Consider the following 72,089-nt stretch of genomic DNA (forward strand, 5'->3'; position numbering starts at 1 on the left):
GCTTCACCCCACCCCACCCCCACCCCAGGAAAAACACCAAAGGCTTTGAAACAGGGAAGTAAAAATCCCGAAGACAACTTCCTATTTTGCAACTGAGATTTCACTATGATTCCTTTATTAGAGAACGGATCTTTTCAAGCACAGCACAATAAAATAAAGCTCAAATGGATGAATATGGCAGGTTGGGGAGCAATTAGCTGCTAATTTGGGAGAGCGTTTCTTGATTTTCCTGACCAGCCCATTCATGTCCCTTCCCTTCCTAAGATCTTCTTCCCTGTTCAAGGCTAAAAGCTGGCTATGATTCTGCTCATAAAAATATGTCACAGCAATTGGAATTTACCCTTTGACCTTCTACTTGCTCACTGCCACCTCTCCTCTGCGCGCGCGCACACACACACACACACACACACACACACACAGAGACAGAGAGAGAGAGACAGAGAGAGAGAGAGAGAGAGAGAGAGAGAGAGAGAGAGAGAGAGAGAGAGAGAGAGAGAGAGAGAGAGAGATTCAGTAGCCAGCTGTCTTCACTCCACAGATGGGAATGTTGCTGGTGAAAACCGCCTTTTGCAAAAGGTAACTCTTGTAAAATTCTTATTAGATAGATTATTTGCCTTCTTCCTTTTAAAAAGCGCTCTTCTATGTGAAATATGTGTTTTTGGATCTGCCCAGATGATCTTATTCCGTATTTAACACTGTAAGCATAGGTCCTCAGAGATTCTAGGCATTCAAATGAAAATCTACACCAGCAGTGGAGAGAGCTGAAGCCAAAACGTAGGAGCAGAGTTTTCTAGTTTTTCTGAGAACCCTTACCTTTCGAAATAATTTGTTCCTGCCTCTGTGAAGTGAAAGCACCATTATCAGTCTTGAAAAAAATAGTGCTAAGTGTTTTGTACAATTTCTTTTTGTGTGTTCAGTGAAGCTTGAAAAGCCAAGAAAATGGGCAAAATACTGAATCAGGCCACCAGGGCCAGTTCAAATGCACACAGAGACATTTTTGCTGCATTATTTGAACTATTACTAAATAAAATGCTTTCTTCCTTGGAATGTGACAAAGTACTAGTTTTCCCAAACATGAATACAACTTCTGGAGAAAAAAGTTAGAAATAACTTAATATTTGGCTACAGTGCTTTACCCTCTCCACTTAATAAGAATGCCTCGTCTTTACAGTGTATTCTGAAATGGTGGCAGACCCTCCACTCATGATTAGAAGCCCTTTCAAGATTTCCAAGGAGGTCTTAAATCCAGAGATTTGGGAATAAAATGAACAAGCATAAACATTGTTTTCTAGAAATGAAGACACAAAACGGTGTCTGGCAAATCATTACCAAACACCTAAGTCATGACTTAACCCATATTTCAAAAGTAAAATTCCTAGGCAAGAATTAGATAGGGTTTAAAAATATTATATTCACATGGTTTTGGGGACAATTGTTTGTCCTCTCCATGTTTGTACACCACTGCTCTGATGACTGGGGGAGTGGTACCTAGAAATCAGAATCTGTAAACAATTATATATTTTTATTAGAATTATCTTCCCTAAATTTAAAAGGATACTTCTTCAAATTTCATGTAGCAATTATACATTTTTCAGAATGACATTTCTGTTTAGCATAGCATAGGTAAGGGCAGTTTAACAACTTTTAAGTGGGGGCTATATAATGATGATTTCATGCTATTAATACAAGATGGCTGAGGATTTGGGGGAGAATGAGGGATGCAGGATTCCTCTTTCTATATAATGTCAGCTTTGTTTGAAATTCTTAAGAGTTAAAGACTTAAAGATAAATCTGCAAATATACCTAGATGCATTTTATCATTGTCATGGTTTTCATAGAGGTCGTCCATTTTTCTTGGAAATGGCACCAACTGCTGGTTGGAAATATTTATCCTGAAATTCTTAGTACTTTAAATAAACTACTACTTCAAGATCTGCCATGTGTCCCTCATTCATCTTTAGGGACAGTCTGTCCGTGTGCTTGTGTGTGTGTGTGTGTGTGTGTGTGTGTGTGTGTGTGTGTGTGTTTGAAATGTTTCTCTCATTTTGTACGACCTCTAGAACTCCTTTGACTGAATGTAGCTTTGATAGTGACTCAGTAAATTAAGGCAGAGATATATAATTGAAGGTTTATACTATGATTCATCATATGCAAAAAAAAGACTATAACTCATTTTAAAATGGAGCCCATGTTTAGTTTCTGTTCTTTTCACCCACTATTAAAAGGTCTATATGTGGATTTCACATGATGAGCATCACAGAGGGGAAAATGGTTTCATTTGGCATTTTTCATCACATCAGATTTTTCCATGGAGAGAGAGATAATATGATAACCTTCTGATTATATACATAAGCGGAACCTGATCAGCTTCTCTCGTGGTTCATTTTTTTAAGGGCAAGTTCCAGTTGGATTGTACTAATGCACATATTCATGAATCTCTCCAAACAGGATTCACTGCTCTCCAGAGAACCCTTGAAGTATGCATCATTGTTTCAATGAAGTATCTTCATTATAAAACATGGGGACTATAAAAGGTGAACACATTTGCTACAGCTTAGTATAATATCTGGTCTGACTTTCTCTTCTGCTATGATTTTTAACCTTCTTTCCTTCCTTCCTTCCTTCCTTCATTCCTTTCTTCTTGTAACAACTAGGAATAAAATGACAAAGAATTCTGAGATATCAGGCATCAAACTAGAAGAAACATCTTTTTATTTCAAATTTAATCTCCTTTGAAGTGCTATGCAAGCGAATTAGTAAACATAACTCTAAAATCCAAAATTTCTTACACTTGATTCAAATATTTTTATCTGATAAAAAGAACCATATGGAAATTTTTGGTGTCTGCATATGCATAAGTTTCTAACATTGAAAATGTGAGGTCAAAGGTGAAAGTACAGTAAGGCAAGAGTACAATAAGTAGGTAAACACTTTTAAGGTAGGCAAAGCAAGGCATTGCTTCAGAACAATACATTAAAACTGATCCACATTTCTGTCACTGTCATGGGGACTGAAACCCTCCTCGATTGATCACTCTGTTATTTTTATTTGTTCTAAATATGCATATGCTACTATTCTCTTTTCTTTAGAGTTCTTCTAGAGAACCTGAGATTTAGAATATTCTACTAATGTGCATGTTACAAAGAGGCCTTTATTAGAAAGGACATGAATGGAGCACTGAGCAAGACTACAAAAGTTCTACACTGCAAGTAGGAATAATAGGGTGCTTTATTTGGGTATGAGGGACAGTTTAGCATGACATCTATTGCAAGGGAACAAAGGAGTTATGTAGCTCACAAATTAGGCTATTCACATCCAGATATATTAGTGGTGGAGTGTAAAGAATTTGGAATTCAGTGTAAAATGATATTGTGATCTAGCATAGCACACAGTGGAATGTGACATTCCTTGAATGCAAGCTATATAGTGATCAAAATAGATTGTGCCAGTCACAAACAACTGATACTTTGCAACTCTTTAGTGATTAGCAACTAAAGGCAGTAATTCTTAGTGACACTAAAAATAAGAAGCCTGTGTGTTTGACAAAGCAGGAAATGACAAATGCAAAGCAACTTGACACATATGCCAGTTTTCTAAAGTTTGTGGAAACTTAGTTGAGGACAATATTTTGACAATGTATAAGGGGTACAGCACAAACCAAGTGGAGTCAGTGATTTACTGTTGCAATTTAAATTACCAGTTCATACAGGTGGTCAATCTCTAATTTATATTATTTGGTATGCCATGAGTAGGAAACAGGGATGAAAAATGAAGAGAAATATGAAGTAGCAACCTGTAGGGATTCCTTCTCTAATTGACAGAATGGTCAGAATACTGATACTATCCATCTTTTTCAATTTCTATGGAAGTTAGCAATCACATAGTAATTTTATAATGCTAAGTTGACCTGATTACTTTAAATCCTTGAATTCTGAGACTGTTCACCATGTTTGATGTTTGATATGCTTAACTATTCATTCTGATTCCTTTAGCTTCCCTATCCTATAACTTCATAATTCATCCCATACCTTCTAGAAACTTTTATAACTTACTTCTTAGCCTATATATAAAATGGAAATGTTCCTTTCTGTTATATAATCACTGTGCTTGTCTTTTTCCAAAACTTCTTCCAAACCTTCAATATTCTTACAGTTGCACATGTCTATTGATTAATGAGTCAGACTCACCATCCTCATTCCTAATTTCTGAGCCCACACATGTGTTACTCACTTGTTCCCAACGGTTACCTGAATTTCTCACAAGAATTCTGAATCTAGTTCGTCCACAACTGAATTTGTATTGTCTTCCTGTGTCTTCCAATTCAATATTTTTGTTTAGGCTATTTTCTCATTTTAGTTTGGCAACCTCACCCAAACTGTTGGTCAGAAATCTGTGAGTCATTCTTTCCTTTGGGGTGTCACTATCAGAAAGTCACTAACTCACATCCACAGTCTACAGAAGGATCTTCCCCTTCTTTGCACTGTCCTTATTGACACCATGGTCTGTCACTGTGAGTACTGTATATGACTTCAGATGGTCACTTTTTCCCAGTCATACTTCATATGTTTTCTTCCCACTATTCTTCCTAAAATACAAGTTTTGGCATAATAGAGGAACATCTTTGCAGAGTGAAGGAGAGGGCAAAAGAATGCATGGCATTTGGAGAAGGAAATTATGATGACTCATTGTCTTAGTCACTTGCAAGTATTAGATCTATCTCTAATATAGGTTTTAAATTATGTTCTCTGCCTGAAGTAGTTTAATAACCAATTATTACTGTTGTATTTCAGCTGTTATTATGCTACAGTATATTGTTCTTCACATAACAATACTGTTAATATTTAGCTACATCATGATGTGTATTTATGCAGAAGTATACAGATCCTTTCCTCATTTAAAGTGAACTTAAAGTCTTAATAGTCTTTAACGACTTGTGTCTTCTATTCCTGATGGAGAACTTTTACCCATCCCATTCTTCCTCTAAGTATCCATGGAGGCTCAACACTTTTCAACATGGAGCAAGTGAATTGAATAAAATGATGTCAAAGTGATGCTGCTATTTCTTGGTTTGCAGTTATCTGATTTATGGTTATTAATATTTTTTTGTAAATTGTTGTCTTGAGCATAAGTTTATTTTGTCCATTCTTTTATTCTAATGAGATCCCTATCTTTAAAGCAAAAGTGCAATTTTTATAGACAATTGATACAGGAATATTATTTGTTGGCTCATTTAGTCAGTCTACATACTTTTGATTGGTGGTTATTGTTATTTAAGGCTATTATTGAAATATGAGATTTAATTGTGGTCATCATATTGCTGATTTTTTTGAAGTTCTTATTTGGGTTCTCAGTAAGAATTTGTTTTGGTAATTATGACATCATACTTCTTCCCACAGTTTGTCTGCTATGCTTATATTCTGCTCTTCTGACTGAAATATTGCTACTTACATGTCCTTTGTGCTTGGTTTGTTGTATATAATTTTTTAGGCTGTTTATCTCATGGAAGACTATTCTTTCTCCTTTAATTACTGCAGATATTTTTGCTGACTTTAATAGTCTAGGCTGGCTGTCATCATCTTTTAAACTTTGTATGCATTGCCTCAGAGTCTTCTGGTGTTCACATTTTCCATTAAGAAATCTTTTATTCTGATGGGGTTTTCTTTATATGTGACTTGAGGTTTCACTTTTACAGCTTTCAATACACTTTTTTGTTGCGTATACTTCCAATTTTAATTATGATATGATATGGGAACTTTCTTTTCTGGTCCTGTGTATTTGGTGTTCTGTGTGCTTGTTCTACCTATAAGGGTATATCTTATATTTCCTTCAATGATCTTGTTGAAGATATGGTCTATGCCATTGACATGGGATATTCTCTACTTTATCTTCAACTCCTTATGTCTATTTTCCTATTTGTGGCTCGATTGGTTCTACTTGCAAGACTTTCCTTAAGCTTTCTAGCTGATTCACTGTGTTTTTCAGTTTCATCTTCATTTCAGTCAAAGTCCTTTTCAATGTTTCTATTTCCTTATGGATCTCTGTCTTAAATTCATGAAATCTTGTCACTTCCCTCAGCCTTATGTTTGTGTATTCTCAGTTATCAGGCCTTTTTTTTTCTCCTTAAGTTTTATTCCCCTTAATTTCATTGAATTGTTACTTTGTTTCTTCCTTAAGCTCCTTGAATTCTTCCATGGATTTCATAGTTGTTATTTTTTATTCTTTGTCCTGACGTTCATTTACATAATTCCCATTCACAAACATTTCTGAAGGACTTAAAGGTTTTGGAGAGCAGATCCTGGCTAGAACTTTTATAGTGTTTGTAATTTTCTGATGAGATCTGGGCATCTGGACTTTTTTGTTAGTTCTAACTTTGACTTGGACAAAGCAAATTTGAGCAGAGGAGAGGGTCTGAAGTTGGTTTTGGCCAAGAGGTTGGAAATGGCTTGGGTGGAATGAAGTCAAGTGTAGAAGAGGGGACTGGACTAGTGTACAGCATGTGCCTTTTAATCCAAGCTTGCAGTGTGGGGGTAGATCTGACTTTATAGAAAGGTTAGAGGTGGTGTGGTAGAGGCCTGTGGATTGGAGCATAGGTGGATGGGTCTTGATGGAAATCTAGGGTTTAGTTGTAGTATAAGTAGGGGTGGCCAGATAAAGCCTGGGGACTACATAAGTGATCTGGGCTAGATGGGGTAGGAATCAGGGTAGCTAAGGAGAAAGCATGGATAGGGTAGATCAGGAGGTTTACTGTCAAGATCCTTGAGAAGGGTGTGCAAATCTGGCTGGTTTAAATGCAGAGTAGAAGGGATGCATCTGCAGACAGGGCAGGTCTTGGCAGAATCCCAGGTACAGGACATGAATCAGACAGGAGTTACCAGACTATGGAAATTGAATGTGGGACCTGGGCTACATCTGCTGTATTGGGAGAAGACACAGATGGAGAACTAGGGAGACTTGTGGGACTAGAACTTGCAAAAGGTTGTGGGAGATTTGCTGGACAGAGAAATTGGCTGCAGCCCAGAAGGGATCTCTATAATTTTATTCTATCTCCCACTCAGATACTTTCTCTCTCTTTTTCCTCTGAATGGATGGGGAACAGGGCGAGGGGGGGGGTAGTGGGACCTGGGAAGAGTAGAGGGGGTAAAGAGGAAGGGAGTTGGTCATGGGGGAACAGGAAGTTGAGGGGGTGGGGGTAAAATAGGGGAAGAGGGAATCATAGGATCGAAGACAGATCAGGCACCAGAGTGACCTCGAGTGATCTAAAGGTATAACATCAATTGGCAAGCTAAGCAATAGTGGAAGGACCACCTCGAATGCCCATTCCTGATAATGAACTTGATGTCTATAACTATCCGGGAGCCTTCATCCTGGGACTGATGGAAGCAGAGGCAAACACACAACTAAGCACTGAACTGAACCCAAGGAACCCAGTGACAGAGAAAGAGGAGTGATGAGCAAATTGGCAAGGAATGGGCTGGCAAAACCAGCAGAGACAGCTGATCTGAACAGGGGAGTGCTCTTGGACCCCAGACCGACAGTGGGGAGGCCAGCATGGGACTGATCTGGACCCCCCAAATGTGAGTGTCAGTGAGAAGGCCTGGGCAACCTATGGGGCTCTGAGCTGTGGATCAGTGTCTATCCCTGGTATACAATCTGTCTTCATGTGCCTATGGCACAAAGAGAGATGCTCTCTCAGCCTGGACTCTTAGGGGAGTGCCTTGACCCTACCAAGAGTGAAATGATAGACTTTAGACATCCCCTATGTGGAGGGATTTGGCAATAGGGTGGGAGGGAGGGTGGAAGGGGAGTGCGGGAGGAGGGGAGGGAGAGGGAACTGGGATTGACATGTGAAACAAGCTATTTAAAATTAAAATAAAAAATGATTAAAAAAAAAAAAAAAAAAAAAAAAGTTAAATATATTTTATTTAAATTAGAAACAAGCTTGCTTCACATGCCCATCCCAGAACCCTCTCCCTCCCTTCCTCCTTTGCCTCTCCTCCAGCTGCTGCAGCCCCACCCCATCTACACACATCTCCCCAGGGAGAGTGAAGCCCTCCATGGGGAATATCCACAGTCTGCCATTTCATCTAGGGCAGGGCCTAGGCCCTCCCCCATGTATCCAGAGAGCATCCCTCCATGTGGAATGGGCTCCCAAAGTTCATTTGTATGCCATGGTAAATACTGATCTACTACCCAAGCCCCCAGAGATTGCCGAGGCTTCATCACTGACACATTCAGTGGGTCTGGATTAGTTCCATGCTGGCTTCTCAGCCATCAGTCTGGGATCCAAGAGCTCCCCCTTGTCAGGTCTGCTGTCTCTGTGGGTTTCACCAGCATGGCCTTTTCCCCTTTGCTCATCACTCCTCCATCTCTGTCACCAGGTTCCAGGAGTTCAGTTCAGTGTTTATCTGCTATGAACATAGTGGAACAGATGTCCGTGTATGAATGGGCAACTTTTGGGTATATGCCTAAGAGTGGAATTGCTGGGTCTTGTGGTAGACTGAGTCTCATTTTTCTGAGGAATCTCCATACTGATTTCCAAAGTGGCTGTACAAGTTGGCACTCTCACCAGCAGTTGATAGTGTTCTGCCTTTCTCCACATCCTCTCAAGCATAAACTGCCATTGGTGTTTTTGATGGGGATAGGACAGAATTTTTAAAAATTTCTGAAACTGCCATAAACATTTCTCTGCTAATACATTTTATAAATGGATTTAAAGTGGTATTCTCAACACTGGCAATAATGAAATTAAAGACCAATCAACTATGAAAGGCATTGAAGATGCCATACACTCTGCAAAGTCAATTCAGCCAGGATCTGATCTTCTCAAGAAATAAACAAACACATAATCTCCTTGTTATTAAAATTTGGCTGCCTTTACCAAGTGATAAAATTATGTATGTACCCCCAAAATTGTTTTAAATTGACTTCATTGTGATTTATTTTCAGTAAATATGGGAGCAGGGTACACACACACACACGCACATACACACACACAATGATCATCAAGTACAAATTTCTCTTTTAGAAAAAGATAGTGCATTGGGAAAGCTTAAGAGAGCCTCATATAGAATGTTAGTTATTAAAGTTACTGATTCTTAAGCATCTAGCAAAAGCTGAAGGCTCATGTTTAAATCTTCTTCTAGACTTTAACACTTCTGTGACTTTGCGGACATTGTTGAATGCACCTCAGTCTCAGCTTTCTGTCCACAAAACGGGGTTTACAAATACTACACGTCTAAAGAAAGAGTGTTGAAGATTAAATAAATATGCAGGTAATGTATCTATGCCATCAGTCTTTAATATACAACATTAAAATGCTTGTAAACAATGTTTGATATTCACAAAAGTTCTTATCATTTGCATTCACCATTAGCTTAAGGGAAAGGGAGAATGTTTCTTTGCCCCCTGAATTTTATAATTTTAATAGGAAAACAAAGTAAGGATATGTTGCCACCAAGGATGTTATGAAAACCAGGGATAGAATAAAAGCTTTCAAACATTGTTTATTTGATAAATATTGAAGAAAATGACAAGTAAATCAAACTATACAAACCAGTGCTGTGAGCAGCAATACTTCTCCCAGGAGACAACAAGAATAGAAAACAGAGAAATAAATATAAAATTAAGTATTGGATGATATAACTACAGAGAGCTTACAATAAGGATGTTATGCTTTCTCTGATGGATTTTTTTGCATGCTGTTCAGGAGTGAGTATGTACTTACCATCATGAGAAATTTTTACTTCGTGATGATAAATATTGTTAAAAGTATTTTCCTACCAAAAGGAGTCAGGTAATCAAAAGAGCAAGTGAGTAAATAAAGAAAAAAATTCCTCGATTTGGAAATTTGTAAACCTTTTTATCTGATCCTTGGAGCTAGGGATGCTGCCAGCCAACAATGCATCACACATCTCCCAAAGAGGACACATAATCGTTAATGTGGCAAAGAGCCAGGCTCTGTGTCAATATTATAGTCTGTATTTTGCTTGGATTTCACTATTTGCATTGCAATATTTTACTACCAGATTACACAGTTCCTTTGTGTGAACCCAGCAGCTAGTAAGCTTTTGATAGAGTTGGTAAATCTACATCACTGTGATAGAGTCTTACAAAAATAAAAGGATAATGTTCATGCTTCTTTCAGCAGAGGCTTCTGAGGCAGAGAGTGGTTGTCATATTAAGAAGGCAGTGTGGTAAGACATGGTTTTTAAAGATGTGGGCTCTAGTTTCAGCTCTAATATGCAGTGATAGCAGGCACCAAACAGAAAATAACTCACATGGGGAAAAAAGGAAAAAGATATACAAATATATAAAAGAAATGCCTTTTCAATGGATACCTATATGCATGCTGCTGACTAGTAGGACAGGATAAATGCCATGTGATGTCTGAGATATACCCACAGTGAAAAGGGGAATACTAATTTATTTTGCACATATTTATTAAGATCCTCTTATAGGTCAGGCAGTGTCACAGGTAGCAGGGATAGAATACAGAACAAATCAGATGCCCTCCAAAAGAACTACAAAAATAGCAACTCATTAGATTTGTATCACAGTAAAAACAGACAAAAAATCAAAGAAAGCAGAGTGTGTGAACTCAGGAATATGAGTCATAGCATAAGGTCTCTGCCCATTGCAGGTTAAGCCAGAGGATGGGGAGAAAAGTATGAGGACAGAGTAATGCAAGGGTTTTGGGACTCTTAGGCAAATTTCTGAACATGGCTGTTTAATATTGTTTATTTTTCTACAACAAAGATAAAAACAGCTAGGCACAGGCAAGGGTTTATTTGACTTACAATTCAGATTATAGTCCATTATTACAAGGATCTACTAGAGGCAGGAGACTGAGGCAGTTTGTCACATATTCATCATTAAGAACAGAAAGAAAAGAATGCATCCACCACGATGTCTGCTTGCTTTTAGATTTATCCTACTGCATATTGTTCAGGACCCCCAACCAAAGAAATGGTGCCAACCACAATGATCTATGTCTTACCACATGAAAGAACATTCAAGACACTCTGCTCTGTATGTCTCTTCTGTTCAAGTTGATACAGGAAATTACTCAATTTATGGTCTTTATCCTGATGATTTTAAATTGTGGCAAATTGATATTTTAAACCATCATGATCCACCCCTTGTCAAACTGTCACACTAGCAAATACATTACTTTTAAACCTTAACTTTCCATCCTTTGTCCACAAAGTCTCAAGTTAATCTCATAATACAAAACACTGCAAAATAAACTGAACCTCCAATTTTTTTTAAAAAGCCCAAAGTTTAGATGTACAGATCAAGATACAGAGGACTAGGTTAAATATAGGTTAATTTTATTTGGGGAGAAATCACTTACAGAGGAAACTGATGACCTGCAAGTTCCAGCTCCAAGGATCCACACCCAGGCTTCTTTCCCTGACCCAACCAGAACCAAGAGAGAGCAAGGCTGTCTGGACCCCAGACCAAATACCACACGCTCACATATGCACCTGTGACCATGCCCAAACATGCATGGGGAGCATCGCAGATGAGGCTGGTTGAATCACTCACTACACAAAAGTGACTTTTTTTCTTTCTGATTTCTAAGAATACTATATAATTCTCATAGACAGGAACACAACATAATCATCATGAGAGAGGCTTTACTCAGCACCAGAGGAGAAAAGAAGATAGACCCACAACCAATTGTGTGGAGCTTGGGAAACCCTGCATAGTTGGGGAGAATTACAGGAGCCAAAGGGGTCAAGAACACCACAATAAAGCCCATAGAACCAACTAACAAGGACTCACAAGGGCTCACAGAGACTGAATCTACAATCAGGTAGCCTACATGGGTCTGATCTCGGCCCTCTACATATGTGTTACAGTTCTGTAGTTTGATCATCTTGTGGGACTCCTAGCAGTGGGAATGGGGGCTGTCTCTGACTCTTTTGCCTTCTTTTTGGACCCTTTAACTCCTACTCAGTTGCCTCTTCCAGCCTAGTCTTATTGCAACTTGATATCACATGTTCGGTTCATACCCCTGGGAATCCTGCCCCTTTCTGAAGGAAAACAGTAGAGGAATGGATCTAGGGCAAAGGGGGACTTGGAGGAAAGAAGGGAGGGAAAATTTTAATGGAATGTAAAATATTAGAGAAATTTCTTAAAAAGCTAGGTATGTCTTTACTATGGGCTCTTTTTTGATATTTAATGTCTTTTTATTTTTATTTTTTTACTTTTTTAAATATTTTTTCTTTTTTTGCCATCTTCCTCTCCCACCCCTCCTTCCTAGTCCCTCCACAAGCCCCACAAACCCCCCAGCCAATCCCCACATCATTCCCCAAGGAGGGTGAGATCCTCCTTGGAGGATCTCCAAAGTCTGTCATTTCATCCAGGGCAGGACCTAGGCCCTTCCCCATGTGTCCAGGCTGAGAGAGCATCCCTCTATCTGGAATGGGCTCCCAAGGATCATTCATAAATCATGATAAACACTGATTGCCTACCCAAGGCTCCAGTGATTTCTGTGGCCTCCTCACTGAGACTACATTCATGGAGTCTGGATCAGTCCCCTGTTTGTCTCTCAGGCATCAGTCTGGGATTCAAGAGCTCCCCCTTATCCAGTCAGCTGTCTACATGGGTTTCACCATCATGGTCTTGACCCCTTTGCTCATCACTCCTCCATCTCTGTCACTAGGTTCCAGGAGTGCAGTTCAGTGTTTAGCTGTGAGTATCTGTCTCTGCTTCCATCAGTCAATGGATGAAGTTTCTAGGATGGCATATAAGGAGGGGCAATTAATGTAGTCTCTCCACTATTGCTTAGTTTGCCAGTTGGTGTTATCCTTGTAGATCTCTGGAGATCTCACTAGTGTCAGCTCTCTCTTCAAGCCTATAATGACTTAATCTCTCATCCTGTTCTTATTCTTACCTCAACTCAATCTTCCTGATCCCCTATACCAGCAAGGTTGCTTCACATGTCATTCCCAGGTCCCTCTCCCTCCACTGCTTCCATGCCCTCCCACCAATCCCCAACACCCCCCCACTCCTTTCCCCAGGGAGGGAAAGACCCTCCATGGGGGGGCATCCACTGTCTGTCATTTCATCCAGGGCTGGGCCTAGGCCCTCTCCCAAGAGGCCAGGCTGAGAGAGCATCTCTTATTGTGGGATGGGTGCCCAAAGTCCATCTGTATGCCAGAGATAAATATTGATCTAATACCCAAGGTCCCATAGATTGCCTAGGCCTCTTCACTGACACCCACATTCAGTGGGTCTGGATCAGTCCCATGCTGGATTCCCAGCAATTAGTCTGGGGTTCAAGAGCTCCCCCTTGTTCAGGTCAGCTGTTTCTGTGGGTTAAACAAGGCCAGTCTTGACCCCTATGCTCATCAGTCCTCCCTCTCTGTTACTCTATTCCTTGAGTTCAGTTCAATGTTTAGCCAAGGGTGTCTGCCTCTGTTTCCATCAGTCATTGGTTGAAGTATCTATTTCCTAGACACTCTGGAAGTGGGATTGTAGGCTGGCACTCCCCTGATCCATGTCTAAAATCCATATATGAGTGAGTACATACCATGTTTGTCTTTTTGTGACAGGGTTGCCACACTCAGGATGGTTTCTTATAGTGCCATCCATTTGCCTGAAAATTTCAAGATTCCATTGTTTTTTTTTCCCCACTGAGTAGTACTCCATTGTGTAAATGTACCACATTTTCTCTATCCACTCTTCAGTTGAGGAGCATCTAGGTTGCTTCCAGATTCTGGCTATTACAAATAATGCTGCTATGAACATAGTGGAACAGACATCCTTGTTGGATGACTATGCATCTTTTGGATATATGCCTAAGAGTGGAATTGCTGAGTCTTGTGGTAAGCTGATTCCCATTTTCCTGGGGAATCTCCATACTGATTTTCAAAGTGGCTGTGTGAGTTGCCACTCCCACCAGCAATGGAGGAGTATTCCCCTTTTACCACATCCTTTCCAGCATAAATTGTCGTTGGTGTTTTTGATTTTTGCCATTCTGACAGGAGTAAGATGGTATCTCAGAGTTATTTTGATTGCATTTCCCTCATGGATAGGGATATTGAGCACTTTATTAAGTGCCTCTCAGTCATTTCAGACTCTTCTATTGAGAATTCTCTATTTAGTTCTATAGTTTAATTGGATCCTTTGGTGTTTTGGAGACTTGCTTCTTGAGTTCTTTGTAAATTTTGGACATCAGCCCTCTGTCAGATGTGGGGTTAGGGAATATCTTTTCCCATTCTGTGGACTGCCCTTTTGTCTTGTTGACTGTGTCCTTTGCCTAACAGAAGATTCTCAGTTTCAGGAGGTCCTATGTATTAATTGTTGATATCAGTGTCTGTGCTACTGGTGTTATGTTCAGGAAGCAGTCTCTTATACCAATTCATTTAAGGGTAAATCCTACTTTCTCTTCTAAGAGGTTCATTGTGGCTGGATTTATGTTGAGGTCTTTTATCCATTTCGACTTAAGTTTTGTGCGTGGTGATAGACATGGATATATCCGCATTCTTCTACATGCCAGCATCCAGTTATGCCAGCACCATTTGTTGAAGATGCTTTCTTTTTTCCATGGTAATTTTTTGGCTTCTTTGTTTAATACCAAATGTTCTTACATGTATGGGTTACATGTATTGAGGTGTTCAATTCAATTCCATTGGTCTAAATATTTATTGCGAATACCAAACTATTTTCAAGAATATAGGAATATAGCTCTATAATTGAACTTGAAATCAGGGATGGCAGTGCCTCCAGATGCTGCTTTCTTGAATAGGGTTGTTTTGGCTGTCCTGGGTCTTTTGGTTTTTTTTCATATAAAGCTATATACAGCAAACCAACAGCCAACATAAAACTAAATGGACAGAAACTCAATGTAATTCCTCTAAAATAAAGAACAAGACAAGGCTGACCACTCTCTCCATACCTTTTCAATATTGTACTTGAAGTTCTAGCCAGAGCAATGCAATAACAAAAGGAGATCAAGGGGATACAAATTGGAAACAAAGAAGTCAAACTTTCACTATTTGCAGATGATATGATAGTTTACATAAGTGACCCAAAAAAAAAAACTCTACCAGGGAACTCCTACAGCTGATAAATACTTTCAGCAAAGAGGCAGGATACAAGATCAACTCAAGAAGATCTGTAGCCCTACTATATAATGACAATAAAAGGGCTGAGCAAGAAATCAGAGAAACATCACCCTTTACAATTGCCACAAAGAACATAAAATACCTCTGAGTAATGCTAACCAAACAAGTGAAAGACCTGTATTGCAAGAACTTTGAGCATTTAAAGAAAGAAATAAAAGAAGACACCAGAAAATGGAAAGATAATCCATGCTCTTGGATAGGTAGGATCAACGTGTTAAAATTGGCAATCCTGCCAAAAAACAATCTACAGATTCAATGCAATTCCTATTAAAATCCAGCACAATTTTTCACAGACCTTGAAAGAACTATGGGCTCTTATGAAAAGGAAGTTACAAGGCTAAAATTTGTTATTCCATAGGGAATAATCAGGATAGAAATCAATCATACTATCATAAAACCAAAATTCAGTAGTGTAGTTCCAAATTCTGTTCCTCAGTGTACAACACTGACTTGTTATCTCCTGGTTTTTAGAAGGCTTGAGCAGTTCCAGTTGTCTAGTTCCAAGATCAGAAGCACATACAGGCATGGGCTAACTACACTCTACTTCTGTAGCTAGCATCAACAGGTCTGCTTATGTCGTGTATCCTGGGGTCTTTTTCTGCAATTGAGACGTCCTTTTCATCAGTGCCCTCTAAAGATGTCTCTGCAAGGACCCCAACACTGTCATAACGTGCCAAACTTAAGCCTCTACAGTGGACCCATATTTTTGCTCTTTAAATAATGCAATATTAATATAACCTGGATGACACTTATACATTGCCATACTCTATTAAGTTAACTATGTAGTCTGGCACTCTTGGTAGCTTCTGTCCACTGATCCTGAAGAAGCGTGTTCCTATTGTCCCAATGAAGTACAAATGATTTCACATCATTGGTACTGATTTCGTGTCCAATTATAGCTGCTTCTTCAGCTCTAGAATAATCAGCACATAATTTCCAAAAAAAATCTGTCATATGAGTATTCCTTTTCACAGTTTTTTTGTTTTTGTTTTTTGTTTTGTGTTTTTTCGAGACAGGGTTTCTCTGTGGCTTTAGAGGCTGTCCTGGAACTCCCTTGGTAGTCCAGGTTGGTCTCGAACTTACAGAGATCCACCTGCCTCTGCCTCCCGAGTGCTGGGATTAAAGGCGTGTGCCACCAACGCCCGGCCTTTTCCCAGTTTTTAATAAAGGCCTTCATCCCCTCTGGAATCTCCTGTGCTAGTCCTTCACAGTGGATATTTCTTTTAGTATTGGTCATTTTTTTTACACAAACACACAAGAATAACCCATTAAACTCAGAGTACTAAAGATTTATTTCAGTCCAAATCTCCAATCACTTCCACAGACTTTCAATAAAATAGCTTAAAAGCATAAAACGTAACATGATCAGGCACATCACAGCAACAACCCCACTTCCCTGGTACCAGTTTCCATTCTAGTTTCATTTCTATTGCAGTGTTTAAAAAAATACTGTGATCCCAATCAGCCAAGGAGAGAAGAGTGTTCGTTTGGTTTGTACTTCCTGGCCACAGAGCATCATTTCAGGAAAGTAACAGAATTAGGAGCTTGAGATAGGTAGTCACACCACAACCTTAGTCAAGAACAGAAAAGGAGTTAATGCATTCAAGATGTCTGAATGCTTTTTTATTTCCTCAATCCCATATATTTCACGACCAGTTGTTTAGGGCGTAGTGCTATTCAGGAAAGGGTTGGACTTTCCACATGAATGAACAATCAAGGAAATAACCCACAGACATGCCTACAAACCAAGCAAAAGTCAATCACTTCAGACTCTCCTCAGATGATTCTAAGTGGTGGTGAGTTGGCTAACCATCACAATCATCTTGCTTGGTACTATAGAAACCTAACAGTTAAGGACAGAGTACACAAAGAGAGGACCAGATGAAGGGAGAACAGTAAATTTCTATTTCAGCAATTCTTGAGAATATGAATAAAGCCACTGTTATGTAAATATGGTATATTTGTCAAAAATTTCAGTCAGATTTTGAAGGCAGAATCTACTGTATGTAATGATAGGTGAAAGGAACTTATTCAAAGTGTTTGGCTCTATTTTCCTCTCTCCATATATCTCTTCTAAGAAAGCATATGCCGTAGTCTCATTTTATCTGAACAGGCAAGAAAGAGTTCTAGGAAATAGCACTACACATTGGAATTGATCTTTAGAATGACTAAAACACTATCTGTGAGAAAGGGCACGTTATAGATAAGGAAAGCATTATGTGGTAAATTTAACAAGGCACTCCTAGATGAACACTATCAATGCTGCTAAGGTGGGAAGAATTGGTTTTCTATAGGGATAATTCTCCGTAGTAGATTATCTAATTCCAACTGATTAGCTATAAACACGCATACATACAAGCAACACAATGGGCTGAGTAGATTGTGTGTGAGTGTGTGTGTGTGTGTGTGTGTGTGTCTATGTATATCTGTGTAACAATAATTATAGGAGAAGAGGTCATGAATTATAGAAAATCAGTGGAACTTGGAGGCAGAGAGATAGGGATGGAAATGATGTAAACCTAGGACTCATGTGAAATTCTCTAAAAATAAATTTAAAGAGAGAATATTTGTTAAAATAAAACGAATTTGTATAGCTAATGGCATCATATTTATTTTCACACAAATGGAATTTTGTAACAAATCTAATCCTGACACTGCTAACCTAGTAATGAACATAAAATAATACCAGTCATAGCAATAAAAATAACAGTGAATTGAGTGGAACGGTTGCGGACAATAACTCAGAAGCACCCTGAGTGGCAACAGTCATCTATGTAGAGCTAAACAAACACCAGTTAACTAGTATTTAAATGGGATTTACAAAAGTAATTTTTTTTGTGCTTTGGAAAAATATCTTGAGGCAAAAATGCTTGGCACAAGTATAAATTTGCTTATCACAAGAATTTTGGAAATTATCACTGTTTGTTACGTCAGAAGATTGTGCTGACCCCATGGCACCAAATATTTCCTAGAAGATATCAACAGTGGATGGGCTTAAAGTAGGCTGCTGCATGAGAAGTATCTCATTCACTGCTGCAGTATTTCTGACTGACAGCTGTCCTAAGCCAGGCCATGAACTCACAGCTTCCAGAAATGTACAGAACTGAGTCACGGTTGATGTTTTTGAGCTCTGAAAAGCATCAACAGAGCACAGTGAAATAAGACAAGTCTTGACTGGCAATGACTTAGAAGTTGTTATATCCTGTACCTGGATCTCATGCCCAATCTTTGTTACATTGTGAACAGACAAAATCAAATGAAAATTGAAATTTCAAAATACCAAAAATTAAAAGGTATCCACGTCATTTTGAATATTCACCAATGAGCTTTTTGTCTATGGGGTTTTCTTCTATATCATAATTCTCCCTCTGTCTTCTTCTGTTGTGGGCTTCCAACCATATTTTCACAATTGTGCTGGTGCCTAGTCTCATGAGAAGCTTAAACATCCAAGGAGAAGGAAATTCGTGCCACCCTGTTTCCTTGAAGCTCTCCTTCACCTTTAGGTCGCCTTTCTAGTATACCCAGACTAGCTATCGTGCACTCATCCTATTGTGTCTAGAGTCATTTGGGAAGAAATAGCAAGCAACTCATTTAGGATATAAATTAATACCACACTACATACACAATGACAATATAGGCCTTGTATTAATCATTTTTCACTAGAGATAAATAAGAAGTCCCATGCATAACAGTAAGAGTTAGGAGCCTCATTGCTAATTAGACACATTAAGGGCAATATTTGCTTCTTGTAGAAGACAAATAAGGAAATATTTTGACGTTAGAAGTGTATAAATTAGGTTAGGAGTAATATGGAAAATAAGAGAAATGGGGATGTGTGACTCAACAAAAAGCTAAATCTGAAAAGAAAGAGAAATTGGAGTCATTCCTTTCTCGAAGACTTTGCAGGTAGTGGTAGTGGTAATGGTATGAATAATCTCACAAGAAGCCTTTAGTAATTTATACAGAGAATATATTTGTGTCAACAATTCATGTACTATGCTAGTACTATTGACATGTAAAAAAACATTGTCTCTGCTTTCAAAATTTTTATATTTTAGTGGAGGAAGACAAGAATAAAAACTACTAATCATACTATACTTACAGGAATACTGGTTCTCTAACAGAAGTTGGGAGATGTTTCAAAATGTAATTACTCAAAATTCTATATTTTAATATATCTACATATTTGGGTAATTTAATGTGTAAGGACAAAATAGCATCAAAGTGTAAATCATGAAACAATGCCATGCCCCAAAGTGAGGGTTTCTGAGGAGAGAGAATGTCTACTTCTAACTTTTTCCTTAGCTTAGACACCAAGATAACCATAGCTCTCATGACTAGATTGCATTTTCATATCCTGCAAGAAAAACAGTTTATAAGGTAACAGTTAACTAACTTAGAGAAAATCCTGATTCTCCTTGGGGAGACTATCAATAAAGAGAAAATGAAAGACACTATAAAAAGGTGTATAGCTCACATTTAGGGAAAGTAGCTGATGTTGGTTTCAATTTTCTTCAGTTAGGATGAATGCTAGCGAGGATGTTAACCCTGTCATTCTGGCTTAAGTCCAGCATGGGTAATTGCATTGCAGGTACTTAAATTGTCTTTAGGTCCAAAGACCTCTTTCATTCTCACCTCATCGTTTGTAATGTTGCTACACATAAAGGCCACATTTTACCCCTAGTATAGCAGCATCTCTCATGGAAAAAAAAACTTGATCTTTCTGCAATCTATCAGTAGAAATTCACTTTTTAGGGTAAAGGTCTTTGAACATGTAATGCAATAAAGGAAAAGAAACCATATATAATTGCTACTGAAGATAAGACAAAACAAAACAAAAAGAAAATCCAATAGAATGAATTGTCTCTGACAGGGTCTCTGCAGGAATGGGAGATTTTTTAGCTTGCCCTGTTTGCAAATCTAACCTCATTATCAATAGATGTTTAAAATACCAACAAGCAAAATATGAAGAGATTCAAAGTCACCTTTAAAAATCACCCCAAAATTCAGTCTCAATTATCTACAATCAAGGTCATTCTCCTTGACAAGAAATTGGTAGCAGAGAATAAATTCTAAGAAGAGGAAAATTTAAAAGAACAATTGATACTGACAGTTTATCAATGGAAGTATGTTTCTAAGCCATCTTGCCCAGGCATTGAGCTCCTGTCTATTTCTATGCTATCCTTAACTTGTGCTTTGACGACATTTTTTGTGGGGCTATCAAGCACTATTCACAAATAAACTTTACTACAAATACTCCAAACACTTAATGAAGATTTCATCTATAGATAAGTACTGTTTCTGACCTGAAGATGAAAAATAATTACAAACATTTGAAATTTACCAGGAAATCTCTTTCTCTTTGCAATAACTATGAATAAATCTGTTGAGGGTTTATAAATCATAAAATTAGCCTAAATGTTTAATAGCAATAAATCTATAATAGTTACAGTGTAAATACAAAATAAGATAGATGTTGAAAATAAAACATATGGTTAAAAAAGACAAGAAAATAAAGTATTAATTGTAATTATACCAAGGTCAGCTGCAGATGACATAAGAGGAAAAGAAAATATAATTATAAAAAAGATGACATCCAATATGATACAAATTAGAGTTTCGTAGACTATTTACATTTTTTATACATTTTCACAAACAGCAACACAATACTCAGTGTTGTATAGTATTGTTAAGAGTGTAAATTGCTTTAATCCAATCATCCAATTGGAAGGCACATTCTTCATATTTCCGAGAACTTTAAAAATTATTGTTTTCCCAGGAATCCTAACCCAGGAAGTTCACTATAGGAAAATAATAGTTTGAATAATTAAAGCATTATGAACAATGATGTTTATGTAGCAAAACAGCCCTTCAATAAGTTAGGACAAAGGACAAAGTGTTCAACAACAGCCTCCAATATACTTATTTGGTTGAAGTAATAGGAAATGTGATTTCTGTTGCATATCTCATATGCTACATGATTAAATGATGCACAGAAAGAGAAGAAATATAGAGCAATTTAGCAGCAATGGGAGTACCAAGGTGAGGCAGGCTGCAACCCTGAGCATTCAAAGCAGTTCCCACTCAAACACTGCACTCTAAGCAAATCCCAAGGCATACGGAAGAAACATCCCTACAGTATTCATGGAAAGAGGACTGTGGGTTTTAGAAAAGGCCATTACAAAGGTACCAGTATATGAAACCACTTACAATGGTTAAGAAACAGCACATATGTTGGAATCACTGACAGAATGAAGCAGTGGGTAAGGAGTTTAAAGAAAAGAAAAAAGGGAAAGACAACTACTTGATCCCGGGAGCTTCTGTCGTGATCTATGCTTGTACATAGAAAAACACCACCAGGCATGGGCCTGATGTAACTTTCGAGCAGGAGACTAGCATGATATGGCATGTTTCAGCAGTATTGATTTGACAACTGTGTTGATAACAAACTCTTTGTAGAAGAATCGTAGCAAAGAAAACTGTTGAAGAAGCTGGGTCATACAGGCAATCTATGATGGTGGCTTAGACCAAAACAGAAAAGAAGAGAAGAGATTAAAACGGATAACATTAGGGTATTTTGAAGAAATTGCCAACAAAATTTCCTAACAATCTGGTATTGGGGAGGCATAACAGAAGAGAATAATTACAGTTAGTATTCAGGTTTTTGTCCCTAACCAAGGTCATTCCCCACCATCCAGCCAACAACCTGCCTTTTATCAATCCTTGCACTCACCTGCCTCCTGGGATCCTCCATGTCCCTAACCAGTTACTTGTGGTGGCTGAGCTGAGATATTGGAAGGTTAAAAATTCTGAATGCACAGTGTTGAAGGTGTAGAGACAAGGAAGTCGGTTTTAAATATGTGACTTGACATGTCAAGTACACACCAAGAGAATGGATGTGTACAATCCTGGAGTTCAAAGTAAAATTCTAGAAGGGTCACAAAGATGAGCATCAGAAGCTTATAGTATCATAGAAATTATTCTAGAACAAGAGCCATAATGCACACAGACAGATAAGTAGTGCATCCAGTTTTGCAAAGTACTTCCTCATCAACTTTCTTGATACAAATCAATGAAAAAGTTCAAAATAAGCTCCTTAACATCATTTCAGCTTGAATGAAATGGGTATGAAATGTAAGCTTGTCTGGCTATATAGATTTATAATTTGTGTATTATTGAGGGGGTATTCTCATTTGGAATTCTAAATCACTTGCATGTCCTATAATTCAAGCACATAGTATGTCAGGAGTGGAACATGAACTGTGGATCACACTCTGAGTAAAAATGCTTCAATTGCCTGCTTTACCAGAGGCCATGCCAGTACTCAGAAACCCAGAACCCAACTGTGGACTACCAAGACATCCTCAGAACTCGACCAGCCTTCTACAAACAGTCTTCTCCATCACCATATCCCAGCCCACAAATCCATGTGAAGACCCCTGCTTTACCAGAGGACAAGCAGGCACTCATAACCTCAGGGATCATGCAGGCTGCCAGTACACCAGTGGAAACTCTCTCTGCTACACAAAAGGACGTGGTGGCCATCAGAGCTATAGGCCACTCAGGCCAGAAGGCCAAAGAGGAAACAGAAGCCAAGGAGCAGAAAAAAAACCACGTCCAATAAATACAAACTAAAAAATCAGCACCTAAACCTATAATTACCACAAACCCATATGCCAGGATAAGAACACATCAATAACAGTCACAGCAATATGTCATCACCAGAACCCAGCTATCATACTACAACAAGCCTTGGATATTCCAACACAGATTACACACACACACACACACACACACACACACACACACACACACACACACACACCACAAGTTAAAATCTACTTTGTGAAGATGATAGAGATCCTTAAAGAGAAAATTAATAAATCCCTTAAAGAAATCCAGGAAAACACAAACCAATAATAGGATGAAATTAATAAATCCCTTAAAGAAGGCCAAGAAAAATCAAAAAGGTAAAAGAAATACATAAGCCTGAAGATAGAAATAAAAGCAATAAAGAAAATACAAAGTGAGGGAGTACAAGTGAGGTAAATGACCAGGAACTACAGATACAAGCATCACCAACAGAATACACGAGATGGAAAAGAGAAGCTTGGGTATAGAAAATATAATAGTGGAAACTAATGCATTGTTCAGAGAAAAGGATAAATATAAAACATTCTTGACACAAAATATCGAGGAATTCTGGGACACTATGAAAAAAAGCAAACAAAAGAATGATAGGAATAGAAGATAAAAATGCCATCTCAAAGACCCAGAAACTAATTTTAAAAAGTCGTAGAAGAAAATTCCCCTAACCTAAAGGAGGACATGCCTATATAGTTTCAAGAATTTTACAGACAAACCAATAGATTGAATCAAGAAAGAAAGTCCCCTTGCCACATAATAAGAACATTAAACATATAGAACTAAGAAAGAATATTAAAAGCTGCAAGGGGAAAAAGCCAACTAAATAAAGGCAGACCCATTAGAATTACATCTGACTTCTTAATTGAGACTCTAAAAGCAAGAAAGTTCTAGAAAGAAGTCTTCCATTCTCCAACAGACCACATATGGCAGCCCAGTCTACTACACCAAGTAAAACATTCAATCACCATGATTGGAGAAAACAGGATATTCAATGATAAAATTAAACTTAAACAATATCTATCCACAAATTCAGCCCTACAGAAGATACTAGAATGGAAAGTCCAAGCAAAGATGTTTACTACACCTATGAAAACATGGGAAATAAATAATCTCATACCACAAAACCAAAAGAAGAGAAATACACACACACACACACAAACTACTACTACTACCACCACCACCACTACTGCTACTACTACAATAACAGTGAAATACGAATTAGAAATAATTTTCATTGATATCTCTCAAAATCAATGGAATCAATTCTTCAATGAAAGGATACAAATTAATAGAATGGATATACAAACAGGACACATTGCTCTGCTCAATCTAAGAAATACAACACAAAATTAATGATAGTATATCAGAGTAAAGAGGGGGAAAAAGACTTTTCTAAGATCAAGAACCTAAGAAACATGCTGGTGTAGCCATTTTAATATCTAAACAATAGACTTCAAACCACATTAATCAAAGGAGATAGGGAAGGAAACTTTGTACTCATTAAAGGAAAGATCCACCAAGATGATCTTTTAATTCTTAGCATTCATGTTCAAGATTCAAGGGTATCCACATTTGTAACAAAAATACTACTAAAACTTAAATCACATTTCAACCCTCATGTACTGGTACTCTGATACTTCAATACTCTTCTTTTACCAATGGACAGATTCTCCAGACAAACAGAAAAATACTAGAACTAAGGTGTTATGAACTAAATATACTTAACAGATTCCTATAGAATGTTTCACCCAAACACAAAAGAATACACCTTCTTCTCAGAATCTCACATAATATTCTCAAAAATTGACCACATATTTGATCACAAAGCAAGTCTCAAAAAATATAATAAAAGTGAAATAACCCCCTGCATCCTATCAGATCAGAACAGATTAAAACTGGATTTAAACAACAATAGAAAGATAGAAAGCTTACAAACTTGTGGAAATTGAACAAACCTCTACTGAGATACCATTGGGTCAAGAAAGAAATTAAAGACTTCCTAGAATTCAATGAAAATGAATGTGCAACATACTCAAACTTATGGGACACATGAAGGTGTCACTAAGATGAAAGGTAATAGCATTAAATGCCTACATAAAGAAATTTGGAGAAATCTCATTCTATCAACTTAAAAGCACACTTGAAAGCTCTAGAATAAGAAGAAGCCAGCTTACCTAAGATAAGTAGGTGACAGAAAATAATCAATCACAGGACTAAAATAAATAAAATAGAAACAAGAAAAATGATATAAAGAATCAATGAAACATAGAATTGGTACTTTGAGAAAATAAACAAGATAGACAAACCTTTATCCAAACTAACTAAAAGATGGAGAGAGAATATCCAAGTCAATAAATTCAGAAGAGAAAATATCCAAATTAACAAAATCAGAAAAGAAAGGTTTTAACTTTAACATAGTCAAATTATATATAACAAAACATCTATCAAACAAGAACTATAGTTAACACTATTTAGTCCACTAACATTAGGCAAAATTCATAGAAAATATTCTATGTTTTATATGTAACTTATCTTTTATCATAAGTAAGGAAAATCACAGCCAGTAAGAAGCCTGAGCCATCAGCCAAACAATTTCTAAATAATATAGTCTCAGTGTGTTTATTTAGGGCTGAAGAGTGGCAGGACAAGGTGGGACAGAAGATTCATTTACAAAAAGATGATGAGGCATGTCCTTCTATATATATTTGTCTTATTGGTTGATGAATAAGACACCAACCAATTGGCTGGTAGCCAGGCAGAGAGTATAGTCAGGGCTACCAAAGAAGGAGAATTGTGGGGAGAGGTGACAGAAAGAAGCCATGAAGATGCTGGAGTACTACCATGCTGGATTATGGGTAAGTCACAGCCTCGTGGTCATACTGTTTATTATAAATGGATTAATACTTAAGAGAGCAAGCCAGTACGAAATTTAAGTCATTGGTCAAACAGTTTCTATTTAATGCAAGTCTTTGTGTGTTTATTTGGGGCTGAACGGTGGCAGTAAGAGGTGAAACAGAAGCTGTATACAGAACATGGGCCTGTAGGGCCTCACAGAGACTGAAGTACTAAGAACAGACCCTATTTAGGTTTGAGCAGTGTTCCTGTTCTGAGAAGTATGGACTTGGAAGTTTGAGTTAGGAAAGCAGTGGAATGCTTTAAGCACCGATTAATTGGCCCCTACTAGTAGGAGCATGGAAGACAATGGTACATAGCATAATGATGTAAACTGTCTGGGATGTACTCAAGAGGTTTCAGAGGAGAAGAATTTTAGTAGGTTTCCTCAAAATCATTCCTGTAATAGTTTGGTGAAGAAAGTGGCTGATTTTTGCCCTTGTCCAAAGAGTCTGTCTAAATCTAGAGCAAAGAGATTTGGATTAACTCCTTTGGCAGAGAATGTCTCAAAGCAGCCTAGTTTAAACACCGTCTTATGGTTGTTAGTGTTATTTGTGATGAAGATTTATAATGAAAGATAGAAAGCTAAGCAAATAAAAATACAAAATGTACAGATTAAGAAAAAGGGCAGCAGAAAGTGGAATAGAGCTAATTCCTATGTTCAAAGAGATAAATAGATTATGAAATGAAATAAAGGGAGTGGTGACCTCTGGGCAAGATCCCACTCTGATAATTTAAAACTTTTGAAAGGAATTAGAGAAAAACTTGAAGCCAGATGTGATGGCACATGCCTTTTATCCCAGCACTCAGAAGGCAAAGTCCAGTCTGGTCTAGAGATCCAGTTTTAGGAAAGCCAAGCTTAGGCAATGAAGACAGAGAGATGGTGAAGATGTAATTGAACAAGGGGTGGGGGAGCATGTTCCAGCCCCAGTAAGCAGCAGAACTTGGCAGCTTCAGCCACATGGTTCTGAAGTTAAGCATAGAATAAAGTAGCTATGGAATTTGCTCCCAAAACTATGGAAAGCCACTGGGGCCAGGAATGTGTCAGGGCTGTCTCTTAATGGAGTCCTAGCAAGCAGTGAGGTCATTGAGTGCAGCTGTGAAGTTGAAGCCTTAATTGCCTTGGAGAACCCAAGATATTAGAGATGTCAGAGTCATGGGGTACCTGTTAAGGAAAGCTGCTAACAGAGTTTTTAGCCACTTCTCCATCATGTGTGCCATACTGCCATATCCCACTGTAATGATAATGGACTGAACCTCTGAACTGTAGCAGAGCCACCCCGATTAAGTGTTTTCCTTTATAAGAGTTCCTGTTATGCTGGGGTCTCTTCACGGCCACAGAAACCCTAACTAAGACAGATTCCCAACAGTGAGAGTTGCAGGAGGTGGGGGCAATTTGGGACCCTTTTCCTCCTACTGGGATGTTTTATCCAGTCTTGATTTTAGTGTTTCTGTCTAGTCTTATTATATCTTGTTTGTTGGATATCCCTGGGAAGCGTATCTTTATATTTTAAGGAAAACAGAGGAGGAGATGGGGTAGGTGGGTAGGCCTGGGATAAGTGTGTGTGTGTGGGGGGGAAGTCTGTAATCTGGAGGTCATGTTGCAATGTATGAGAGAAGAATGAAAGTTTTAAAAATGCTTCAGGGGATACTATTGCAGCCCAGATACGGAAAGGAGGGACTGGGCAATCCCCCAAATGATGTGATGGACTTTGATGATCGCTTGTGGAGGGTCCCACTATCCCTAGGGAGTGGGTGGGTTAGGGGGGTTGGTCGGGAGCATGGGAGGATGGAAGGGTGAGGGAATGGAGGGATGGCTACATACTTTTCTATAAAAGAAAAAATGTGGCAAAAAATGCTTCAATGTCTACAAATTAAGGCAAGTATTATTATTGTACTGTGTAACTGCAAGGAGTGGTAGCAATACCTGTAGAAAGTAGAGACAGCTGATCAGAACAGGGGAGAGCTCTTGGACCCCAGACCGACAGCTGGGAGGCCAGCATGGGACCGATCCAGACCTCCTGAATGTGAGAGTCAATGAGGAGGCCTGGGCTACCTATAGGGTCCTGAGCAGTGGACCAGTGTTTATCCCTTGAATACTAGCAGACATTGTGTGTCCATAACACAAAGAGGGTTGCTCTCTCTGCCTGGACTCTTAGGGAAGTGCCTGGACCCTACCCTGAATGAAATGATAGACTCTAGATATCCCCTATGTGGAAGGAATTGGCAATAGGGTGGGAGGATGGGGGGGATGGTGGGGGTGCGGGAGGAGAGGAGGGAGGGGGACCTGGGATTGACATGTAAAACAAGCTATTTAAAATTTAAAAAATGTTAAAAAAAAGAAAGTAGGGATGCATCTTGATGTTTTTTGACATATCTAGATAGTAGTGGTACTCCATAAGTAATATATTGAAGCTCTCTGGAGAAACATGAGATTTTCACATTTACTAATGGTAGCACAGGTGTTTGACCATTTGTAAGGTGAACAAAAAGAAAATTCTATGTTACTCAATGCAGTAAATTTGAGCTATATTTTCGGCAGATGTTTCAATGTTGGAACTTCCAATGTTCATTAAAGTAGATACATAAGATTTAATAATCTTATGAGCTGGAAGTAGTTTTCCTCTTCATGACAAACAAGTCTATAATAGCCTTAATTCTAACAGTCTCCCACATTCAAGTAGAATTGAACCACAGGAGCCAGGGATGCTGACACAGCCTGGTACTCCCAGTGGGTAGGCACATGAAAGAGGAGTTTTTAAATCGGAGCTACTGCATTTATTCAAGGATAACATGATGAAAAATCCCATGCTCATTTAAATAAAATATTTCAAAAGATAAGTTATAAACTGGGGCATCTATACATCCAGGAAAATTCCTATTTTTAAATAAATTAGCAGGCTTGGAAGCTATAATTTTCAGACAGATAATAGACAGAAAGATAGACTTCTTTTATTTCTTTGTTATTTAATAATTATTCAAAAATGTGCTATCTTTGTTTTGAAGGCAATGGCATCATTCTTATGTTCATGGAACAAAAGAAAGTCAACTTAGTTAAAACATGATAAATTTTAAGAGATTTTTATGACTTTTTATCGATATGAATGGGAAGAAATAGTTCATAATAGTAACAGTCTAGCCTAGTAGATCTGTTGTGTTAGTGTTAATAGTATAGTTGCCAAGTATTCAAGACTACTTAAAAAGTGTCAACCGAAAGAACTGATGGAAACTCAGTAATTTCAGGACTTTTCTTCCCCTTAAAAGAGTTATGTATTTCTAGCTGCAAATGAGCAGGCCAATTTTTCTTTCTACACACATCCCATTCCACTTTGAATCATTACCCACAGCTCCCATGCCTACATCTCAGCCCAGTTTTTCAGTTGAAGCTACTAGTCTGTTTTCTGGGTGTCAAATGCATAATCAAGCCTCCAGGGTGGTAAGCAAGGACACATTGGGTGGGGCAACTTCCTTGGTTTTCCTCTAAGCAACTCCCTCATTTTTTCCAGTTACTCCTGACCTCAAGACATAGCAGTGGCTTCCCACGTTTTGTGGCTTCTCCAAACGAGAGCAGCCTCTACAGAACACCCCAAGTCTGCTCAGAATCTTTAATTGGTAAAATAGACTCCAGGCTCTCCAGTGTGTTATAGAAGTAACTACCAGGATATTATACAATAATCAAAATTAAGACTTTATGGTATTCCAAGAACTCTAGCAGCATGTCAAAATTTGAGTACCAAACTGGCAATTTCTGGTCTTTCTATTGGCAATAATAAAATGCAGTAACTGAACCAAGCCATTATACTAATTGAGAATTTAGACTGCAATACCTCAGAGTCAACCTAGACTGAACCTAAATTTGTAATTACTACACACACATACACATGAACACAATGCACTCACAATTTTCTTGCTAAAGAAAATTGTAAGCAGAGGCAGACACCCATAGTTAAACACTAAACTGAACTCCTGGAACCCAATTGCAGAGAGAGAGAAGTGATGAGCAAAGGGGTCAAGACCAGGCTGGTGAAACCCACAGAGACAGCTGACCTGAACAAGAGGGAATTCATGGACCCCAGACTGATGGCTGAGAGACCACCATGGGACTGATCCAGACTCCCTGAATGTAGGTGTCAGTGATAAGGCCTCAGAAATATATGGGGCCTCAGGTAGCAGATCTCAGTATTTATCCCTGGCAAACAAATGAACTTGGATAGCCTATTCCACATGGAGAGATGCTCTCTCAGCCTGGACACATGGGGGAGGGCCTAGACCCTGACCAGATGATATGACAGACTTTGGAGATCCCCCATGGAGGACCCTCATCTTCCTTGGGAAGGGGTGGGTGGATAGGGTTTGGGTTTGGGGTGCTGGCGGGGGTGGGGAGGAGGGGAGGGAGAGGGAGCTGGGATTGACATGTGAAGCAAGCTTCTTTCTAATTTAAATTTAAAAAGAAAAACGAAAAATATCAACAAACTGCTTTTTTTTCATGTGACATTACTTGATGTTTCTAATATAATGCCTCCTGCATTTTGTCCCAGTGAAGTTTCTTCTGGGCCTGTATAATGGTATCTCATGGCAGATTCTACAAATATCTTTAGTACTGTATGTACATGTACATATATATTAGACCAGCATTTTAAAATGTCCTATAATTTAGAAGAAACATAATCATGGGAAGATTGTTGTAACTTTATCTGAGAAAACAGAACCAGCTGAAACTGAGAAGTTTCCAGGCTAACTTTCTATATCAATCATGTTAGCTATTCAAAAAGCCTTTTTCCTCATACAAGACTTGCATCATATGACTCACTCTCTGAATTAAGGTCTCCCAACTCTCCAATGATGACCAGGTGGACCTTTGTCTGTGACTAACTACCCTGAGTCCAATGGGCCAAATTTAAAGAAAGGAAATCGCTATTAAATTCTATTCGCACAGAATCTAGAGGAAGAACAAAATTTATAAATGACGCAGTAAGAAACAAAAAGTTATCGAGTAATGTGAGAGAACGTGCTGAATTAGTATGAGAGTTGATTTTTTTTTTTTTGGTTTTTCGAGACAGGGTTTCTCTGTATTGTTTTGGAGGCTGTCGGTCCAGCCTGGCCTCGAACTCACAGAGATCCGCCTGCCTCTGCCTCCCGAGTGCTGGGATTAAAGGCGTGCGCCACCACCGCCCGGCAAGAGTTGAATTTTTTTTATCTCATCATATGGCAGAGTAAAATCTTTTAAAACCTGATGATGTCTTCTAGAAACAGCATGCCTTATCTTTCATGGTTCCTGCTCATGAGGCTTCTGTAGTCTCTCAAGTTTTCATTGAAGACCATTTATCCCATAGCTCATCATGGAAAGGAAAGAACCTTCTAAGATGATGCAAAACACAACAGCCACTATTGACAGGACCTTACACATTATGGTACATCCTTTAACCCACACAAATCAATGTTTCCAGACTTATGAAAGTTTATACTATTCTGGGAGTATTGAACATAGTTTGTGGGTTTTTTTCCAAGCAGACAATGAGGACAACAGTCTGGCTTATGACTTTACAATCTTGTCATTAAGCACCTTGCTTAGACTAGGGTAGAACCTCGAAAAGCATCTGTCACAAAATTATCCTATTAGGTCTGCTTATGAGAAAAACAGGTTGTTTAGTCTGATTAACATTATTCAGTATTCCCCTATTATCATGTTGTGTATTCTATGCTCCCCCAAAACAGGTATGAGTAATAAAGAAAGTCAATGTCATCTATTACTTGAAAAATAATGAGTTGGTAGTAGTACTCATGAGAACAACAGTTATGTGCTGTGGAATATTATTCTAACTGGGCAAAGATTTGCTACATTTGTTTATGCTATAGACTATTGTTTTAACTCTGTAAAGGTGTGCTACTTTTGTTTATGCTGCATTTGTATAATGATTGTAATGATGTGTGAATAAAAGGCTGAATGGTAAATAGCTATGCAAGCAGGGAGAGATGGGACTGGCAGAGAGATTAAGTAGGAGGAGGAATATAGCCATGGGGAAAAGGAGAAAAGAAGGAGAGAAGGAGGAAGAGAGAATATGGTAGACACCCTGGGTCAGGAGTCAGACAGCCCACCGGCTGTCAGACATAGAGAAGCAGTGAAAGCAAACTATACAAAAGTAAGGAGGGTAATAAGTACCTAGGCAAAGATAAATAAAGAGAAACAGGTTCATTTATGTTAAAAGAGCTAGGCTGAGCACTCAAAACTAATAATAAGTGTTGTGGAATATTATTTAAAGATCTGTTACATTTGTTTATGCTGTGGAACATTTGTTTCAATCATGCAAAGATGTGTTGTGTTTTTTTATGTTGCATTTGTTTAACTCTGTGATTCTGTGATTCTTTGCCTGTCCTAAACACCTCATGGTCTAATAAAGAGCTGAATATCCAATACCAAGGCAGGGGCAAGGATAGGCAAGACCGGAAGGCAGAGAGAATAAACAGGAGAAATCTAGGAAGAAAGGGGAGAAAGAACAAGGGAACAAGAGGAGGAGGACTCCAGGTGATGGCCACCCAGCCAGATGGCCAGCTGTGGAGTAAGAGTGAACAGAAGATACATAGAAGTAAGAAAAAGCCCGGAGGCAAAATGTAGACAGAGCATAAATATTGACAAGTATAGTTTTGGAGCCTATCCTGGAACTTACTCTGTAGACCAGGCTGACCTCAAAGTCATAGAGATTTGCCTGCTTCTGCCTCCCAAGTGCTAGGATTAAATACAGGATAATTTAAGTTAAGAAACCCTGGATAGAAATGAGGTTGGACATTCTTAAGTAAGAAAATGTCTCCCTGTGTGATTTATTTGGGAGCTGGTGACAGGCCCCCCACAAAGTAGTAAGAGTAAAAAAACTAACAACAAAAAATAAGTCTCTGTGTCATGATTTGGTAGCTGGTTGGTGGCTTAAAAGTAAAAGCTTGGCACAAGTATGTGCTTCTGTCTCTACTCAGACTTATTGAAGCTATAACAATTCATTCTTTTTGTAAGAAATACTATGAAAAGCCTACGAAGTTATCAAATTATCAAGTGAGATGCACGTTTTAGAATTGAGTAAATGGAACTGAATGAGCACATATTCTAATATCCCAGGATTAAATGGTCATCAATTATTGATACTCACTTCAGTATTGCTGATAACAGTACGTTGCAATGCTTGCATGTAAGTGGGTACAACATCAGAGACGTAATCAATACTAATAAATCGGCATGTGAGATATTTGCCGTAGGACATAATGAGAATTGTTGTTCAGGAGCCAGGATTGAAGGCATTCATGATTAGGTGCATTGAATATTCTTTGTCAGGATTTCTCCATCTGGGCACTTTCTCCTTACACTATAAGTCTACTAAATATTCTTTAGCTGAGGATGAGAATAAAGGTCAAAGTTCATATAAAGTCCAAAGAATTATTTATGGCATATATGCCCCTATTAACTCTTGCAAAGGGACTAGAGTAGTTATTATTATAGTTTAAAGTGCTGAACTGACTAGCAAAGGGTGTACATCTGCCAACATAAAGAAACTGAAGCTTTGAAGCCCATGTTCCGAATTCTGAGTTCTTCAGTTTGTAGATTAGAGATTGGCCTTCAAGATGTAACCCTATTTGAGGATTCACTAAAGTAGAATCTGGCTGACTTTACTTCTCTATACACTTAAAATATTGTAGTTCTACTAAACCTGTTTCATGCATATATATAATATGTAGTTAAGATTTATTTATATTACCTTTGTGAATATTATATTTACATGCTTATGTATATACATAAGCATGAAGCAAGTTTAGTAACTTTTCTTTGTATCACATGTATCTGTATATACCTATATTTATGTATGTTAATAAAGGATACACATAATAACATATTTACTCTCCTAGCAGTAATCTTTTTAGTCTAAACACTAGCTTACCATCCTTGTATGACTTGTCAAACTTCATAAAATGATCAAACTCTACATACAGATAATATTTTAAATCTTTTCCTTAAAATTTTTATTTACATTTATTTATTTTATGTGTTTCAGAACATGAGTATGGTCTGAAGATTGATCTCAGGACACCAAACTCAACAACATGGGCCTTTACCCAAGAGACAGCATGTTGTCTCAATTTTTAAAGTATTTTCAGTGATATAAATAATACATCATAAAGGAAAGTTTTACATGAATATAAAAGGTTACTCAAGACTAAAAACTCCAAAACATATAACTGTTTTTGCTTAAAACTGCCTGAACTTTCCTCCTCACTAATGTGTGCATAGTTGTAATTATTATATGACTGATTCACTTTTTGTCTTACTTCATTTTCATCTTGCTGATACACACACACACATACACACACACACACACACACACACACACATAACTGGTGTTTCAAGCGATTCTTTCTTTTCAGTTTTTGTTCCCCATAACTGTATGTAATAGTTCTAAAAATAATTAATTGACTGACTTAAAAAATACAAAAAAAGGAAATTTAAATCTCTTTAAGTTCTACAATGGAGACATCTTGAACAAAGGGTAGAATTTTACTGAATGTCTATAATAGCTTTGGGCTTGCTATAATATATACATATATTATATAAATATATAACATTATATTATATATATTACACATTAGAGTACTACGAAGCTGTAAAATTATGACCGCATGAAATTTGCAGACAAATGTATGGAACTAGAAAAAAATCACCTTGAGTAAGGTGATTCAGACTCAGAATGACAAACACAGTATGTATTTACTCATAAGTAAATGTTAGATGTAAAGAGAAGGATAACCAGACTATAATCCAGACAAGATAGATAACAAGGAGGACCCTAAGAGGGACACATGGATCGCTCTGGGAAGAGAAATTAGATTAGACCTCTTGGGTAAACTGAGGACAGGATGCAGTAAGGGAGAGTGGAGGGGGAAAGAAAACATGCACATAAGGGAACAGGATGGTCAAGGGATGAAGTGGAAGGCGCAATAAAGAGATATCTGAATAAAGAAGGTGCTAGTCTAATTCCAAAGAATCCACAAGGATGATCACAGTTAAGACTCCTAGCAACAGTGGAGAAGATGCCAGAACAGTTCTACACCTATAATCAGGTGGGCGAACACCCCAACTATTATTATAGAGCCTTCATCAAGTAATCTATGGAAACAGATGCAGAAATCAACAACCAAGAACCAGGCCGAGTTACAGGAATCCAGTCAAAGAGAGGAAGGAGGAAATATATCAGCATGTGAGGTCAAAATGAACCTGGAGAAATCTACAGACAACTGAACCAGCTGGAGGAAACTGATGAACTCTAGACCTACAGCTGTGGAGACTCCAGGGAACCAAACTAGTTAGTCTCTCTGTATATGGGAGACCTTGTGAAGCTTGGGCTATCTGAGAGGCCCCTGGCAGTAGGACCACAATACAAACCTGATACATAAGCTATCTTGTTTGAGGCAGTTTCCTGTGGTGGAACACCATTCTCAGCCTTAATGTATGGGAGAGTACCTTGGCCATGCCCCAACCTATTTTGCCAGATTTTTTTTGACTCCTCATGAGAACCCTTATCTAAGAGGAGGAGTGGATGGGGGGGGCAACTGTGGGGAAAATGGGAAGACAGAAGAATGGATGGGAGGGACAACTGTGGTTGGAATGCAAAAGAATAAATTATATAAAAAATGTTCCCTTCAAAAATCCCATTAATGCTAATGCTTCTTCTGATTTTAAGTACTAATCTAATGTTGTTAATCTTTTTTTCATTTTTTTAATTTAAATTGGAAAAAATCTTGCTTCATATGTGAACCCCAGCTCCCTCTGCCTCCCCTCCTCCCCTGCCTCCCCCAATGCCCCAAACCCCTACCCACTCCCCACTACACTCTCCAGGGAGGGTGAGTCCTTCATGCGGGATCTCCAAAATCTATCATATCATCCAGCGCAGAGCCTAGGTGACCCCATGTGTCCAGGATGAGAGAGCATCCCTCCATGTGGAATGGGCTCCCAACGTCCATTTGGATGCCATGGATAAATGCTGATCTAGTACCTGAGGCCGCAAAGATTGCCGAGGTCTCCTCACTGACATCCATGTTCAGGGGGTCTGGATCAGTCCCATGCTGGCCTCTCAGCGATCAGTCTGGGGTGCATGAGCTCCCCCCTTGCTCAGGTCAGCTGTTTCAGTGGGGTTTACCCACCCAGTCTTGACCCCTTTCTTCATCACTCCTCCCTCTTTGCAACTGGGTTCTAGGAGTTCAGTTCACTGTTTAGCTGTGGGTATCTATATGCCTCTGCTTCCATCAGTCACTGGATGAAGGCTCTAGGATGGCTTACAAGGTAGTCGTCAATCTCATTATCAGGGAAGGACATTTAAGGTAGCCTCTCCACTATTGCTTAGATAGCCAGTTAGTGTCATCCTTGTAGATCTCTGGAAATTTCACCAGTGCCAGATCTTTCCTCAAACCTATAATGACTTCCTCTATTATGGTATCTCTTATCCTGCTCTCCTCTATTCTTCCCCTGACTCAAGCTTCCTGCTCCCCGATGTCCTCCTCTCACCTTCTTTTCTACCCCTCACTTTTCCACAGCTCCTTCTCCCCTCCCCACCATGCTCCCAGTCCACTCAGGAGATCCTGTCCTATTCCCCTTCTCTTGGGATACCATGCATATCTCTCTTAGGGTCCTCCCTGTTTCTCAAACACTCTGGCAGTGGTATTGTAGGCTGGCACTACCCTGCTTCATGTCTAAAATCCATATATAAGTGAGTACATACCATGTTTGCCCTTTTGTATGTTAGTATATATACATTGTTATTATTTGCCTTCATTGTCTTCTTGTATTTCCTTCAGCATAGAGACTACATTACTAGTCATATTTAAACTGTTTCACAGCATAATTCATTTCCTATTATGTTGCCACAATTAATACTCTGTGTTTATGTTCATCCCAGAAAAGTGCCAACTGAGGTATAGCATTACTCTGTTGACCAAAGGTCAACAGTCAAAAACTTTTATATTCAATGCTTACCAAGTTTATATTTTATAAGCATTTAACACTTTGCTATGAATTCAGAGGTAATGAGAGAATGATTTAGAGAAGAGATTAAATGTCTCTTTCTCATAATTATGAAGACTTTTATATACCTTTATAGTGACTTGCAATGGAGGTTTGCTGTACTGATAGATTTATATTCATGTTTATGCTCATAAAAGTTATATAAAAATCATTAGAATTTGTACTGTGAGCCTTCAAAACCTCACCTGTTTCAGATATATTGGACTTTTAAATACAAATAATGATTTATATCTTAAAATACAATCAGCTTGTAGCCTAATTTCGTAGGTCTATGAATTGCCATGAACTCTTCTTGTATTCTCTACATGGGAATTTTTCAATATTATCTTAAAATTCTGTTTAGCTACTCTTATCTAATGCTTCATGACTAAACATCATAGAGAACTGTGATGGTGAGCATGTGGGGTTCATGATCTCTCCAATTGAAAACTATTTCCTCAGGGAGAAGGCACAGTTAAGTAAACTGTGTTAATCTGGTTGGAAAAAATTACTACTCTTCAAACATGAGATTGCTTCTTTTCATGGGACATTCAGCTTACCTACTAAATTTTTGGGTAAATAATGATGACATTAATGATAATATATTTAAGAGCTCTCTAACCATTTGGCTGGAAAATGTCCCCATATGGAAATCAGCCATTGGAACTATATTATGCTTTCGGTTAACAGAGTTTCATTTCCTCCAGGGCTTCTCAGTAAATATTATTTGTTGATAATGGCTTATGAAACAATATGCATAGTTTTACAGCACTGACAATTGTGTTCTCACAAGCATGAAATGCTGCTGGCATAATTTTGAAGAGCTCGCATAGTTCTGTGTATCTTCAATGCCTAGTCCCCTTCAAGAGCTCATCTTATTTTTAACCGTGTCATCCTTGTTAACATTTTTAAACTGAAGTCTCATGAATACTGAATGCACACAAGGAAACTAATGAAAATATGAGAAATTTTGTGCAAATAAAATAATAAAATGGTCTATTGTGTGTATGGGGAGGACAATGGAAAAGATAACATAAAACACACACAAATTGCTCAAATTTTCTCCATAAAGGATTTAATTCAGAGCTTTTATACATTTTTACATAACATCAAAATTAATTTCAATGAAATTTGATTGAATGTTCTCAATGAAGTTTGATTTTTAACTTCATTGAGCTAAATACTGAATTCAAACAATAAGGAAAACAAAATTTCACCTATGCATTAGACATGGCTAGACCTAACTAGCCAAAGTCTTAAGTAAAGAGTCTAATCCTAAACATCTTAGCACCCTTCTCATTTGTTATTATTATGAATATCAAGTAGAACCTTCATGCAGGTAGTCTATCTTTTACTCTATTTTCAATTCTGTAACTTTTCAGTGAGGTTACTTGAAGCTTGAAACCATAAGCACAAGCAGGTAGTGAAATTTAAACATAAACTAGGGCAGGATCAAAATTTAAATTGGATTTAAAAAAGAAAGAAAACATCTGACCTAGTGCATATAGTAATTTCTGACCTTTTCTGTGTGTGTTTAAAGGACCCAATATAAAGTATGATTATCTGAATTTCAAAATTTGTCAGAATACAGAATATATTTTTAACTTCCCCAAAGTAAATTTCTGGAACAATGAATATATTGATTCATCCAAGTTACTACCACTTGAAGAAAATATCATTATTGCAATATTTTCAATCTCCATGATAGTGAATGAGATTACAGGATAATAAAAATACTTACAAAGAATAATACTACTAGCACAGAGGAAAACTTTTAACTTTGCCTGAAGTCATAAACTCAATTCTTCTACATGATGGAGAAGACAAGGAGACCCATTCCCTGTTGAGAATTCTCCATAGGCTGACTCCCAATGTATGGAATTCATTAGAAGTGTACTGTACTTAATCATAAAGCATGTACACATGGGGTGTTTTCTTACAAGTCACTTCAATAGTACACTCCATATCACATGCTTGAGTCATACAACATAGACAGTTCAAGCTGATACTGACCTGGAACATTTATCCCTACTGACTATGCTTAAAGCTTTAAAGGGTACTATTTGTACAAAGTTATTATCACTCACCTGTGAACTCTGTATTTAAAACAGTTACTGCTCAGTAAAGACACATCCGCTGTGAAACCGTACCATGAATTACAGAATTAAACAACTACTGTCTGATTGTACTTAGTACCAGTCCACAAGAGGTAGCCTCTGCCTGGTGCCGTTATAGGGCCAAGAACCTATGCTTAGGAAAATCATAGACTCTAAATTAGAAACTACTACTGTTATTCTGATGAATGCACAGTGTATTAAACCAAATCATAATGATATATCCATAGATTACACCATCTCATAACTCTTGTCAGGGAAGTTTCTGTTTGAAATAGATGAAAATCAAGAGACCCACAAGAGGCCAAGGTGAAGAGAATTAGAGACTTCAGAATGTTCAGGACTAAATGCAGCATATATATCTACTCCTTACTGCAAAATCTCAGGGATTATTGTAAAAGAGTGGACAGAAAGAGTATATGAACCAAAGCAGCAGGATGACTATTGACTTCTGGTCAGAGCAGGGCAACTCACAGCAGTTGTGACAGCATGCAAGAGACCAGTGCAAGAGTAAGCTAGAGCAGTCTCAATATAGAGAGGAGAGTTGGAAATGAAAATCTACCCCAGAGCCAAGAAACTACAGGTAACTGTTAGTTAGCTTCTAGAAAAACAAGGGTCAATTTTCTATAACAGCATAGTCTCTGATAGATTGTCCACACTCCAGTAGAAGGTAACATTTCTAGGAATGTTGGGATACATTGATTGGCCTTAGGGGACAAAAAGGAAGAAAGAAATGAAGGCAGGAAGAAAGAAAGAAAGAAAGGATGAAATAAAAAGAGAATAAATGAGAGAGAGAGAGAAATGGGCACAATGGTGGGTGGAGAAAGAAGGAGTGGTTGGATTGGAGTAGGAGTAAGGGTAGGGATGATGAATATGATCAAAAATTACACAACACAAGACCCCAACCCCAGCGAGTCAAGCTTCAGGTGAGATTGGGTGTCCGGCGGGGACCGCCCACCCATCCCCCATCCCCTTGATCTTCTGGGCCGCTCCTGGCAGCCAGAAGACCCGCCCACACAGGAAAGACATCAGCCCTTCCAAGACCGCAACCCCAGCGAGTACAGCTTCAGGAGACCTGCCCACACAGCAAAGAAGTCAACAATTCCAAGACCCCAACCCCAGTGAGACCAGCTTCAGGAAAGACATCAGCCCTACCAGGACCCAAACTCCATGTCAGCATCCCCAGCTTCAGCTGCAGGAAGGAAGAAGACCAGTGGAGATGGAAAGACCCCACCAGCACCCACTGAAAGAAGAGATGGGAAGAAGACAGAATAAGAGATCACTCAGCAATAGAAACACCAACATGACCCCACCAGAACCCAGGGATCCAACACCAGCAAGACCCGAAAAGCACTACATAGACGAAGAAGAGGAGACAGACCTTAAAAATTATTTCATGTAGATGATGGAGACCCTCAAAGAAGAAACGAGGAAATCCCTTAAAGAAATAGAAGAAAAAACAAACAAAAAAATCCATGAAATGGGGGAAAAATTCAAGAAATAAACAAATCTCTCAAAGAATCTAAAGAGCACCAAGAAAGAACAACCAAAAAAAATGAAGGAAACAACTCAAACAGTTGAAGGATTGAAAGCTGAAATAGAAACAATAAAGATAACACAGAATGAAGGGATGCTGGAAATAGAAAAGCTGGGTAAATGATCAGGAACTACAGATGCAAGTATCACCAATAGAATACAAGAGATAGAAGAGAGAATCTCAAGTGTTGAAAACTCATTAGAGGATATAGAGTTGTCAACCAAAGAAAATCTCAAAACCAACAAATCCTTGACACAAAATATCCAGGAAATATGGGACACCGTGAAGAAGCCAAACCTGAGAATAATAGGGATAGAAGAAGGTGAAGAAATTCAACTTAGAGGTACAGAAAACATATTCAACAAAATCATAGAAGAAAACTTCCCTAACCTAAAGAAAGATATGCCTATGAAAGTACAAGAATCTTACAGAACACCAAATAGGCTCGACCAGAAAAAGAAGTCACCTCGCCATATAATAATCAAAACATCAAATCTACAGAGTAAATAGAAAATATTAAGAGCAGCTAAAGAAAAAGGCCAAGTAACATACAAAGGCAGACCTACCGAATTACACCTGAATTCTCAATGGAAACGATGAAAGCCAGAAGATCCTGGACAGATGTCCTACAAACGCTAAGGGAACAAGGATGCCAGCCCAGACTACTATATCCAGCAAAGCTCTCAATTACCATAGATGGAGAAAACAAAATATTCCATGACAAAGCCAGATTTAAACAATATGTATCCATGAAACCAGCTCTACAGAAAATGCTAGAAGGAAAACCTAGAGCCAAGGAAGATAACTACACTCACCGCTAGACAGGACCTCCAGACAGAAACTTAACAAAGAAACAAAAGAACTAATAGAAGTTATGACCCAACTGGGTTTAACAGACATCTATAGAACATTCCACCCAAAAACAAAGGGATATACCTTCTTCTCGGCACCACATGGAACCTTCTATAAAATTGACCACATAATAGGAAACATAGCAAATCTCCACAGATACAAAAAAATTGGAATAACCCCCCTGCATCTTATCAGACCACCATGCATTAACATTAGAATTCAACAATAACACAAATCGCAGAAACCCTACAAACTCATGGAGATTGAACAATGCACAATTGCACCATCCCTGGGTAAAGGAACAAATAAAAAAGAAATTAAGGACTTCCTCGATTTCAATGAGAATGAAGACACAAAATACACAAACTTATGGGACACTTTGAAAGCAGTGCTGAGAGGAAAGTTTATAGCACTAAGTGCCCACATGAAAAAAACTGGAGAACAGTCATACTAGAGAATTAATAGCACAGCTGAATGTCCTAGAACAAAAAGAAGCAAACTCCCCCCAGGAGAAGCAGACGCCAGGAAATAATCAAATTGAGGGCTGAAATCAATCAAGTAGAAACCAGAAAAACACTGAGAAGAATCAATGAAACAAAGAGTTGGTTCTTTGAGAAAATCAACAAAATAGATAAACCTCTGTCCAAACTAACCAAAAGACAGAGGGAGAGCATGCTAATTAACAAAATCAGGGATGAAAAAGGGGACATAACAACAGACTCTGAGGAAATCCAGAGAATCATCAGGGCATACTTTGAAAATCTGTACTCCACAAAATTTGAAAATTTAAAGGAAATGGACAATTTCCTGGATAGATATCACTTGCCAAAACTAAATCAAGAACAGATAAACAATCTAAACAGACCTATAACCCCTAATGAAATAGAAGCAGTCATCAAAAGTCTCCCAAACAAAAAAAGCCCAGGCCCAGATGGCTTCAGTGCAGAATTCTACCAGAAATTCAAAGAAGAGCTAATTCCAATACTCCTCAAAGTATTCCACACAATAGAAGCAGGAGGCTCACTGCCAAACTCTTTCTACGAGGCTACAATTACCTTGATACCCAAGCCACACAAAGACACAACTAAGAAAGAGAACTATAGACCAATTTCCCTCATGAACATTGATGCAAAATACTCAATAAAATACTCGCAAACCGGATTCAAGAACACATCAGAAAAATCATCCACCATGATCAAGTAGGCTTCATCCCAGGAATGCAGGGATGGTTCAGCATTAGAAAATCTATCAATGTAATCCACCATATTAACAATCTGTGAAAGAAAAACCACATGATCATCTCACTAGATGCTGAAAAAGCCTTTGACAAAATCCAGCACCCCTTCATGATAAAGGTCCTAGAGAGATCAGGGATAACAGGAATGTACCTGAATATAATAAAAGCAATATACAGTAAACCAACAGCTAACATCAAACTAAATGGAGAGAAACTCAAAGCAATTCCTCTAAAATCAGGAACAAGACACGGCTGTCCACTCTCTCCATATCTCTTCAATATTGTACTTGAAGTTCTAGCTACAGCAATAAGACAACAAAAGGAGATAAAGGGGATACAAATAGGAAAAGAAGAAGTCAAACTTTCACTATTTGCAGATGATATGATAGTTTACATAAGTGACCCAAAAACTCCGCAAGGTTACTCCTAGAGCTGATAAACACCTTCAGCAATGTGGCAGGATACAAGGTAAACTCAAAAAATCAGTGGCCCTATTATATACAGATGATGAAGTGACTGAGAAAGAAATCAGAGAAACATCACCCTTTACAATAGCCAAAAACAGCATCAAATATCTGGGGATAATGTTAACCAAGGAAATTAAAGACCTGTATATCAAGAACTTTGTGTCTTTAAAGAAAGAAATCAAAGAAGATACCAGAAGATGGAAAGATCTCCCATGCTCTTGGATTGGTAGGATCAACATAATAAAAATGGCAATCTTGCCAAAAGCAGTCTACAGATTCAATGCAATCCCTATCAAAATTCCATCACAGTTCTTCAAGGACCTGGAAAGAACATTAATCAACTTTATATGGAAAAACAAAAGGCCCAGGATAGCTAAAACATCCCCATACAATAAAGGAACTTCAGGAGGCATCACCATACCTGACTTCAAGCTCTATTATAGAGCTATAGTCCTGAAAACAGCTTGGTATTGGCACAAAAATAGGCAGGTAGACCAATGGCACCGAATTGAAAGCTCTAATTTTAACCCACACACCTATGAACACTTGATTTTTGACAAAGAAGCTAAAACTGCACAATGGAAAAAAGAAAGCATCTTCAACAAATGGTGCTGGCATAACTGGGTATTGGTATGCAGAAGACTGCAGATAGATCCATGTTTATTGCCTTGTACAAAACTTAAGTCCAAATGGATCAAAGATCTCAACATAAATCCAGCCACACTGAAACTTTTAGAAGAGAATGTGGAAGATACTCTTCAACGAGTTGGTACAGGAGACCACTTCCTCAACATAACACCAGTGGCACAGGCACTGAGATCGACAATTAACAAATGGGACCTTCTGAAAGTAAAAAGCTTCTGTAAGGCAAAGGACACAGTCAAAAAGACAAAAAGGCAGGCCACAGAATGGGAAAAGATATTCACTAACCCTACATCTGACAGAGGGCTAATCTCCAAAATTTACAAAGAACTCAAGAAACAAGTCTCCAAAACACCAAAGGATCCAATTAAAAAGTGGGGTACAGAGCTAAATAGAGAATTCTCAGTAGAGGAGGCTAAAATGGCCAAGAGACACTTAAGAAAGTGCTCAACAGGCCGGGCATTGGTGGTGCACGCCTTTAATCCCAGCACTCGGGAGGCAGAGGCAGGCAGATCTCTGTGAGTTCGAGGCCAGCCTGGTCTACAGAGTGGGTTCCAGGACAGCCTCCAAAACAATACAGAGAAGCCCAGTCTCGAAAAACCGAAAAAAAAAAAGAAAAGGAAACTGCTCAACATCCTTAGCCATCAGGGAAATGCAAATCAAAACAACTCTGAGATACCATCTTACTCCTGTCAGAATGGCTAGAATCAAAAACACCGAAGACAATTTATGCTGGAGAGGATGTGGAGAGAGAGGAACACTCCTCCACTGCTGGTGGGAGTGCCGACTCATACAGCCTCTTTGGAAATCAGTATGGAGATTCCTCAGGAAAATGGGAATTAATCTACCACTAGACCCAGCAATTCCACTCTTAGGCATATATCCAAATGAGGCAAGTTCATACAACAAGGGCATCTGCTCCACTATGTTCATAGTAGCATTATTTGTAATAGCCAGAAACTGGAAGCAACCTAGATGCCCCTCAACTGAAGAGTGGGTAGAGAAAATGTGGTACATTTGCACAATGGAGTATTACTCAGCAGAAAAAAACAATGGAATCTTGAAATTCGAAGGGAAATGGATAGCACTGGAAGAAACCATCCTGAGTGAGGTAACACAGTCGCAAAAAGACAAACATGGTATGTACTCACTCATATATGGATTTTAGACATGGATCAGGATAGTGCCAGTTTACACTTCCACTGATAGAGAGTCTGGGAAACAGGAAAGAACCTAAAAGATATGCATTTATGCATAGTACCCAAGAGAAGAGAATGGAGACAAGATCCCCTGAATGGATGGGGAACACGGCGAGTGGTGGGGGGGAGTGGGACCTGGGAAGAAGAGAGGGGGTGAAGAGGAAGAGAGTTGGTCATGGGGGAAAAGGAAGTTGAGGGGTTGGGGGTAGAATAGGAGGAAGAGGGAATCATAGGATCGAATACAGATCAGGCACCAGAGCGACCTCGAGTGATCTAAAGGGATAACACCAATTGGCAAGCTAAGCAATAGTGGAGGGACCACCTCGAATGCCCATTCCTGATAATGAACTTGATGTCTATAACCATCCGGGAGCCTTCATCCTGTGACTGATGGAAGCAGAGGCAAACACACAATTAATCACTGAACTGAACCCAAGGAACCCAGTGACAGAGAGAGAGGAGTGATGAGCAAATTGGCAAAGAATGGGCTAGCAAAACCAGCAGGACAGCTGATCTGAACAGGGGAGAGCTCTTGGACCCCAGACTGACAGTGGGGAGGCTAGCATGGGACTGATCTGGACCCCCCAAATGTGAGTGTCAGCGAGAAGGCCTGGGCAACCTATGGGGCCCTGAGCTGTGGATCAGTGTCTATCCCTGATATACAAACAGTCTTCGTGTGCCTATAGCACAAAGAGGGATGCTCTCTCAGCCTGTACTCTTAGGGGAGTGCCTGGACCCTACCCAGAGTAAAATGACAGACTCTGATATCCCCTATGTGGAAGGATTTGGCAATAGGGTGGGAGGGTGGAGGGGGAAGGGGAGTGCTGGAGGAGGGGAGGGAGAGGGAACTGGGATTGACATGTAAAACAAGCTATTTAAAATTAAAAAAATGATAAAAAATAAAGAAATTATTCTGGTAAAAAACTTACACAACATTCTCAAAGAACTAAAACAAATATATTAAACATAGCTAGCATAAATTTACAACCACCTTACCAATATGATGATATCCAAAATTATGCTTATAGCACAAAATTCTATTTTTAATGCATAGGCAGAGTCATTTCATTGCTTTCTTATTTATTTATTTGCTTGGTTGTTTCCAGGGAGATAATTAAACTCTAATTTCATAGTAACACCAAGTAGTTACTAAGTAGTTCAGAGAGGCTGCTTGTCACTGTGTTTTCACTATGCTTTTCTGGGGCCTGGCATATGGCATTTAGCTTCATTGATGACTCTCTGAGTTCCAGCAACATTAAAAATAAAGGTTAATATAACTCAGCAAACATACTATTTGTACTAGTCTTCACATAAACACATGAGTTCTCAGAAAAATTACAGCATTCCTCCTGTGCTTGTAACATTAGCCTCCTGAAGTTATAAAATACACTCTTGGTGTTGAATCAGAAAGACTCTGTCACTGTTCACAGCTGAGTGGACAAGTTCCTTAGCCTCATTGCACTTTGGATCCCTCATCCAGGAAGTAGAAATGAAATGGCTAATGAATGTATCTTGAGGGAGATTTATGCTGGTCTAAGATGTTTTGTAAGTACAATAGAATGTTATTAAATATAGGAAACATGCTTGAGGACACAAATACATGATTTCTTTAATTTTTTTTCAAAATGTGTAACTTAGGTAAGAGTCTTAAGTTTTGCATACTGTTAAAAATGTGTTGGCATACAACTAGAAGGTCACTGCAGGTGACAAAGATCCTAAGGGATCTATCTCATAGATGTTTTCCAATTTACTTCAGAGAATCTGCAAGACAAAAAATCTTCACATGCTAATGAAGACATTAAGCAGAACGTGTATCACATTAAATTCAAGCTAATTTGTTGTTTGTACTTACAGCACATCCATCATTTTCCTCCCAGTTTTGTCTTACTGTATCACTAAACCTCTGCTATTAGTTTTGTTTTGTTTCTTTCTAAACAAAAACTAAATAAACGCTAAACTTTCCTTCTCGATTTTTTTCCTTTGGAAATATGTCACCCACCACTGATGAAAGTATCCCAAGTTTGACAGGTGCATGGATTAGTATGAACTGGTCTTTTACTTGAAAAGCCAACTGATGTCACAGCTATTATAGCAACCATGCTGCAGAAGTCAATTTAGCTGTTCCTGCTAGGTTTGTAATATGCCTCAGAACTATCCAGGTTTTGGAACAAACTGGCAGCTTGAACACGGCTGGCTTTATGGTCAATTCTGAGCCTCACAAATTCCTTGCTGGACTTCAAGAGGAACCTGGTTTACTGTTGTAATGGAGGAGATGCTATAGCCATCAATAGACACAACAGCTACCTAGGTGGACCATTCTAAGGCAATGCTAAAAGAACATTTACATAGGAAAAGTACTTTAAAAGTTTAAGAAGTGTTCTTTGAATTTTCTTCCATGTCAGATCTCTTAAAATGAAAGTAATTACTTATATTAAAAACCACTAATTATATTTAGGCAATAAACCTTATGTATTTTGAATAGGTTACAAATTACCAGCATTCCTAGAGAAGACAGATGTTAAAAAAATATCAACACAACTTTAAGTCTAAATGTTATCTTAATTGCACATGGCATAATTATTTAACCATATTAAATTCCTATATTGTGCCATGAATACCTTCAGTAGAGAATTATTTGTTGTGGGTTCTTTTTGTGGTTTTTGTTTTGTTCTGTATTTGTCAAAAAAATAGAAACTCAAAAGGAATTTCGAGAATGTGTTAATGCAATAAAAATGCCTACACAAAATAAAAATGTATAGATCCATAGCTTCTAAAGTAGTATTTCATGAGTATTAATATTGAGTGCATGATTATTAATTGCTAAATCTAAAGATAGCTGAAGAATTACAGATTGGAAACAAGGTGTTGGTAGGGGACTGGGAGCTGGGTAAAAGAGAGGGGTTGAAGAGAAGAAGAGAGGAGGTCAGGTTAAGGTGGGGAAAAATAGGGGAGAATAGGATGAGAAATACTATAATAGAGGGAGTCATTATAAGTCTGAGGAGAGATCTGCCACCAGTGAGATCTCTGGTGATCTACAAGGATGACACCAACTGGCAAACTAAGCAATAGTGGAGAGACTCACTTAAATGCCTATCTTTGTTAATGAGTTTGAAGACTACCTTATATGCCATCTTATAACCTTCATCCAGTGACTGATGGAAGCAGAGACAAACAGCCACAGCTAAACACTGACCTGAGGCCCTGGAAACCAGTGATAGAGAGGGAGGAGTGATGAGCAAAGGAGTAAATAATGGACTGGTGAAACCAACAAAAACAGCTGACTGAACAAGAGGCAGATCTTGGACCCCAGACTGACAGCTGGGGGGCCATCATGGGACTAATGCAGACCCCATTGAATGTGGTTTCAGTGAACAGGCCTGGACAATCTATGGGGCCTTGAGCAGTAGATCAGTGCTTATCCCAGGCATATAAATGGACTTTGAGTATCCATAACACAAATAAGGATGCTTTCTCAGTCTGGACTCTTGGGGGAGGACCTAGGTCCTGCCCTCAATGAAATGACATACTCTGAATATCCTCTATGGGGAAGGGATCGGGGATAGATTTCGAGGCTGGGGCAGCTGGTAGGGCATGCGGGAAGAGTGAAGGGAGAGGGAGCTGGGATTGACATGTGAAGGAAGCTTGTTTCTAATTCTAAAATGTAATAAAAATGTTCAAAATTTGTTTGAAAATGATGCAGTGGTAATGGTAGGGTGGTACGTATATGACCATTTGAAGGAAAATGAGCCACTTATTATATTTCTGTGGAGGCACACACATAGAGGCACATATAATTCTCTTCATCTGATCTTACAGGTCAGAATTTATCACATTTAGAAATATGATCAAAATATATTATATGAAAAAGTTTTAAATTAGAAAATATCAACACATATTTAAAAAAGAATCTCAGTCTATGAATCAACTAGAAAAAGACTCATCTGAGACCTTTAAAAAAGTGCTTTATATGCCCTCATGTACACAATGAAATAAAGCTATTCATATGGTTGAATTCTCAACTACAGAATGAAAGGAAATACTTAAATTCAGAGGGACTATATCCACTAGAACTATTGGGATGTCAGTGTCAAACAAATTCATTATCCATAAATTCCTTGAAATAAAACATCTATTGTTCAGTGACACAATAATACAAAAGAGCTCATAAATTGAGATGGCTGCTTCGAGGGGCCATGTGTGTGGGTAGACTGCCCTGTGCAATGGACAGCTGCATTAAGTTGGAGTATGTGCCTTCCTGTAAAACATAAGTATTACTCAATGTGGAGATGCACAATTGCTTACTGGTTATTTTATTATATTAATTCCAGTGTGAGAGACATTTAAAATCTGTTTCCAGTGGACAGTGAGAAAAATTTTCAGAGTTTTTAACAAGACTTATAAGATCAAGAAGATAAAAGTCAGATATTTTGGATATGTTTGTCTGTTAAAGAAGATTTCTCCTTTTGCAGTTAACAGCAGTTAACATGACCCTTTGGATTCATGTTCTTGATGCCAAGCTGTACATATATAGTAAGAATAATTCTATTGAAGTTAAAGTAGGAAGTCTTATTTTTAGAATGTGTCTTCCCATAAGAACTCTGGTTCTCACTTTGACTGAGGAAGCATTAAGATTTGCAGCTGACCTGAACTAGGGGCAGCTCCTTGACCCCAAACTGATGGCTGGGAGGCCAGCATAGGACTGATCCAGACCCCCTGAATGTGGGTGCCAGTGAGGAGGCGTAGGTAATCTCTGGGGCCTTGGATAGTAGATCAGTATTTATCCCTGGTATACAAATGGAATTTGGGTGCCCATCCCACAACGAGGGATGCTCTTTCAGCCTGGACTATTGGGGGAGGGTCTAGTCCCTACCCTCAAGGAACTCCTGGGGAACTGAGTGGGGATTGGGTGGGTGGTTGGGGGGTGCTGGAGTGGCAGAGGAGGAGAGGAGGAAGAGGGTGCTGGGATTGACATATGAAGCAAGCTTGTTTCTAATTTAGATTTAAAAATCTTTAAGAAAAAAGTTAGTAGCTAACAACTGTGACATGGGTGATTCTTACGTTTTCTAAACCCAAGTAGAATCCTCTCTCCTTTGTGTCTCTAAATACAAACACACAAACACACACGTGTTCACACACAACTCTCTCTCACATACACATGCACACATACATACACACATTCTCACATGTACAAATACTCTCACACACATGCATGTAAACACACATATGCACAAGTACAGTTTCTCTCTCTCTCTCTCTCTCACACACACACACACACACACACACACACATCCTCTGGCTATGGGGTAGCTATTTTAAAATCACAACATAAACACCAAATGCTAGATGCAGTCAACTTTTTCAGGTGCATCTTACAGTCTGCCTGCACCATATGTTAGAATTATACAGTACACATTACAGCCTGACTCAGTCTTTAGGAAACTATAGTTACTTTCTTCTTGGAACTTTCCAATAGTCACAGTATTAAAATAGAAAAGGATTTGTCCTCGCTAGAACAGGTGCCAATAGTGACCTTAAGAAATCATTCTACAAAATCCTATGTTTTTGTGTCTGTGAGTGTTCCAATTTTTCCATGTAGCAGAAAACAAGTTACTCATCTGGATTCTTGTTGCAAACAGGCTCCAATGACTTCAAAGAAATCTGTGACTTGAATCTGATTCATGTGTCCAGGGACCATTTAATCCTCTTAAACCTGTCCTAGGTTATCACCTGCTCTACACTAAACAATAGTCAAAATGCATCATACAGCCCAAAATGCCGCTTGACTCCACTACTCACTGAATGATGCCATTTCTTCCCTTCTTGTAACTACAAATCTAAATCTCCCATTTCTACCAATTGTGTTACAACACAGATGGAAAAATCAAACTTAAAATGGAATGTTTAGAAACAAAATAGGGGGGAAAGCTGAATTTTTTGTCTTCATTGCACTGTAACAAAATGAATTGGATTAAATGCTTGAAATAAAACTTCACTTATTTTACAAGATGCTTATAAACAACAGTGTAAAGGAAATGCCCCTACAAATGTTAACTTTTATGTATGTAATAATTCAAATGTGCCAAATGTAGAAGTTTATGATAAAGAACTTTTTGTAGAGTCTAAAGATTTAGCATAATGGTCATCTGGATTAAAGACCCAGGTCAGTAAAGGAGTTAAACTGGTGCCTCAGATTAAAGATAGACAAGCAATGACTCTGTTTGTCATAGTACCTGAGTGCAGTCACATGTATGACTTCCAAGGCTGAGGTGAGTTTCCCTTAGACCACATGTTTGAAAACAGAGTTTGACCTGAGACAGTAAGCCTAAAACATAGCTTTACAGATGGTAAAACCTTCAGTTCCTAGGCATTCTTATCAGAACAAAAGGAAGTCACTTGCTCTATAACACATTAATTGTATGTGTCTATATCTCATCTTCACTGTTTTCTGGGACTTGGGTAACCTGCTTGTTCATAAGAATTCACAAAGATATACATCGTTCATTTTTTTCCCTCATGGTTGGCTATTCAAAAGGGATGTGAGCAAAGAGTAGTCCTAGCTCAGAGACCTCAAAGGGACAGAGACAGATTAGCAAGAAAGGGTTAATACTGCTGCATGTTTTTGTTTTGTTTAAACTCGAAGAATTAATTCCATTCTCTCAAAATTTAGAAGAAAACTGACAATGCTGAGGTGGTCTAGCTTTCACACATATACACATGTATATATCTATGTATACATACATTTCATGACTGAGAAGAAGATGGAAACAAGTTGGTTTATCACTTCTTCCCCCAAATGATTAGTCTAGACTAGAAAAAAACAGGGATACAGATACTATCTTTGACTAACGGAAAACCTCAGAGGTAGGATTAAAGTGGTCCTCAAACTGAGCTATAGAGACATGGGAGGCCTCAATGCCTAATTCTAAAATAAGAAAGTACGGTGCTACTGATATCTTCCTATTAAAATTTTTAAGTGTCTTTTAAATGGAGCTGAAAACTTGCAATTTGTTTTCAAGTTTCCATTTAATTTCCCACACCTTTCCATCTTTCAAATTGTACAAGAAACTTCATTGGATGACAGGTGTAGATATTGAGACATCTGTAACCCTACAATCGGTGATTTCTAGAAGAATCATTTGTTTTCTTTCTAAATACTTGGGAAAATCGTAATATAACTTGATCATTTTTTCAATATTTATTAAATATTTCATACTGATCCATGCATGCAATATTTTTATTCAATCTACTACCCATTTCCCCCTCCTGGTATTCCCCATTCCCTTAACTTTTCTTTCATATGTTCTCTTTTAACTTAGTAAACCTAAGCCCATTTCTTTATCCCTAATGTGTGTGAGTGTTTAACAATCTATTGGCTTGTAACCTATGGGGAAGGTATCCTTGAGGAATCCCTCTCCCTGTAGCCAAGAACTGCTGATAGCTTTTGGCACAGAGGATTCTTCCCCCATACATGACAGTAATTTTGTTTCTTTGATCTTGTGCATGTCTTGCATACATAACAGTAATGAGAGAATGTGTTCATCCTTAAAAGTGATAACTATATCACACCCTCTTCTCCTCAAAGATCATGGTTTATCATGGAGAGGGCAGCAAAGATTGTTTGGAGTCAGAGGGAGTGGGTGTCTGTACCAAAACAGTAGTTTATATGAATTATGTTTTTGTTTGTTTGTTGTTTGCCTTTTGTTTTGTTTTAAATGTATTGTGCCTTTTGTGTATGAGAGAATAGCTTGAATAGATCTTTGTGAATCACTTTGGTGTCTGGCCACAATAGAGGCCAGAAGAGGCTATCAGACCACCTGAAACTGGAATTACATATTGCTGTTAGCTGGGGATTGAACCTAGGTTCTCTTTAAGAATAGTATGTGCTTTACACCACTGAGTAATTTCTCTCACTTCTGCACACATTTTAATTGTGTAAAAATTTCCCTGTTATAGCATATTCACCTCAGATGTTAAGAAACCCATTTACTTTAAATTAACATGTTTGAAAGAAAGGTGAATGCCATATAAAAGGTAAATGTTTTGTAGAAGTGAAGCATACGCTATTTATGGTTTCAAAGGTCAGGGACCTTTCTAAAAGGAGGGTCAAATCAAAATTTAAGAAAAATAAACATGAAATGTCAGGACTAGAACTACAGCTCATTGGAGTAACACACTTGCGTAGCTTGCTTGAAGTCCTATGTGTGAGTCCTAGTACTGAAAACAAAGGTATTTCTGTGCTCAGCTGTAACTTTTTATGTTGAGAGTCCCCACAGAAGACTTAGGAAACAGTAAAATACATATATATGTATGAATTGTAGAAAGATCACAAACAGTAGTATTTTTTAGTCTGAATCCAGGCATGAGATATGAATTTACAACAGGTCTCAGCAATTACATGAAGGGCATATTTATTATTAGAAGACATATCCTTTCAAAGCTCACTGCAGCTGAAGAAGACCCGAGCCAAACAAAGAGCTTGGATTTGTGAATAGGATTATTTAATTAGACAATAAGAAATTTAATTGCCTTGCTGGAATGATCCAGACCTTTTAAGAAAAATAAAATGACAGAATTAAAAGCATGAGAAATTTATTGAGAAAAATGAACATGAAGAATAGAGCAGAGACCAGGTAGAAAGTGGTAATGGCAGCCATCAAACCATACTGCAGATGTGATACAAAGGAAAACTGAAAGATGCGGCAGATTGGGCAGGCAAGGCACCTTTCTTCAGGAAAAGGATGGGGAAGTTTTGCAGACTGGACCTGCATCTAGAGTCCTGTGTGGCAGGAGTAGTTTTTGAGGGTTGTCGCAAGTTTGAATGTCTGGTTGTGGGAACTATGCCTCAGCTATGTATCTTACAACAGCAGGTCCTGCAAAAAGATCTGAGCAGCATGCTCTTGTAGCCACAAAACTGGCTTTATGGATATTTTAACATCATCAGTAAATTTACAGTAGCTTTGCCCTTAAACATGCTTGGGATTTAGGAAACAGAACAATGAAACCCTGCTGACCCCACCTGTAACAGTCACACCACTTTTGAAAACCTTATTCATTCATATATTTAAATGAAAGAAATCAATATTTAAAATGGGTTATTCAATCTTCTCTTTTATTTTTTCATAAATTGAAAACATTTTGTCATTCTGCATTTAATAAGCATTTCATGACTGTGGATTAAATTAAATTTCAATTCTTATTTGAAGATGGAACATAAGCAGAGTGACTTTTATTCCTCTGGTTTGATTTAAAGCAAATTGTTCAATGTATTACAGCAATCTTAAATATATTTAAAGTTTTTAGAAATTGAGAATTATGTGGAATAGTCTAAGAGTTTAAGTTTAAACGAGGCAATTAGCTGGTTACAAGTGGAACTACTAGGCCCTATTTAAAATAATGAGGTCTGACAGTTATGGAATCTGAATTATTCATTGATAACTAGCTTTTCCTCATCTGCAAACCATGGCTAGCATTAATAACAGAGGTGTAAGTGTGATAACCAAAGAGTCTGACATTAAGAACATGCATGCAAATGTGCTAAATTCTTATTTAATTAAAAAGGATCATGATAGCAATATTTTTCCTGAAAGAAAATCATTAGGCAAAATGTGTATTTTCATGTATCAACTTTCCCTCTCTCTAAGGTAGATTTTGCATGTGGAAATAATTGTTTTTTATAACATAAATTTTTCTTAATGTTTAATATTAATAAAGTATAAAGAAATACAAATATTATTTGAAATTTAAATCCCTAATATAATAATTTTAGAATTGTAATTCCCTTATATTTACCCCTTTAAAACAAGTAAATTGTATAGTTCAACATTTTAATTGAAAGAGAAAATTAAGCTATAGTAAATTATATGCAAAGGGGCAAATAACTCGATTGATGATCATTTAATAGAAATGAACACTGTGATTACCATGAGCCAATTTACTTCCTGGAAGCACAGTTCAAAGCTAACAGAATAAATCAAGTTTTTGGTCCCCATAATTTTCCAGCAAAGAAAGAAAACTTACACAGGGTCACTAGGCATAAATCCATATTGTCCTTTACAGTCAAAAATGGTAGAATTCAAGGAGGGACATTTGTATGTGTGTAAGCATAGACAAAAGTACAGGACATTAAAGCTACCTGATCTTTAGTCTCGGAAAGTGGTTGCTCAAAGAAAGCAAACCAGAACTAAACAGTATCATTTGTGTTGTACTTTTGTATGATTGTGTCAAAAGACCATGAGACAAATACTTTAAAGACAAAGGATTTATTCAGACTCACAGTTTCTGAAGGTTCAGACCTTAGTCCCTTGCCCGAAGCACCAGGACAGAGGTCCTTCTCCAAATGTCAGTCAGGAAGCAGACAACGAGGGAGGGGCTGTGGATCAGGTGTAACCTTCAGAAACACACCTCTTCTGACTCCTTTCTTCCACTCAGTTCCTCCCAAAGTTTCAAACACTTTGCAATACAGTGTCCCAACATATTATGATGGGGATACCTTTCATACTCTATACACAATACATGTACCTACTGTGAGTACATTTCATATTCTATACATGATACATGTGCTTACTGTGACCCCTATATTATTTTCAACATTGCATGCAAAAAAGTGTAATTCAATAATTGATACTAACTCTTAGATTTATCAGTCATCTATAATAACCAGTCTAACTGTACCTAGTCTTTTATGTAGTTATTTTTAGAAAATACACACTGGACCTCTTCACCCTCCAAAGTCTTCTCCATTGCCCACTGCCACAAGGAAAGTAGCAGTAGCTCCATTTATGAAACACCTATTATAAGCTAGGACAAGAGCAATAGATAGCTCCTGAGACGTAGTTTTGTATTGTTAGTATCTTCAGCTCATAGTTTCCAAATTAAAGTTCTAAGAGTTCAAATAGTGTGTCCCAAAATAAGAACACATTTAGGTTCACAGGGTCAGAATTCAGACTCATGAGTCTAACAAAAATTCAGACTCATAATCATAATGTAATGCATCCCTACTTCTCTGCTTTCCTGAAATTCAGTCTATATTGCAGAAAAAATTAGGGAATGTTCACAAACACACTTGAAATATAGCTGAACACCGTACATCTAGAAAGTCTAAGATATTAATTAATCAACTGTTTTTTGAGTAGAAGAACTAAAAGTGTACAACCAAGTGAAATAAATGAAAAGATGACAACCAGTTAACAAGGTCGGGAAATCTCAAGTTTCAAGGCTTCTCCCTGGTGTTCCTCTGTGGCACAACCCAGAGAGTGACTGACTCCACTTAAGGCTGTAGTATCCCAAGAGTCTAAGTAAAGAATGTTCCAAATTGGGCTTTCAGATCCATCTCCGGATTTATGGCTCTGCGCCTATGCATTTGTGGCACAGTGGTCTCTTTAGAAAGACTTACAAAAGGAGAGTTTGAAAGATTGCTTTTTTTATTAGTGCAGATATATATTCCATAATGTGATTTTTTTCAGTACAGATGTCAGTTACACTACACCTATCATGCTCGGGCAGATTGTGTCATTGGTCAAGCAGGAGAGAAACCCCAATATAATGATTAATAATCAATGTGTCTGGCCTTTAAGTCCACCCAGAGGAGAAATGAAACACTGATATAGAATCTCTCCCTGAAGGAAGAAAAACACTGAGGGTGGAAAAAGAGGGCAGAATGAGACTCCCTTGGAGGAATATAAATAGTGAAGCTGTCTAGTCTTGGGTTATGCTTGGTTTGGTATAAAATCTTGTAAGTGAATGATACATGAAGTTTACATCATGGTTTCTTTTTGTAGTAAAACCATTAATATAAAATAAGTAAGATACAAGGATTTCACTTTCATGCTTTGTTCTTCTTTTTTGACAGCCTCCCGTCTGCCCCTTCTCCTTACTGAGCAACACAGTTTGAAACAGATGAGGGGACACTTTGGGATATTCAGGCAGGAATTATTACAGCTTTATTTCAGTGTTAGAGCCTAGTTAAAATGTATCTGAAAATGCTAATCTGTGTATTTGTTGTAGCCTAACTCCTTAATTTTATACTTTTTCAAGCATCTCTTCTTTTGCTTTTGATTTTCTTTTATTGGCTATATTGGTCCTCAAAGAGAAAGTCAGGCAGGTGCAATTGAAAATCGGGTATACAATCCCATTGATTATTTTATGCTAATGAATGAACTATCTACCATTATAATATTTCACTTTTTGTGCCCTCCTGGTGGTAGCAAAAGATAAATTTTAGAGTATATTTAATTAACTAAAGGGAGCAGAAAGAAATCTCAGTAGATTAATAATATTTATGGCCCTAAAAGGAACAAAATAACAGATGAAGGTGGGAGGGGTCACCTAAATAGTAGACAAATCTTAGGGACTTAATTAAAACAAAATTCATGCTTATTTTGGCCTTTTTCATCTGCATATGGTATTGATGCCAGAGAATAATGAATGGAGAAATTTTAATGTTCTTATTCTTTGTCCTAGCCTATATAATGTATTCCTTCCTTCACTCTTAACCCACATTTTTCTATACATAATCACCCAGCCAATGATTGAAAACTACAGGTGCTGTCTTTGATATTTATTTGATTTTTGGCTGTTTAAATGTTTAATTTCTGAGCTTGAAAGAGAGCATCATGGAAAAGTCTCTAAAAATTTAAAGTAGTTTAGAGCCAATAACAGAAAGATTTGGGCTCTAGTAATTTCCCTCAGTGTTGTCAATAGAATGAAGTTTTTATAAGCTAACTGCTTACCAGAAATAATCACTGTAAAGATTGGTGGGTATGTTTGGAGAACAAGGCTGAAGAAATATGAATTCAATTTTTAAAAAATTGGTGACTCAATGACTCCTCCTCTGCTGTGTTTGTGCAGTTTGCTTCACAATGTCTACCTCTTTCTTAATTATAGCAGATTGTCTTGACTGTTCCTGATTTAGTAAAAATCAAGAAACAGACAATGACAGATGCAAATCTAGTCAATGTAAATCTGAGATAAGGCTTATGCCCTCTTGGGAACTCTAAATTGATTTAGTAATAAAGTAATAAGAATAGATAAATATAAAATATCACTTAAAATTAAAGAATTACCCATGCCTAGCATCAAATGTGAAACTTGGAGTCATTTATTGAGGCCTAATTATGCTTTGTCTCAAAACAGTTTGAAAGGTTTGCTATCAGTTATCGTGGTCCGTGTTGATAGGTTAAAATCCTATGATCATTGATTTCTCTCTTATGAATAGCTTCTTGGTTACTCATCTAGACCTTTTCCTAGGCTTCATGTAATGCCAAAGCCTTCCTCAAAGCATCATTAAATAACCACCATTCAGTCTGTACCAAATCTATTAAAGCATCTCTTTCTTGCTCTCTTCTATTCTTCTCCTGACTCAGTATTCCTGATCCCTCCTGTTCTCCTCCCCACTCCTCTTCACCCCTTCTCTTTTTCATACTTTCCTCCCCCTTTCCATGCTCCTAATTTGCTCAGGAATTCTTGTCCCTTTCCCTTAGTCCAGGGCACCATGTATGTCTCTAATAGGGTCCTGCTTGTTTCCTAGCTTCTCTGGAGGCAGGGATTGTAGGTTGACAGTCCTTTGCTCTATGTCTAATATCCATATATGAGTCAGTACATACCATGCTTGTCTTTCAGTGACTGGGTTACATCACTCAGGATGGTTTCTTCCAATTGCAGTAGAGCCTTAGAGTCTCCAGGCACATGAAACAGCTAGGACTTCTTGTTCCCTGAAACTTCCAAAGAGAAATAACAACCTAAAACAAACTTTTCCTCTGTTTTATACATGCACACATGTATTCTCCTTTCTTGAATCAGACAACTTCATTCACTTCACTGATCCTAGAAAACGAGGGTCTCAATATGGTTGAGTTGTTTTGTAGTAAGTTATTCCACCCAGAGGGATTATATAGAACAAAAACCTGGCTCAGACTCCTCTCAGCAGCCATTAGGGCCTAACTAGAGGCAAAAAAGATATTATCTTTTTCTAATTTGACCACAAAGAATGAGTGGCTTGAGAAGCCAACCTTTAACTGGTTCACAAAAGGTGACACGTAATGAACTTGCAGGAAACCAGCTAACTCATTCTTTACTTCCTTGTGTCCTTGGCTAGCTGTGTTATTCCTGCAGCTTTTTGTTTGTTTATTTGTTTTCTTAATAAAACTGAATTTGCTTTTTAAAATAAAAGTGTTTTTACCACCTAAATCCCCTGGTCTAAGTTTATCTGTATTATTGTATTTAAAGACAAGATCTGAAGAACAACTCAGAACAGAGTGTTAATGATCAAGCGAGCAAAAAGTGAACTAAGTAGACCATTTAAGAAGCATTTTGAAGCAAGGGAAGCTGAATTACTGGGAAGTATGGTGAGAAAGACCACTTCCTGGTTTGCTTCAGTGCTCCTAAAGGAAAAGGCAGGTCAAACCAACTGTTCCCTACACTCATAACTACACAATACCTCTTTTTAACTTTTACCAGAACTTCTGTACTTAGATATATTTAGTTGTGTGATAGTGAAACATAGAATGTCTAAATATAGAGAAAATAATATTTTTAAAAGTTCAGTTCAAGTTCTCATCACTTACAATATTTATGACTTTCACCATGTTAATACATGTACTGAAATTACTAAGAATTACTTTGATGAATAAACAAGATATTTGTGTGGTAAACCATGAAGAAATATAGGAAAGCAGCAGATATATAAACAGGATGCATGGAATTAAAAGATAAAAACTAATTTCTCCAATGGGTCTCGCATTGCATTTATATCTATTAATAATATAACTAAAATTAGGAGAAAAGCCCATACATGGCAGTGCAATAATCCATTTTGAAATTCTGCTTCTGAATTCACAGATAATATGATGATCACAGGTGTACTTGAGACATCTACAATGATAAACTTTTCAATAACATTACAATTCCTTCCTAGTATTGTCCCTCATGGGACTTATTCTTTCACTAACTTACTCATTTTAATTGAGAATTATAAAAGTACATGGGGGGATATTGCCATGCTGAGATCAAAATGACTGAAGTTTCATAGACTTCCTTTCTTGTGTGTAGGTTGATGGTACCATATTCCAGCTTAATTTGATAGATGAAATAGCTGTGTTTCTTAAATACAGAAATTAGATTTAACATAATTTGCTTTTCATAGCCAAGGTCTAAATCATTATATTTCTAATTTTCATCTCCAACTAAAATAACCACAGAAACTTTCAACAAAGTGTATCATTTCTTACCATTGTTGTCAGACTTGTTTTGAAATTGCTTTTATTAACTTCAGGAAAATACACTCCCACTCAAGTTTCCTATGGAGGTCTTCATACCCTAAAATTTTCCATGATCTCATTGCCAAATTATAACTGTGAGAAAAAAATTCTCCCAGTTAGCAAATCAGAAAGTCAAAGAAATGTGTAAAAAGAAAGGTTAATGGAATAACAGGATCAGTTTCTATCAAAATATTGAAGCTCTGAAAGAGAAATAACACCTACATATAGAGAAGAAAACATAAACATTTATATCTTGAAACTAATCTGGCACACAGCATGAGTCTACCCAAAAAGAAGATAGCAAGTGAAACTGGAAAAAAATGACTAAGTATAAATATCTTCAGAGTTTTAGACATGCTGAAGAACCATAACATTAGTACAGACCATAGAAATCTCACGTTCCATGCTTATTCTTCTAAAAGATATGGAAAAGGCTAAGAGTCTAAACCTGGATCAAAGAAGCGTGGGAACATGGGACAAAAGCCTGAAAGTCCACTGATTCCTTTTTAAATTTGAAACTATTTCTAAAGTTTTATGAAGTTGCTTCAGATTCTGGCTGACTTAATGAACGTGAAACAAAGAGCATAGTGACTGGTTGAAGCCAAAGGATTGTGGACAGCGAAGGTAAAGGCAACATTTCTCTAATCCAAAGACTCCTACTGCACTCCAGTCCCAGGACCTCTGCTTAGACCCCTTGCTTTCCTTCCATCAGTCATTGCTTCTGTACTTTCATGAAAAGCCCTTCTCTTGCCTTTGCAAGTAGTTCATCTGCATTAAACCCATGCCCCATCCTTTGTTAAAATCATGTTTGCGCTGTTATCTTTTACTGGAAACTTACTAATTAAAAAAAATGTCATTTACAGAGTAGTCAAGCCATACTCACCAGTGAAGACCACAGATTTATAACTGAATAGTTTCATTTCATGGAAACACCTTGAGTGTCACCTATGTGGCATGACTGAAATCCTTTGGGAAACTAATCTAAAGGGCATAGTCTTAAGTGAGGCAGCCATTTTCAAGTCCTGGCCTCATATCTCTGTAGCTGTGCCTCCCCACATCTCTTGCTTTGTTTCCCTTATTTATAAAATAGAGTAAGCAACATCAAGAATCTCACTGATTAACAAAGTTAGTTACTGTGATGTCAGCAGAAGCCTATTGCTAAACTGTTCTTAACCACTGCTAAGGTAAACTATTGACATTGTTCATATTTAAGTCTTCGACTAAGTTCCATTTCTTGAGTGAAACCTCACTGAAAGAAGCAACCATGTTTGGTTCATCTTTGCATGAGAATACCTAGAGTGAGACACAACTCAAAGGAAAGTTCCATCCCTAATGTCAGTCCTGTGGCAGAGGTGTCCATCTGCACATTTCTTCTTTCTGTGTCTCAACAAAACATGGCATCCTGGCCCCTTGAGTCAGCAGATACCTGGTTGACTCATTCTGAGCTATGACATGTAAGTTGAATTGATTTGCTACTTTCCAGGTACTACAGTTAAGAATTATAGATGTGCTTCATGTTTCCTTTCTGGTTTGCTGGTTAAATATCAATTCTATTCCTTGAAAATTATGGGGATTCTATCTGTCTCTCTAAGTAACTCGATGACGCTAGGAACTTCTGTAACCTGCACTGCACTGTAAGATAAGAAAGGAGAGATGAGAGGATTTTGACATGTCAGGATACCTACATTTTTTCAGGTGCATGTTATAGCAAGTAACCACAACAATTCGTAAAGTTCCTGCCTGCCAATTATAATATGGAAAGGAACGGTACCAAGAGACCGTTAAACCATATGTGGTAGAGCATGTCAGTTATCTTAATTAGCATCAAGAGACTGAGGCAAGAGGATCTCAAATTTCAGAGCAAACTGTACTTTATACTGAGATCCTAATACAAAGACAGGGAAGAGGGGGAGAGATGGATGGAAGCAGAAGAGAAGAAAGGAGGGAAGGAGAGAGAAGATAGAGGAGGGAAAATAAGAGAAGGAAGAAGGATAAGAGGGAGGGCAGGAGAGGGGAAGGCAGTAGAGCGGGAGGCAGAGGGAAGAGGAAAAGTTAGGAGAAGTTAGTAATTAGGAGTGAGGAAGAGAGGAAGGATAGTAGAGGGGTGCAGACTGTTATTTTTTGGTCATTCAGTCACGTTTCCCCCAGAAACTACTTTGTCACTCCAGAATAGCTTTAAATTTCTTGGCATATTCACATATTTGGCATCCACAGAAACCGTCATTTGAATAAACACTTTAAAGAGAAATTGAAAACTGTTGTGTTATAGAAAAATAATAGTTGTTTTCCTGTTAATCACTGAAGCCTTAGATGCTGGATAAGCATTAAGTAAAGTTAAAAATTTCCAACCAGGACTTTCCTGAGTATCCCTTATAAAAAAAGACCCGGTAATCTTAAAACATAGATTCTATCATGCTGATTTCTACATTCCAAAGCTCTCAGTCGACAGTGCACCAGCTAGTTTTCAGAATATCTTTTCAGTCTTAAAGATGCCATACCATGCTTTCAAAATCACACACACAAACAACTGACAGCAGTTCAGCGGTTCAGATTTGATTCTGAACTCCTCCACTTTCTAAGCAAGTTTTACAGTCCCTTAAGCCTCAACTTCCTCATCTACAAATAGAAATCTCAACCCTTGTAAGAAATTTACATGGACTAACACATGAAAGTGCTTAGGACAGCATGTGACAGTAAAATCAGTCATATCAATTATTATTAAGATGACACATTGCATAATCAAATTGTATACTGTAATTTATGGTCAAGTGATGACACTGGCCATTATAAATAAATGATGAAACATAGTACATACATATGCACACAAGTCTGTATCAGATTAGTCAGGAAAATCCTGAACCTGGAAAAATATTTATTTTTAAATGTCCAATATATGACTATATTCATTAAATTTTTAATAGGAAGTCTTATATACACTCTAGGTTTATTCATTCCAAACAAGCCTCACACTAGAACCCCTTTTCATAAAATGTTTATTAAGTTAGGTTTTACAGAAAATTACATATTCAGCATTTTACCTAAAGGGAAATAAAGAATTTTCATCTTCAGAGAGCTAAAATGTTTAGTATCAAAAATGTATTTCACACAGTAAAAGTAAATATCAATTAGTCAGACCCTAAATGTAGGTCTTAATAACGCTTGTTAATCTTGCTAAGTGTACTTGTTTCATATGCAAATATGAAAGAAACTGCACGGTATTTTTCTCCACAAAATTACATTCAATGGCAAGTTTTTTGAGTGCTGTTCACACTGAGATTAAATATGCAAAAGAAGAGCTCTCCCCATATTTTATTCCTTTAGAATATTTTAATAAAAGATTAACTTCTGCCATGAACGCTTTCATGTTTTTTCAGATTCCAGTATCTTTGTTCTGATTTACTCTTCCTACACCTGGTTCCATCACCTTGAATCCAAGCCTTTGCAGTCTCTTCAACCTTTCAGATGCTTGTAGACAATGATGGAGGTAGGGAGAAAGCCAGCAAACACGGTTCCAAGACCTCTTTGCCCCACCAGCACGCAACTCATTTAACAGTATACAAATGATTTAACAGTAAGCCCAGCTGAGCTCCCAAAGGAAATCATTTCCATTCCCACCCCTGATTGCAGATGGAGGTCATGTTTCTTTCTCTCCTTAGTCATTGCTCAGCCAAACTATTCATATTTACATAATTCTCCCAGTAGTGTTGGGTAAACTTTTTGAAATCAGGGCAGTTTGTAGAGTTGCACATCCAAGAAAAGTGTGTGATGGGAGAACCTCAGAGATCTGGGCCAGGGCATGCAAAATGAATTTATATTCAACTCATGCTGCATATGCTTTCTCACCTTTCCAGAGACAACCTGAGTTTTCGGGAGCTGCTTTATATGATCTTATCCTCTCCTTTTCTGTGGGGTTTTGAGAAACTGAGGCACTAAGCTGACTGAAGGAATTGGATTGGGGTTTCCTAGCACCTGTCTGTTACCAACAGCTGTATTCTTCATCTTCAGCAAGAAAACAACCCTGGCATCTGCCGGAATGCTTTGTTAAATCTGCAAGAATTCCCTCCAGAGCTCTGTACCTGTTTTTTTTCTCCTTCTCTCTGTAGAACTTGGGTTGTTACTACCTCTCCTACTGCTTCCTTAGCTTCCCTGAATCTTACCCACATAGCTCCAGAAGGCTTCAGTAACCCCTCATAGGGCGTTTGCACTGTCCCCACTCTCTGGTTTATCCCTAGAAGCAAAGACACAGTCAGTCATACCAGAATCAACTCAGCAACAAATCAAGAACTATAAATGTAAGTTGCCCTAAAATTTTCAGTCAGAGAAAAATGGTATATGACTAAAACAAAGTTGTGCTGTAAGTTGACACACAGCTAAGAATAATAGATGACGAAAGTCATGAAGTGCACTAAGGAACACCAGATGAAGATATGGGAATAGTGATGTCTAGTTAAATAGAATAGACTAATACAGAGTGAAAAGCAGACAGTTGTGTGAATTCTGTCACAATGTCTGGAGTATACTCCTAGGGCTAGCCCTGTACATGTTCACAAAAGTCAATTAAACTTTACTAAGGACTTACTGATTCTTTTAAAACTTTAGTGTATACTGTATGACGATACACATAAGAGTACCACAGAGTGCATAATACATACCAGATGTCCTGGAAATGGAGTTAGAGGTGTGGGTGTTGCAAAATGAAAAGGAGTCATCTTGAGAAACAGTAGTTGTTTTTAATCACTTAGCCATCTTTGCAGTGCAAAGTGATTTGATGCAATGAACACTGAGGGAGACATATGAAGATTTGTGCAGTCAAAATGACTAAATCTTAGAGACACTAAAATGAATGTGATCACAAAATTGTACAGGAAAAGCAAATTTAGAGATGTGGGTATTGAGAAAGCAATACACACAGATAGAAAAAGAAACACAAATAAGATCTATATTGGAAAGAACCAACACGAGGATTGTATACCACAGAGACACAGAACCAGAAGAAAACACCAGTTTTTCAATTTTGGTTTTACTTGTGGTTATTCTGACTAAAATATCTTCTCTCAGCTAGTCATTCATTGTCTTAATATCCATTTATCCGCCTTGGTAATGTGACTCTAATCTGCTGCCTGTATTTTTTTTAATATAAGTTCAACTTTTAATGTGAAGTGAATAATCAGTATATATGAGTCTCCAGTGACACTGCTTTTGTTTGGGAGAAATAGGTCTAAATCATTTAATGATAGTTATTAGCTCAAAAGGTTTTCAAATGTCTTCTAACAAATGGCCCAGGGAGATCCGAAAGCCTCAGCTTAGAATATGTCTGTGGATGAATATTCTTTGACAAACTGAAAAAGAATTTCAGAGTCAGAACTATTAGACACTAAATTGTTTCGGTAATGGATATGTTGGTTTCAGTTTAAAAATCAAAATTAAATTTCAATTGAGACATGTCAATGTGTTTGGATTTTTTCCTCCATTCTTTTATTGTGAACTTTCTTATATTTTATTGCTATTACTGTAAGTGTATTTTTGTGAGTGTAAACAAAAGCCTACTTTTAGCACCATCTTCTAGTCAGAGTCACTATAAAATATGGGAGGTGGTATTTGGTAGACTCTTAGTCTGGGACAATTTTTTGGCTAATTATTTTTAAAAACTTTATTTAAATATACTGATTTTAAATCTTGGTCATTAAAATATATTATCCAATATCACTGTTAGGAGGAAGATCATTTTCTTTTTTTTTTCAGTGAAATCCTCATTTTTTTTCTTTTTAGAATTCAAAGTAGAAACAAGTTTGTTTTGCATGTCAATCCCAGTTCCCTCTCCCTCCCTCCTCCCCTGCCCTCCACCTATCCCATCCACTTTTTGATCCCCAGGGAGGGTAAGGCCTTCCATGGAGGATCTTCAAAGTCTGTCATATCATTTGGAGCAGGGCCTAGACCCTCCCACATGTGTCTAGGCTGAAAGAGTATCCTTCTAAGGGGAATGGCTCCCAAAGTCCATTCGGATACTAGGGATAAATAATAATCCACTACCAGAGTCCCCATAGATTGCCCAGGCATCCTAACTGACACCCACGTTCAGGGAGTCTAGAGTGGTCCTATGCTGGTTTCCCAACTATAAGTCTGGGGTCCATTTGGACGATTTTTAAAGAAGAGTTTAAGCTTGTACTTGGCTCAGTTCTTTTTATTTTGTTTCAATGACTCCATTTTACTACATGACTTGAGAAAGTGAACTAAAAATTGTCAGAGTACTGTCAGGGTAATGCATGCATAAACCAATCTAGCTCCAACTCCCTTATTAGCTTCTCCACTTCCCATGAAAAAATTATTTCCGTCAATATTTTAATTTCAACCAGATGGGGTGGAAGAAGTGAGTGGCATGTGAGCACCGACTTGACAGGAAGTTGATAACTGCACGCAACAGCTCGATTAAGAAATAGGAAATAAATACACTTAGCTCGGTATAGCTGGCATCTACATGTTCCCTTTTAAGGAACCCGATGTTATACATTATATTATATTTAATAAAATACTGGTATCCATAGTAAGTGTTTTTGAAATTACTTAGCATTTAAAAATTGTTAAATATTATCTAGGCTTTTAAGACCCAATAAAATGTAAACTGTAGTAGATAGAAATATGATCTTAAAATGATTATTCAGTTTCCTTAACATCTTTCTAAACACCTTAAAATATATGTGTTATCTTCCCAAGTAAAATTAAGTATAATTATAATCACACAATTTATTTGCCTGTGGTTATGATGGTTAGAAAGGACTACCAAAATCAACATTCAGTACCATGTTATATCTTCAAATCAATATACCATTTTCCCCTTTTAGTAGCCTGTGTTTAGGGGTCACAGTTTGGTGGGAACAAGGGAGATCTACATATAAACTTTGAAATTACTTGACCATGACCAGTGTTATAGGTCAAATTGAGACCTCCAGAAGGATGATGAAGTGGTAACTCTCAGTGTCTATGAAGTGGTGTTATTGGAGAAAATATTTTGGGATCCATTAGCGTAGTCCTTAATCCAACATAGAAGTGTCTTTCTGGATAAAAATGCGCAGACATGAGGGGATTGATGCTATAAGAAATAGACACACAGGGAGAAGATTTCCTTAATATAGAAACAGACTACCTCAGAAAATACTTGCCATATATATTATTTATTTTTGGTTCTTGTAGATATATAATATCCTGCATGTAGACAAATAATATTCTGTATGCATATTTGACATGAAAATCCAAGGAAAGCAGTCCATGAGAACAAAGAGGATTAATAGGAGAGAAGAAAAAAAGGGATGGGTATATGGTACGGGGAGAACATTGGCAGTATACATTATATACTGCATAAAAACATCCTCATACTGCATTGTTCCATATTTGAAGAATATACACAATAAAAACTCTTAGAAAAGAAAAATTATGAATGCAAGGATCAGAGTGACACATCTATAAGCCAACATAAAACCAAGGATAGCCAATAAAGCAACAGAACAGATATTGGGGTTCAAGCTGCAAGCTGAAGATCAGAAAAGCAAAGCAGCCAACCACTAGCTCTTACCTTTACCTCAGACCAAAATGGGTCATTCTGTCTCCACAAATCCCCAGAGGCAAATGCTCTCCACCAAACATCAGACTGCAATCCTCTCAGCTCCTATTACCTCCTGCCTTATATTCCTCTCTTTGCCCAGACATATCACTCCTATATCCACCTCTCTAGTGTTGGGATTAAAGGCATGTGATTCCAAGTGCTGAGATTGCATTTTTGTGAGTTGTTTCTCTTTTGGACTGCATGAGTTTCTTGTAGCTCAGTGTGGCCGTGAACTAACAGAGATCTGTCTGCCTCTGTCTCCCAAGTCGTTGGATTAGAAGTGTGCACCACCACTACCTGGCCTCTATGGCTGTGGTTAGTTTTGCATTTTGATCTCCAGTAGCTTTGTTAAATCATAAACAATATAGCATCACACTGGACTTTACTTGTAACCTATAATTGTAATATAACTTATTTTTTTAAAACCTGCATATAAGGCATACAGATTGAACATTTCACACACACACACACACACACACACACAAATACACACATTTTAAAATATATTACCACAATAATTGACACAATGATTGTTTCAATGAAGTTAATTAGTGCATCACCTCACATCATGTGAGAGAAGGTATATGAGTATAGTCAGGACAATTAAATTTACTTACAAAATTTCAAACATTCAATAAAGTTTTGTTTTGTTTTGTTTTGTTTTTTCAAGACAGGGTTTCTCTGTGTAGGCCTGGCTGTCTTGGAACTCACTCTGTAGACTGGGGTGGCCTCAAACTTACTAAGCCTCCCGATTATTGAGTTAAAGGCATGCACCACTGTCACCAAGATGGATACAGTTTTAACTGCAGTCGCCATGCTGGACATAGGACAACCAGAAGTAATTCCTGTTCTTTTTGACTGGTATACCCTCATAACAATGTGTTTGATCCCAAGCCAAGAAAACACAGCTCCCTACTTTCTATGCATTTTCTTTTAAAATTTCTACACATAAGTGAGATCACAGAATACATGACTTTTGTTTGCTAGTTTGCTCTGTTTAGCATAATAAATTATGTGTCTAATTATGCTGTCATGAATGGCAAGATTTCTTTTATTTTTATTCTTGAATAATTGTCCAACACACACACACACACACACACACACACACTACCATTTACACATAGCATATGTGTGTCTGTATAGGTTAACAATGTCCAGGTTAACAATGAAGTCATGGTCTGCCATGCCCATGCTCTTCTGTAGCTACAGTTACACACAAATGCCACACCCACCGTACTTACCTTGTTTAGAAACATGTTTTAGTACTCAGCAATTTAATATAAAGTACAATCAAGAAATCCCATGCAGTGGAAAGGCATGTTTATGGGTGCCAAATGAATATAAAGAATGTTCACAGATTCTTTTGTACAAAGAAGCCATACAGAAAACAACCCAAAGTCCTGTCACTCTTATTAGGCACAAACATCACACAGTGTTTTTCTTATAATGAGAAATGTTATGTAGTGAAAACTTAATTGTACTGATTAATCTTATGTGCCAGACACAAATTCTATTCTTAGGAAATTCTAAAATAGACAAACTAATTGTTAGTGGTGGTTGGTAACAGGATAGAGTTTTTCACTAAGGGACTAATGACCAAGATAACAAGAGGGATCTCATTTATAGACTTTCTGTAGACTGGGGTGATTAGTTATGAGGATATGTTTATCCCATGAAAATACAAATGTTATAAACATTAAATCATTTTTTCATGTGTATGTTACAGCTTAGTAAATGTAATTTATGTTTTATTTTATTATTTGTTTATTTACCATTGTACTTGGGACTAAATCCAAGGACCTTAGCATGTCAGGCAAGTACTTTACAACCAAGCTATATTGCAGCCATGCAATTTAAAATTTTATATGTGCACACACACACACACACACACACACATACATACACACACACATACATACACACACACTTATGTGTGTGTTTCTGAGAAACATTAACCTACCATTCTTCCCCATACATATTTGCAAGCCACATATTAGGTAAATTTAGTATCAATACTTAACAATTATTGGTATTTTATGTTGCCAAAAATTCATTTTATGAGTCAGTATAATAGTCCTAAATCTAGTCCATGAATAATAATGCTAATATTCCCATTTTACAGATAGCAATGCTCTAGTTTAAATTAATGATGTTAAGGTACATCTTTGCTCATGTGCAATCTCACGATCCTGATTGACTTGTTTCTATGTGACCAACTGTCCTGTACTAAACAGAAGCAAGAGACACTGGGAAAGAGGTCTTGGTCTTAACAAAAGATAGTGAGAGGAGAGGAGAATTTTGTTTTGACTGGCTTTTACCTAGGCATTATACAGAGAATGACTATTTGATATCTCTATGATACCAGAGGAAAATGGATAGATTGATCATCTGGGTTCCTCTAATAATTTAAAACCCCTCCTGGGTTTTCCTTGTAAATGAGTACTGGAGACAAAATTTAACTCCCCTGTTCAATACATCATACCTAAGATATTCATTGGTTGTATCCCTCTATGGCCCTTCCCCTCTCAAAAAGAGCTTAGGGGCAGGAATTGCTGTGACATTTCTGTTAAGCAAGAGGGCAAACAAGCATCCCTTTGAGGTTGAATTCAATATTTTCTGAAGTTTCCCTTGCATTGAGGAAATGGTATATTTCAAGTTGTAAAGTAGTTTCTGGACTCTACCATTTATGCTGCTTCAACCTTGGGACTCAAGGGCTTACACATGCTGACTCAAAGACATTTTCATGAGTGGTTTTGTGACAGCAATATAAACTTGGAACACATCCATGAGGTGATGGTATAAAATAAACTGTTGGAAAAGTGTGGTCATTTCTTCTTCAACAGAGTCCTTAATATCACAAGGGATACCCTAGTTTCTGAAACATCATCTCATTGCACAGCAGAATCTAATTTCCTTCCCATTTTCAAATTATATACTCTGATGAAATGAAATGAACAAGAGACAAGACAGAGAATTTAATCTATTCAGAATAAAAGAGAATTAAAATAATCTAAAAATGTTACTCTAGAAAAGTTCTCTAACAGGGTAGAAGGAGTTTGCCAAGGAAATTATGTCATTAGAATCAATCAAGTCACATTTGGTAGCATCCTGGGAGTTCTTACAAAGAAACAAATTTCTTTTGGGGGGAAAAAGTTGTATTGAATAAGAACGAAGATTGAAATGATCATCAGTTAAAATCATTTTGAAGGCAGGGAGTAAAGTAGAATCAGAATATTGAAATGTGACAGACTACATGAACATCTAGGGTTTGTATTGGACATTTTCAGAGCCTCATGACGTGATAATAAATATGATACCCTGCTATCTTAAATGAAGAGTAATTTTAAGTTCTTAAGAAATAGGTAATGCTAACAGTGTTACAATGCATTTCACAGAACTGCTAAACCAAACTGAAGCAGGTGTGGGATTCACCTTGTTAAACAGGATCTGAAAATGTGTTGTTAGAGGAAGTTTCCGTAATTATTTTAGAAGGAACCATCAGACACAGGAAAAAGGTTCCCAATGAGAAGTAAGACTCAATGTCCTAACAGGGCACACAGAAAGGAAGCAACTCAGAGAAGCCACCAAATCATTTGTTTATTGCTCCATACTATTACAACATTGTAATGAAATGGTATTTTAGTTAAATGACAGAAGTTAATTTTGCGAAATAGTTTTTCAGATTCTTCAAAAATAATTCTTTCGTCATCTGATATAAAGCAATTCATCTAGAGTGCCCAACACTTCACAACACATATACAAAGAAATATGTAAATTTCATCATAGTCTTTTTTGATTCTAGGAAGTTTGAGAGCAAATAAGCAAAAATATAAACTAACCACAAATACTCAGTTAATTTATGTACATACTGTGAAACATGTGCAAGTATGTAAAAAGTAAATTTTACAGTTTAACAAAGAAAATATCTCATGACTTTGACAGAATTAAATAGAGCGGAATTCAGACAACGTGGCTACAGTTTTACAGAACACATAATATCCTTAGGTAAAGAAAATGTGTACTGAGAACCTACCATACGGGGTACATTTTAGAAAGTCTTTACCAAAATTTCAATGATACTTTTTTAATTATTGCTTTTATTTTTGAGATTATAATATAATCGTATCTCCCCCTCTTTCCAAACTCTGTCATTATTTCTCCTTGCTCTTTCAAATTCATAGCCTTCTTTTTCAATAATTGTTATTAAATGCATATATAATACACACACATATTCCTAAATACCACTTACTCAGTCTATGTAATGTTACTTGTATATGTGAGATATATTTGCTGGGTTGCATCAGCAACTCTCAAACTCAGAATTTGAAAGTCATTGCTGTTAAGAATGTTACTTAAACATAAGAATTTTCTTGAAGTCCTACAAGAAAACCTGGTTCTTCAATGTTTTTTTTTCTAACCAACACCACCATCACTTTTATGATAGCTGATTTTAAGAAGGAAATTCTCATTTTAAACACTGTT

General features: G+C 37.6%; 1 long non-coding RNA gene across 2 annotated transcripts; it reads left to right on the forward strand.

Annotated features, from left to right (window-relative positions):
• Positions 1-479: 479 nt before the first annotated feature.
• LOC110343108 lies at positions 480-35,374 on the forward strand. 2 transcript variants are annotated; one of them, XR_005877164.1, is made up of 4 exons: positions 480-576; positions 2,449-2,534; positions 9,144-9,272; positions 33,710-35,374. It is a non-coding gene; the product is annotated as an uncharacterized LOC110343108 (long non-coding RNA). The 2 variants fall into 2 exon arrangements; XR_005877163.1 differs by lacking the exon at positions 33,710-35,374 and adding an exon at positions 22,447-22,966.
• The last annotated feature ends 36,715 nt before the right edge of the window (positions 35,375-72,089 follow it).

The sequence above is a fragment of the Mesocricetus auratus genome, unplaced genomic scaffold (genome assembly GCF_017639785.1).
Source record: "Mesocricetus auratus isolate SY011 unplaced genomic scaffold, BCM_Maur_2.0 Super-Scaffold_100004, whole genome shotgun sequence".
In the NCBI taxonomy this organism is placed as follows: domain Eukaryota; kingdom Metazoa; phylum Chordata; class Mammalia; order Rodentia; family Cricetidae; genus Mesocricetus; species Mesocricetus auratus.